Source organism: Bufo bufo, chromosome 3 (assembly GCF_905171765.1).
Source record: "Bufo bufo chromosome 3, aBufBuf1.1, whole genome shotgun sequence".
Lineage (NCBI taxonomy): Eukaryota > Metazoa > Chordata > Amphibia > Anura > Bufonidae > Bufo > Bufo bufo.
The window spans coordinates 598,642,535-598,714,623 of NC_053391.1; the positions used below are offsets into that span (position 1 = coordinate 598,642,535).

The 72,089-nt window shown below is 45.5% G+C and overlaps 1 protein-coding gene across 1 annotated transcript; it reads left to right on the top strand.

Annotated features, from left to right (window-relative positions):
- The first annotated feature begins 10,856 nt into the window (after nucleotides 1–10,856).
- On the top strand, nucleotides 10,857–21,076 carry LOC120996160 (chymotrypsin-like elastase family member 1). The gene is made up of 8 exons (XM_040425912.1): nucleotides 10,857–10,896; nucleotides 13,439–13,530; nucleotides 14,728–14,828; nucleotides 16,160–16,285; nucleotides 17,802–17,938; nucleotides 19,193–19,338; nucleotides 20,442–20,591; nucleotides 21,053–21,076. The coding sequence occupies exons 1-8, from the start codon at nucleotides 10,857–10,859 to the stop codon at nucleotides 21,059–21,061; spliced, it is 801 nt and encodes a 266-aa protein (XP_040281846.1). The 3' UTR covers nucleotides 21,062–21,076.
- The last annotated feature ends 51,013 nt before the right edge of the window (nucleotides 21,077–72,089 follow it).

The following is a 72,089-nucleotide window of genomic DNA, read 5'->3' on the forward strand; positions in this document are numbered from 1 at the left end:
TTAAACTGTGGTAATCTTTAGCAATCAGTGCCAGACAGTTGCTGCCGAGACAAAGAGAGAGTTTAATAAAAAATAAAAAAAAATTAAGAAGTTTGAGACTAAAGAAGAAAATATGAGCACTTGGAGACCTCATCGCTAAAGAACATTCTATGCTTTAAAGGGGTTATCCCAAAAATAATATTGATGACCTATCCAAAGAAAAGGTTAGCAATATCCTATAGAGTCCCAGCACCCCTGCAGATCAGCTGTTTTGGGAATCTTTGGCACTCACTGGAGCTCTGGTGAGTGCGGCAGCTTCCTGGTCCCTTAACATGCACAACGTCTTACATTGTATAGCAGTTGTGCTTGGTATTGTAGCTCAGCTACATTGACTTAAATGGGGCTGAGCTGCAACTAGGTCCTCTGACCAATGTACGGTGACGTTGCATAGTCTAGGAAGAGCCTGCAGTGCTCCCAGAACACCCGGCCTCTTCTAACAGCTGATCGGTGGCCGTCCTGGTTGTCACACCTGAGGATAGGTCATCAATATTAATTCCCTTTAAAGAGGACCTGTTACCTCTCCTGACATAAGAAAAGATGCTCCATAATGGTTATATTATAACTCTGTGTTGTGCCACTCCTCTGTTATTCTCCCTAGAAATGTATGGATCATTTGCCAGCTGGGTGTTACCAGTTCGGTGTGTATCCTTGCATGCTGTAAGTCCTCTTTCACCCATCAGTGAATCATGGACATGTGCTGTCTGTTTCTCTACGGACGGCACACACACCCATGGGCTTTAATGTGTGTACTCACACATCAGTAGTTTTCCATGGACAGTGGATCCGTGATGACACCACAGAAGCATGCCCCATTTTTGTCCATGTTTCCGGATCCCTCATGCACATTATAGGTCTCATGGGTCTGTGAAAAACATGGACACAACATTGTTGGCATCTGTGTTTGGTCTGTGGTTTTCATGGATTCTTGTTATGAGATGCTCAGGAAACCCTGTTTTAGCCTTGCAGTGTCTGCAGAATATGGATGACACACGGATGGCAAAAAGCGGACATGCAGACCAAACACTGGTCCTGACAAAAGAGGAGAACTAGAATCTTCCTGTTAAGCCTCATTTACATATCAATGTTTTGGTCAGTGATTGTGAGCCAAAACCAGGATTGGAGCCTCCACAGGCATAATGTGTAAAGGAAGGATCTGCACCCGCTCTGTGTTTAGAGCTGCACCTGTTTTTTGCTCATAATCACTGATGGAAATCACTGATGCGTGAATGAGGCATTAGGCTGTGTTCACATGAGTAAAATCGGGCCACTGCCATTTATAAAATTTCCACAAATAACTATTGCAATAGGGTAGCATTTACTTTTGTGGTGATCGATTAGATTACCTGCAAAATGTGCAACGGTGCCGCCCACCATGGGCGATCAGGTCCCAGTGTTTAGGAAAGCAGAGTGGTGATGCAGCCTTAATATTTTGTCATGGTGCTCCTACCTGGATACGGTCGCTCCCCAGGGTTAGGCTCCGTAGCAGCAATGGAGTTGTAGTTGGTGGAGTAAATAGAGTCCAGACTTGGTAAAGTTCAACGGTTTTAACTTGAATAAACTTGTCATCCAAACAATGTGATCTTTTTCTAGGCTCAGAGAAAGATACTTTGATTTCCCTCTTTGCTGTGCTAATCTCTGGCTTCAGTCTGGTTCCTATCTGCTTCAGTTACTGTTTCTTATGAAAGTGAGGGGGGCTGTGGCCGGATGCCGGGAGAAGAGGACGCATAGTGCCTGAGCTCCGTGTGGAACCCCGAATTAGCGGCTCACAGCATTCCTTCTCACAGTGCGATATTCTCATATCGAGTAGCCACAGATCATCTCTGCACCCCATTACCCCCGCTGATGATAACTAGGGGGAAAAAGAAAGGTGCGCAACCCCAGAAGATGACAGCCTTTTTTCATCCGGCTGCTGAAGCGATCCAAGATGGCGCCGGCTTGTGCCTCACAGAGGAAGAGAAACACTCTTCTGACGAAGCTGCATATCAGCGCTCCCCTAAATCTGCCTCTTCTACAAACTCCAGTCCTCCTGGAATCCAAGAAGCTAAAAGGCAAAAAAGGGTGAGTGAACAGCACCTCCACACATCTTCCCCCAATGCCCTTAACATCTCTCCACCCAATGACACAGGCATTTCAGTGTCCATAATGAAAGAGATACTTATGGATTTAAAAAGATCCATTCATAGCGACTTTAAGGACACTATAGCAACCATACATGCTGATATTGTGTCTATAGGAGAGAGAACTGCACATCTGGAGGACAAAATGGAGGAATTCGTAACAGCACATAACTCCTTGGTGGACAACCACAATTTGATAGAGGACGACCTGACAAACATCAGACTTAAAATTGCAGACCTGGAAGATCGTTCCAGACGGAACAACATCCGTTTTAGAAGTATCCCTGAAAATATTAATGACTCTCAGCTACACAAATTCATATCTGACCTCCGTGTCATATCTGCCAGATACCCCTGGGTAAGAACTGATTATAGATAGGTTTTGGTACGCAGTGTACTCTAAGTCCCTACCTGCATCTACCCCTAGGGACGTGCTTGCCAGGATTCATTTCTACCACCTGAAAGAATCCTTTATGAAGGAAGCTCAAAAGAAAATAAGCGACATCCCTGAAAGATTCCGCAATGTACTTATTTACAGATCTTTCCTCAGCGACACTCAATAGAAGGAAGGAGTTTCAAAGATACACCAAAGCTTTGCGAGATAACAATATCCCTTATAAATGGGGATATCCCGTAAAACTGATTGTGATACACCACAGCTCATCACATGTGTTAGTATCCCCACAAGAAGCAGCAGAGACTCTTTCTAAATGGAACATTTCCATACCACCAGAGGGCGCCAAAGACAAAGCTTCTGATTCTTCTCTCAACAATTCTCCAACAAGGAGAAAACAATCCAACCTGTCTCAAGAATGGACCAAAGTAGGAAAATCTCCGTCTTAAACTCTCTCAAAAGGCAAAGAATCTACTCCTTTGTTTTTTCAATATAGGGGTTCCACACCCTAAATCTTAGAGCCCATTTGTCACCTAAATGCTCTTATTCCCTAATCCACTTATATACTCCCGCCTTCCAAACCAAGTGAAAGGCTTTACATGATTAAGGTCTTATTGTTCTTATGTTTCTTAATAATCTCTACCTAGGTTACATCCATGGGGACTACCTTCTATATCCAGATCGTTTGAACATCTCCATTCATATACTCGCCCCCCACCACCTTCACTATGTATCGCTGGGTATTGTACTTTATACTTTCTACGCTCAACTTTATTATACAACCATACATGTATATGTTTCACATAGTTGGTCTCAGCTTCAGTTTTGTGAATTAACATTATGGCTTATATGGGTATAAAAATACTTTCTGCAAATGTTAAAGGTCTCAATAGTCCTTTTAAACGCTCTACATGCTGGGCAGAGGCGAAGAGACAGAAAGCTGACATCTGCTTACAAGAATCTCACCTCAACGTGGCTGATTCTCGCAGATTTTATAACCCCTCTTTCCCACATATTTTCTACTCATCGGCTGTAAATAAAAAAAGAGGAGTTATATTAGGTTTCAAGAATACTATAGCCTTCCAATGTCATAACAAACTAATAGACAAAGATGGTAGATGAATTATCATTGTATGTGATATCAACAACACTAGATATACAATATTGAATCTTTACGCCCCGAACACTGACCAGCTTAGATTCATTAAACGCACTATTAATCTAGCCCTTGATATCAAGCAAGGTGCTTTGCTAATCTGTGGTGATTTTAATATGTGCCCAGACTCTTCTATAGATAAGCTCCCCCCTTCTCCTCCTTCTCACAAAAGCACCTTACTTCAAGACTACCTTTTTAAAGAAGGGTTACATGACACGTGGAGAACTTTTCATGCTAATGAGAAAGATTTTTACTTTTTTTTCACACCCTCACAATATCTATTCTAGAATAGATTTGTTTGTAATGGATAAGTGGCTCCTTCAAAGGGTGGTATCTGTGTCTATTGGCAGTATTACTTGGTCTGATCATGCTTTCTCCACTCTCATACTGAATGATAAATATAACAACAGAGTTTATTCTCCTTGGAGACTTAACAACTCCTTGTTGCAGAACACAGCAATACGCTTAGATATTGAGAAGTCTCTAAAAGTTTATTTCGAGAGTAATGACAATGATGCGGTATCAGATACCACCCTTTGGAGTGCTCACAAAGCCTACATTAGTAGAGTTGAGCGAACACCTGGATGTTCGGGTTCGAGAAGTTCGGCCGAACTTCCCGGAAATGTTCGGGTTCGGGATCCGAACCCGACCCGAACTTCGTCCCGAACTCGAACCCCATTAAAGTCAATGGGGACCCGAACTTTTTGGCAGTAAAAAGGCTGTAAAACAGCCCAGGAAAGGGCTAGAGGGCTGCAAAAGGAAGCAAAATGTAGTTAAATCCCCTGCAAACAAATGTGGATAGGGAAATGAATAAAAATAAAAATAAAATAAATAAAAATTAACCAATATCAATTGGAGAGAGGTCCCATAGCAGAGAATCAGTCTTCATGTCATAGCAGAGAATCAGTCTTCATGTCATAGCAGAGAATCAGGCTTCACGTCACCCAAAACTGGAACAGTCCATTGTCATATATTTAGGCCCAGGCACCCAGGCAGAGGAGAGAGGTCCCATAGCAGAGAATCAGGCTTCATGTCATAGCAGAGAATCAGGCTTCACGTCACCCAAAACTGGAACAGTCCATTGTCATATATTTAGGCCCCGGCACCCAGACAGAGGAGAGAGGTCCCATAGCAGAGAATCTGGCTTCATGTCAGCAGAGAATCAGTCTTCATGTCATAGCAGAGAATCAGGCTTCACGTCACCCACCACTGGAACAGTCCATTGTCACATATTTAGGCCCAGGCAGAGGAGAGAGGTCCCATAGCAGAGAATCTGGCTTCATGTCGGCAGAGAATCAGTCTTCATGTCATAGCAGAGAATCGGGCTTCACGTCACCCAAAACTGGAACAGTCCATTGTCAGATATTTAGGCCCCGGCACCCAGACAGAGGAGAGAGGTCCCATAGCAGAGAATCAGTCTTCATGTCATAGCAGAGAATCAGGCTTCACGTCACCCACCACTGGAACAGGCCACTGTCACATATTTAGGCCCAGGCAGAGGAGAGAGGTCCCATAGCAGAGAATCTGGCTTCATGTCATAGAAGAGAATCAGGCTTCATGTCACCCACCACTGGAACAGGCCACTGTCAGATATTTTTAGGCCCCGGCACCCAGACAGATGAGAGGTTCATTCAACTTTGGGTTGCCCCGCAATATAATGGTAAAATGAAAATAAAAATAGGATTGGATGAGGAAGTGCCCTGGAGTACAATAATATATTGTTAAGGGGAGCTAGTTAATGTCTAATCTGCACAAGGGATGGACAGGTCCTGTGGGATCCATGCCTGGTTCATTTTTATGAACGTCAGCTTGTCCACATTGGCTGTAGACAGGCGGCTGCGTTTGTCTGTAATGACGCCCCCTGCCGTGCTGAATACACGTTCAGACAAAACGCTGGCCGCCGGGCAGGCCAGCACCTCCAAGGCGCAAAAGGCTAGCTCTGGCCACGTGGACAATTTGGAGACCCAGAAGTTGAAAGGGGTCGAACCATCAGTCAGTACGTGGAGGGGTGTGCACAGGTACTGTTCCACCATGTTATTGAAATGTTGCCTCCTGCTAACACGTTCCGTATCAGGTGGTGGTGCAGTTAGCTGTGGCGTGGTGACAAAACTTTTCCACATCTCTGCCATGCTAACCCTGCCCTCAGAGGAGCTGGCCGCGACACAGCTGCGTTGGCGACCTCTTGCTCCTCCTCTGCCTTCGCCTTGGGCTTCTACTTGTTCCCCTGTGACATTTGGGAATGCTCTCAGTAGCGCGTCTACCAACGTGCGCTTGTACTCGCGCATCTTACTATCACGCTCCAGTGCATGAAGTAAGGTGGGCACATTGTCTTTGTACCGTGGATCCAGCAGGGTGGCAACCCAGTAGTCCGCACACGTTAAAATGTGGGCAACTCTGCTGTCGTTGCGCAGGCACTGCAGCATGTAGTCGCTCATGTGTGCCAGGCTGCCCAGAGGTAAGGACAAGCTGTCCTCTGTGGGAGGCGTATCGTCATCGTCCTGCGTCATCGTCCTGCGCCACGCACCAGTGATGGGCCCGAGCTGCGTTGGGTGCCACCCCGCTGTGAACATGCTTCATCCTCATCCTCCTCCACCTCCTCCTCATCCTCCTCGTCCTCCAGTAGTGGGCCCTGTCTGGCCACATTTGTACCTGGCCTCTGCTTTTGCAAAAAACCTCTCTCTGAGTCACTTCGAAGAGACTGGCCTGAAAGTGCTAAAAATGACCCCTCTTCCTCCTCCTGGGCCACATCCTCTTCCATCATCACCCTAAGTGTTTTCTCAAGGAGACATAGAAGTGGTATTGTAACGCTGATAACGGCGTCATCGCCACTGGCCATGTTGGTGGAGTACTCGAAACAGCGCAACAGGGCACACAGGTCTCGCATGGAGGCCCAGTCATTGGTGGTGAAGTGGTGCTGTTCCGCAGTGCGACTGACCCGTGCGTGCTGCAGCTGAAACTCCACTATGGCCTGCTGCTGCTCGCACAGTCTGTCCAGCATATGCAAGGTGGAGTTCCACCTGGTGGGTACGTCACATATGAGGCGGTGAGCGGGAAGGCCAAAGTTACGCTGTAGCGCAGACAGGCGAGCAGCGGCAGGATGTGAACGCCGGAAGCGCAAACAGATGGCCGGCACTTTATGCAGCAGCTCTGACATGTCGGGGTAGTTGTGAATGAACTTCTGCACCACCAAATTCAGCACATGCACCAGGCAAGGGATGTGCGTCAAACCGGCTAGTCCCAGAGCTGCAACGAGATTTCGCCCATTATCGCACACCACCAGGCCGGGCTTGAGGCTCACCGGCAGCAACCACTCGTCGGTCTGTTGTTCTATACCCCCCCACAACTCCTGTGCGGTGTGGGGCCTGTCCCCCAAACATATGAGTTTCAGAATGGCCTGCTGACGTTTACCCCGGGCTGTGCTGAAGTTGGTGGTGAAGGTGTGTGGCTGACTGGATGAGCAGGTGGAAGAAGAGGAGGAGGAAGCTGAGTAGGAGGAGGAGGAGACAGGAGGCAAAGAATGTTGCCCTGCGATCCTTGGCGGCGGAAGGACGTGCGCCAAACAGCTCTCCGCCTGGGGCCCAGCTGCCACTACATTTACCCACAGTGTGCAGTTAGGGAGATATAGCGTCCCTGGCCGTGCTTACTGGTCCACGTATCTGTGGTTAGGTGGACCTTGCCACAGATGGCGTTGCGCAGTGCACACTTGATTTTATCGGATACTTGGTTGTGCAGGGAAGGCACGGCTCTCTTGGAGAAGTAGTGCCGGCTGGGAACAACATACTGTGGGACAGCAAGCGATATGAGCTGTTTGAAGCTGTGTGTGTCCACCAGCCTAAATGACAGCATTTCATAGGCCAGTAGTTTAGAAATGCTGGCATTCAGGGCCAGGGATCGAGGGTGGCTAGGTGGGAATTTACGCTTTCTCTCAAATGTTTGTGAGATGGAGAGCTGAACGCTGCCGTGTGACATGGTTGAGATGCTTGGTGACGCAGGTGGTGGTGTTGGTGGTACATCCCATGTTTGCTGGGCGGCAGGTGCCAACGTTCCTCCAGAGGCGGAAGAAGAGGCCGAGGCGGCAGCAGCAGAAGAGGCCGAGGCGGTAGCAGCAGAAGAGGTAGCAGGGGGAGCCTGAGTGACTTCCTTGTTTTTAAGGTGTTTACTCCACTGCAGTTCATGCTTTGCATGCAGGTGCCTGGTCATGCAGGTTGTGCTAAGGTTCAGAACGTTAATGCCTCGCTTCATGCTCTGATGGCACAACGTGCAAACCACTCGTGTCTTGTCGTAAGCACATTGTTTGAAGAAGTGCCATGCCAGGGAACTCCTTGAAGCTGCCTTTGGGGTGCTCGGTCCCAGATGGCGGTGGTCAGTAGCAGGCGGAGTCTCTTGGCGGCGGGTGTTCTGCTTTTGCCCACTGCTCCCTCTTTGTCTTTTGCTACGCTGTTGGCTCGGTCTCACCACTGCCTCTTCCTCCGAACTGTGAAAGTCAGTGGCACGACCTTCATTCCATGTGGGGTCTAGGACCTCATCGTCCCCTGCATCGTCTTCATCCCTGACCTCCTGTTCAGTCTGCACACTGCAGAAAGACGCAGCAGTTTGCACCTGTGTTTCGTCATCATCAGAGACGTGCTGAGGTGGTATTCCCATGTACTCATCATCAGGAAACATAAGTGGTTGTGCGTTAGTGCATTCTATGTCTTCCACCGCTGGGGAAGGGCTAGGTGGATGCCCTCGGGAAACCCTGCCAGCAGAGTCTTCAAACAGCATAAGAGACTGCTGCATAACTTGAAGCTCAGACAGTTTCCCTGGTATGCATGGGGGTGATGTGACAGACTGATGGGCTTGGTTTTTGATGCGCCATCTGTGCGCTTTCTGCAGAAGACTGGGTGGGAGATAATGTGAACGTGCTGGATCCACTGTCGGCCACCCAATTGACTAATGCCTGTACCTGCTCAGGCCTTACCATCCTTAGAACGGCATTGGGCCCCACCAAATATCCCTGTAAATTCTGGCGGCTACTGGGACCTGAGGTAGTTGGTACACTAGGACGTGTGGCTGTAGCAGAACGGCCACGTCCTCTCCCAGCACCAGAGGGTCCACTAACACCACCACGACCATGTCCGCATCCCTTACTAGATGTTTTCCTCATTGTTACCGTTCACCACAATAAGAAAAATATTATTTGGCCCAAATTCAGGCCTTTTTTTACAGACACCTAACACTATCTGGCTATCTATTTAGGTACCGTATTACACTAATACAGGCACAGCAGTAATGACAGATTTAGCTGAATATAAATTTGAGGCCTATTATTTAGGCGCTGGGTGACAGGTATATGTTTACAGACAGAATTAGACTTGGATATGCACAGTAGCGTGTGTGTGAAGTTATTGAGAATGACCCTATCAGCACCTTTAATCTAATATACCCTTTTAGGGATAGATTTAAATAACCACACTATTGATGGTTAAATGGACTTGGTGGCAGCTTGCCCCTGATGTAGGATATAGCAAAAAAATAACCACACTATTGATGGTTAAATGGACTTGGTGGCAGCTTGCCCCTGCTGTAGGATATAGCCAAAAAATAACCACACTATTGATGGTTAAATGGACTTGGTGGCAGCTTGCCCCTGATGTAGGATATAGCCAAAAAATAACCACACTATTGATGGTTAAATGGACTTGGTGGCAGCTTGTGCTGGCGCACCACAAGCCACAAAATGGCCGCCGATCACCCATGAAAAAAGTGACTGAAAAACGCTCTGGGCAGCCTAAAAACAGTGAGCAATTGAATAGCAGCAGTTCAATGATCCACAGCTGTAGATCGATCACTGTCTTAAGTGTTTTTGGGGAGTTAATCACTGCAAAATCTCGCCAAACGTCGCAGCTGCAACCTCTCCCTACACTTGTAAGAGCAGAGTGACGTGCAGCGCTACGTGACCCAAGCTTATATAGAGGCTGGGTCACATGCTGCACTGGCCAATCACAGCCATGCCAATAGTAGGCATGGCTGTGATGGCCTCTTGGGGCAAGTAGTATGACGCTTGTTGATTTTTACGAAAATGTTCGGGTTCGGGTCCGTGTCACGGACACCCCAAAATTCGGTACGAACCCGAACTATACAGTTCGGGTTCGCTCATCCCTAGTTAAAATGTCTACTTTGTTTTTTAGAGACTATTACTATACTCCAGTGGTCAACAAATGTCAGCACACCAGCTGCTGTGAAACTACAACTCCCAGCATGCAAACTTGCTTGGCTGTTGTTTTAACTCCCATAGAGGTGAAAGGAGGCTTCTGGGAGTTGCAGTTTCAGGACAGCTGGAGTGCTGGAGGTTGCTGATCCCTGCTATACTCCCATAAGGAGTATAGTCATTTTCTAATTGCTGATGTCCTATGTTGGCCACCTGCTGGCCAAAATAGGAATTGCAGCTCTAATATGCTGGGACTCTTCAGAGAGACCCAGCCTATTAGAAACAATGACAGGCATCTTAACCTGGAAGCGTGCAGGTTTTTCACCCTTTAGATGCTGTGATCACACTTGAACACGGAATCTAAAGGCTGTAATGTCCGCAATCGTCATTATTGCTGGTCACAGCCATTAGCCGCGGGCCTCTGCTGTTTGAGCACCATGTTTGGGCGCCATTTTTAAAGACCCCACCAGCGCCTTACATCTTTACAGATGAAACAAGGACTGATTTTCCACAGATGGCAAATGGACATGGAAGTGTGAATGAAGTCTAGAAGTCAGCCCCAAATGGAGTTGTCTGTTGCTGAAGCTTTTGGGTTTTGTTTGAATGGGTCTCACCCATGGATCCTCTGCTTCTGGTAAGCCAGTTACACAAACTTGAAAACTAAAATGACACCAAAAGTCTATGAGCAGCCCCAGTCTTATACACCAGCTTAATAATTAGACAGACTTGTTAATACTGTTTGCTGGATAAGTATGTTGATGAAATGAACTTCACTTTTACCACAGTGTGTTGCTTCTATTTTTGCTACATCTAAAATTACCCACGCTCTTTTCCACACACATAAAGCAAGCACCTTAGCATCTGTCACATCTGAAATATTTCCCAGTACCTATGTCCAGGTGCATAAAAGAGCAGCTCCTGTAACACAGGTTCTTAGTGGATCTCCACAACCTGCTGAGGATGTTAAGGCTTCTTGTGCTTGCTGCTTTGGTCCTGTGCGGTAAGTCTGCCTATGATTCTACGTAGCATACATTTCTACACTGGCTACTCTATTCTTTCAAACGAAAGGAAGAAATCAGTAGTAACAGCAATACGACATGTAGTGTTATCAACTGATCTTATTGGTGGGAGTCCGAATCCTGGCACATCTGCCGAGCAGCTTGAGGAGGCCGTAGTGCTCCAGAGACTGCATTGTGGCCTCCTTACAGTTACCAAGCGCAGCTCTGTCCATTGGATAGCGGATGTGCTTGGTTTCACAGCTTAGCTAAATTGACTTGAATATGAAATGTTAAAATCTTTCTGTAATGAGCAGACGATGGAAGTTACAGTAGAAATACAAACAGAAGGCACAGTTCTCAGATATTTAATACAGCAGAATTCTCCCAAAGGTTATACTTAGGAGGTGGTACAGCAAGCCAGGGAGGGAGGAGGAAGGGAATGACAGTGGCAGAAATGATAGACATAGTGGTACTCACCGTGGCAGTCTGTGCTCCTTGACGCTATACAGTGATAGGGCACATCCTTTCTTTCCTCTGAGTACATCTTTGTCTCCTGGGGAATCTCCTGCCAGGTGGTGGTTTGGGTGCCCTTGATGGTGGGTGTTGGGGGGTGCAAGACAAGCTCCCTGTGAAGTGCAAGTTGGGGCTGTGATACTGCAGGTACTGGTGCAGGAAATGATGGCAAAGTTCAAGCACAGCAGTCATAGTTCTCAGAATACACGGACTGGCAGATCTTACACAGTTCTTACAGTATCGTACTGTATGCTGCAAAGATGATTAACAGGCCAAGTTGTTGGCTCTGAGTTAATCTTCCCAACATTGAACTTTTCTCTCTAGCATTCAGATATAGGGGTGCAACACTTTTCTTGCTGCTTTCTGCACTGTTCCTCATGTTAGCTCTGTACTCACAATGACGCACTACAAATTCCCACTGTGGGGTGTAGTCCTTAGCAGATCCTATCTCTACCGCTAAAGTATGTCCAGGCTCTCAAAGCCTTACATCTTCTGGACTAGTCAGCTGCAGAGTCCAAAAGTTTCTCAAATTATTCCCACAGAATGTTTTGCTCAAAACTGGAATAAAAATGTTTCTTTTTCTTTTATTCCCCTAGAACAGGGATCAGCAACCTCCGGCACTCCAGGTGTTGTGAAACTACATCTCTCATCATGCACACTTGCTTGGCTGTTCTCTAAACTCCCACTCAAGTGGAAGGAGCATGCTGGGAGTTGTAGTTTCGCAACAGCTGGAGTGCCGAAGGTTGCTGATCCATGCCCTAGAAGCTTGTTTGAAGACTTTCTGTTTGCATTCTTCTCTCTCACTGCTCTGTCTCACACAGTTCTTACCTACTCCTCCCTATGGGGAGGGTGGAACAGCCCCACCTAGCAATGGTTACTATATGGTCTATGAACCCTTTCTGCAACATTCACACATACTAACACTTTAAATCCTTAGCAGTGGAGAACTGCAGTAGCAATGATAGTAGAAGTCCTCCCTGAGTCTAAGAATTTAGCAGTCGTCCAAAATTAATCACAGGTGTGAATTTCCATTCTCACTAACACTTTCTGCAGTGCTTAATCTGTAGGGTGCACAACTTAGATCCGGATGGCCAGTCTGTCTGAGATTGTGTTGGTCACCGGAAGCAATTAACCCTTTCCACAAGCAGTATATTCTATTGGCATACACATAAATTTTCCTTACTGTCTCAGTCGAGCACAGCCTTTAAGTGGTTCTCAACCATCTGCAAATGTCTTTTAGCTTTCTCTCTGGGGGTAATCTCTGCTCTCATGGCAGCTCTCAGCCTCAAGAATGAAGGTTGACTGGACTAGGCCTAGTTTTCTTCAGCTCACACACATACGGTACATTCTTCCTCTAGACCTGTTCAGCAAAGACTCCTAGCCAGGAATATGGGGCTGCCAGCCCATCTCCATCAACCAAACCTAGACTGTCAGAACTAGCTAGCTCCTTCCTATATATCACCTTTTTGGATTCCGTGCACAAATATCATCTCGGTAAACATTTTAAAGTGATGAACTTTATTATTAATCCTTTAACATTAAATTACAATATTAACCCTTTAGAAGTGATCCACTGGGTCACTGCACAATGCTGTCACTGGCCTAGGAAGAGGCTGCAGCACTTATCAGAGTGTTGCTAAAGTTTCTCAAAAGCTGATCAGAGAGGTGCTAGGAATTCAACTGTTAAGATCCTGATGACCTATCCTGGGGATCAGTCATTGGTATGAAACTCTCAAAAACACCTAGTTGGACTCACTGCCAAATAATACATTTTCATTAAACTTAGTATGCCGCGGAAAAGCATTTATTTCCTATTCACAGTATAGGTGATAAATATATAATCTCTGGGGCGCCCATCATGGTTTGAATGGTGGTAAAGACTGTCACTGCTCCCATTGTCAAATGAATCCTGTAATACAAACAGAAATCTCAATCCTTATAAGACATATCAGGTCTGGCTGCAATCTTCTGCCTTTATATGACCATGGACCTCATGATCAACTATTTGTGCTTGTTTTTCCTTCCATACAGGACACTGCTCTGTGCAGTACATTGAAGATGTAGATGACAATACTAGAGTGGTTGCAGGCACAAACTCTGCACCCAATGCTTGGCCATGGCAGGTCAGTGGTTATTTTAAAAAACTGTATCAATATACTTCCGGTAGATAGTGTATAGCCAAGAGAACAGGCCGCTGCATAGGTCTGGTAGTAGGTTAATGACCCAAAAGAGTCATCATTTTCCAGAGAAGTCTATGTTATTTATTATAGGATTACCTTGGTGAGCTAAAGATCCATGTGTACATTTACTTGCACCTTAAAATACTCCGTATCTAGCAATTCCTTTAAAGCGTTTTTTGTCTAATAACTCCAATGGTCGTAACCTGTGCCCAAATAAAAAAAACTCACATGTCTCCAGTTCTGCATTCCTGTCCCACTACCCTGTTCATAGCCACATGTGATAGCTTAGGCCAGTGATTGACTGTAGCTGTTAGGGGATCAAGCCACATCCGGTCAGGTGGCACAGGAAAGGTAGGACTGTGGAAAAGCGAGTTGTTTTCTATTTCTTTTTTTTTATTGGGCACTGGTTACAGAAATTAGGGTTGTTGGCTCTTGGGCTGGAAAACACTTAATATACTTTTATTATATCAGAATTAGTTTTAATAAGTGATTGAGTACTGCAACACAGACGCTGCAGGGAAATTCAAGGCCTTACCTTTAAGTAGATAACACGCTATGTGAACAGCAGCCTGTATTCTTGAATTCCAACATCAAGGAACTTGATGTCCAAAACATTGCTCTGCTCTATTGTCAGAATGCTTGCTTTCGCAAAACTACAACTCCCAGCATGCCCGTACATCCTACAGCTATCAGCCTACAGCAGAGCATGATGGGAGTTGTAGTTTTACAACAGGTGGAGAGCCGCAGGTTGACCATCCCTGACCTAAACTATGCTTTCAACCTCTTTGATTTCTGATATGTTCCAATTGTTCTATCTTGTGCTGTTTCCTGATAGGGGTTGTGGTGAAATCGTACCTCAATAGTATTTCCCTCCTGGAAAAACAGGAGACGTCCTTTTTTATGATAGGGGAAGGTCTAGCAAACAGCAAAGGTGACAATTCTTGATTTACACACCCTTGTGGGATATCGTGCATTGTCACTTTGCTGATTGCATGCAGCACCCACAGCACTTCTGTTCCTGGATGGTTCTGAAAAAGAAAATCTGATGTTGTAACAAGACATATGATGTAGAGTTACAACAGCCAGAGGGGAAAAAAAACATTTTAACAAAATAATAATAGCTTTGTTTTCTATATGTAGATCTCCCTCCAGTATCAGTCTGGCTCCAGCTGGTACCACACCTGTGGCGGCTCCCTGATTCTTGCTAACCGTGTGCTGACCGCTGCTCACTGCGTTGACAGGTACTGGATATGTTCAGAATACAAATAAAGGGAGTCGGTCAGCAGGTACAATGACTTGTAAGGCTAGCTCACTGTGATACAATCATACCTTTTATTTTGTGATCTGATGCTGCATTTTGGAGAAAATTGCTTGCAATCCATATGCAAATGAGCTTCTAAGTGCACCAAGGGTGGGCCCAGGCCAGACCCTCCTTTTTCTTCTTGATTGAAACCTCTGACCTTCGACGTCATCCTTTAGAACAGGGATGGCCAACCTGAGGCTCTCCGGCTGTTGCAAAACTACAACTCCCGGATCACAAAATAAAATGCATGATTCCATCACAGTGAGCTAGCCCTACCAGGAACTGAGTCTGTTTTTAAAGTAATTTTCTTGCTGACAGACTCCATTTGATTCAACAATTAAAAAGGCCAATAGACATGCACGAGTGTACAAATCCATATCAACAAACCTGATATTCATATTGATTTGTTTCTAACTTGCCATAGACTAATGGAAGCTATTTCTTAGTTTATTACTGTGGATTGTTACCTTTTTTATGGAAATAATTTTATCTATGGTATTTAGAGGTAGGGTTAGAGACGCAAAGTGAATATTTGCCGTGAGTAAAGGAAGTATTTCAGTACTTTCGACTATACTATAGTATAGTATAGAAGTCACTAGTTTCCTAGCTAAAATGATAGAATACTTTTCTCTATGTATTCTGGGGCAGAGAGGTCATTCACAGTTTTTTTTTGTTTTTTGTTTTTTAATAAGGGTACGGCCACATGGTCAGGATTCTGCATGCAGTTTTAGAAGCCAAAATCAGGAATGGATCATAAAAGGAGAGAAAGTATAAAGAGCTTCTCCCCTTTTATAAAGGGCAACTTCTCCCCTTTTTTGAATTGACTTCTGTTTTTGGCTTCCAAAATTGCATCAGGAAACCTGACCATGTGGCTGTATCCTAAAATCACAGTAGTGACTTTAATTTTCTACTTCACTACACAGTAGATTTAGCATACGTGTATCATGTCATTGTTTGCTCTTTGTGTAGACATTGATGCAAAAATGGGTTACAAGAGCACTGTCCACCTGGTGGATAGAACTCTCGTAATCCATTTTCTTTTTTAGCATAGGTGTATGCACATTATATACAGAGCCTGAATTGGTGATCCAATGGGGAGGTGCAGTCTGCATGTGTTTCATCTAGCAGAAACTCTTCACTGAGTTGTGCTGGTCTCATACACAACTCTATTTAGTGAGTGGTTCTCACTTTTCCTTATTCCGCATTATCACACTATGGGGGCGCCTCGTTGTGTTCCTATTTCTCTTAGCATTGTTTGCTCTTTGACAGGGTTGTCAACTTCCGTGTGGCACTTGGAGACCATAACCTCAATATAAATGATGGTACTGAGCAGATCATTGCTGTGTCCAGTATCAGGAAGCATGCTAACTGGAACCCCAATAGTGTGGCTCTTGGGTAAGAGAAGCTTACATTCTTGCAAGTTATCATTTATATTTTGAATGTTGAATGCTAACTATGTTGAATGATGAATATACGCACACTTTTTTTTTTTGTATCCACCTGATAAAATCTTTACGTGATTATTGCCAAGTTATTTAGTCCATATTTAGATATGGACTAAACCACATGAAGTGCTCCTGTCTTGCTGTTGTTTATCTGGTTTATGATATTAAGAAGAGTACCGTAAGTTAACAGTTAAAGGTCCCTGTTTAGGACCCTTATTTATTAGCTGTAGCTGATGAAGACTACAAAAAGCATTACAGTCACTTGCACACATTAGATGGACAGCACATTTGTCTCAAAGGGATTTGTATAATACATTTATACCCCTATAGTGGTGCTGCGGTTGCTTTTTGGTTTACCAAATTATTACAACTGATCTCTGGGGTTCTAAGCAGTATAGAATACATGACTGCTATGGGGCTTGGGGTGAATCTGCTGTGAGCTTCCACTCTTTCCGACATGAAAGCCCTGCATTTTCATGCCTATACCATTAGGGGAAGCTCAGAGCAAAGAGATTACTATAACTGTATAAATTCCTATGCACTGAGCTCCCCCTAGTGGTGGCTACCGGCAGCCAGTTTCGTAATACATGACAGGAAGCAGTGATTTAGAGCTATATAGGGGGGCATTTATTAATGAATTTTTGTGATGTAAATACATTGAGAAATATGATGTTCACAATGACCGCCATATTTCTGAAGCATGAGGTGCAAAATGCACAACAAAAACTGTGTCTACACCCTAAAGAGGTTTTCCCACCACAGAGAGTGATACCCTATCTCTCAGACCTCCATTGATACTTACATTTAGGTGGCAGCCCTTGGTTGGTCTCTTCAAAGTTTTTTTCCTGGGCAATGCAGTTTTTCACTTTTATAAAAGTGTTTATCTAAGAATTTGATACTGAGGGCCTATCCTCAGGAATGGTCATCTATATAAAATTGCGGGATGCGACTCCCAGCACCCCCAACGATCAGCTGTTCAGAGAGGCCATAGCGCTCCATGAGCACTTAGGCCTCTTCCTAGGCCAGTGACATCGCTATACATCGGTCAGATGGCCTAGGCCAGTGATGGCAAACCTTCGGCACTCCAGCTGTGGTGAAACTACAGCTCCCAGTATGCTCCATTCATTTCTATAGAGTTCTGAGAGCAGCCAAGCAAGTGTGCATCCTGGGAGTTGTAGTTTTACCACAGCTGTAATGCCAGAGGTTAGCCATTATATGCCTAGGCACAGCTCAGTCCCATTCAAGTGAATGGGACTGAGCTGCAATAAAAATAAAAAAGCAGTTATACAATGTACAGAGCTGTACTTGGTGAGCTGTGAAGAGCCCGCTGATCATGAAGTGAGGCCAAAGCAATAGTTTAACTGGTAAGTGATAATCAGTAATTTGTAAGGATTGGACAACATTATTGACTGGAATATAAAGTCTTGGTGGCTCTCACAATTTAATTATCACATTTCTCCTTTCAGTTCTGATATTGCCATCCTCTTCCTGGCTTCAAGCGCCTCCATCAACAGCTATGTAAAACTGGCTTCACTCCCATCTGATGGCTCCATCCTGGCCCATAACTATGACTGTACAATTACCGGATGGGGAAGAACCAGCAGTAAGTTCTACTCCAGTCACAGAGTGGATATTTGAGGGCATGAGTCAACATGTAGTAGTTTTCAGCTACTGAATCTAGAGGGATCCAGGCTCTACACCAGGCTGGTAGTTACTTACTAAATCTGCAAATAGCTGATTACAGTGCAGACTTCCAACATTTTCCAACATGAAAAATATTGGTTACGATCTGTGATGTTCCTGGCATCAATGATATGTAGAAATGATTATTATTTCAACTGAATTAAACCATGCCCTCTGCTAATGACCAGGAAGTGTTCGAGATGCCTAAAAATGTCTGTCACATTTTAAGAATGCAAATTGTACATTATCATAGCTAGAAATTATTCGCACCATTATTCCTAAATAACAAATCTAGTTAAAGGGGTTTTCCAGGACTTTGGCATAAGTCATTCATACCAGATTGGGGGTTCTGCCACCCAACACCTCTACCAATCACCTGCAAGCAGGAACTGTGGCCACTGGAACTAACGCAGCGTACAATGTCAGAAGCAGACAGCCCTGTGTAGTGGCCATGTGGGGTTACTGCAGCCTCAATTCTAGCAAATTTTGATTGCTACCGGCTGTGTTACTGTGTTACTTCCAGGGGCCGCAGCTCCTGCTGAGTGGGGTGTCGACCTCCGCGGACCCTGATGGTAGGTCATCAATATCGAAGTTCTGGAAAACCCCTTTAAATATGACAATAAACTATATATTCTGCCCTATTCTGCAGGACTGAAGTAGGTGGTGCCGGCAAATAACTCCCCACTACTCTATTAATAGCCAATATATTATAATTGTGTTTTTTCTATTTGCTGCTCTGTTGCACTTTACGCTCCACCCCTGAAACCTTACATAAATTGCACTCAATATGATCCCATTCTTCAGTGGGACAATCCAATTTTTCCAATTTGGAGAGAGGAGTACAAAAATGCGAGCATGAAACATGCAGATATTGACTTTGAACCTAGGATACTTGGGCTTCATGGTTACTGTGTATTTGGAATGTCAAACTTGAAACCATATCCTCACAGCTAAGGCTCTTGTATGAGCTGAAACGTTGCCTTCCACATGGGTGAATAAACACCATTGCTTTTTATCTGGAGTGCTGTCCGTTTTTCATCTCTCTCTCTCTCTCTCTCTCTCTATATATATATATATATATATATATATATATATATATATATATATATATATATATATATATAATATTCTTGAACTGAACATTTCAAAGAATAACATTTGCTTATATTTTTAGCTGGTGGCTCTCTGCCATCCATCCTCCAGCAGGCCCCTCTGCCCGTTGTTGCCCACGCCACCTGCTCCACCAGCTCTTACTGGGGCAGCACTGTGAAGACCACCATGGTGTGTGCCGGTGGTAACGGAGTCCAGGCCGGATGCAATGTAAGCTTAGTCTTATTTTTTTTTAAATAGTTTATTTCAGTTATTTTCTCAATTTTGTTATATATTTTTAATGGTGATCCATGAGATTCAAGTTACACCTCTGAGCCATCCTGACTACTCAAAATGTCTGATTACTAAAAGAATGAAGAAAAATATAGATTTCTTGAGAAAAGTAATTTAAAATCTAATGCATTCACATGTTCCCAATATAGATTAACAATACAGTTTTGTAAACCATCATATTAAAAGGTTATACCTATATCAGAAATAGCTGACATATCTCTATGATATACCAGCAATGTCACATACTGTAGGTGCGGCTCTCACCTCTGAGTGTGGCTGCGCTTCTGTGGTGCACTCTCCTTCTCTTTGGGGCAATCCGTTCTTTAGATAGGAGCTGGTCCCAGAGGTGGACATTGGTGGTATATCCTAGAGATATGCTACCAATGTCTCAGATGAGATAACCCCTTTAATATATCACCTTGCTTGAGAAAACATATGCCCAAATGAAATACCCTCCCTATAGTACTGTCTACATCTAGAAATCAATCAGAGTGAAAATGAAATCCATATATTGTAGGGTTATCTATCTAAAAAAAAATGTTTAGGCTGAGGATACAGACAGGCTTTATGTAGCGCAATGTTTTCCAATTTTTTCAAAAGGACACAGTGGGGAAGATATATAAAGACTGGCATACCCTTGCGCCAGTCTTGATCTCCCTGCACTGGCATGAGATGTGCCTAATTTAATAAGAGGCAGATGCCTCTTAATTAATCTGGTGCATCTCTGCCCTGCTGTCTGCCAGAGGCTGAAGTCTACGCCAGCCAGGAGCTGGTGCAGACTTCAGCTAAAAATGATGCCATTTTCTGGTGTAAGTTATAGTAAATTCGGTGTGCCGTGTGAAGCCCCGCATCTTCCACTAAGCCCCACCTCCACTTTTCTGAAGTGGTTAGAGGCCCTGAGTGAGTTTTATACTACTTAGTGCACTCCTGTGAACTGCAGCCATCACCTATAGTTAAAATCAGTCTTAACTTACAGCGCTACAAAAAGTCTAGGTGTATCCTTAGCCTTATATCTACATATGTGTGTCTTTTCTGTTTAGGGAGATTCTGGAGGACCTCTGAACTGTGCAGTCAATGGGGTCTACGAAGTTCATGGTATTGCTAGCTTTGTGTCTTCCCTTGGATGCAATGCTTATCTCAAGCCTACTGTGTTCACCAGAGTGTCTGCTTACATCTCCTGGATCAACAGCGTAAGTTCAGACCGAGAAAAACTCCTAGAACTTTTGAACAGGAATAGAGGCATAGCAGTTTGTTCATCAGCCATGTTATTTTACTGCAAATCTCCATTACTTCTGTGTTGTATTCTGCAGTATATTGCAAAAATGCGGATTTTACTAATTTCAAGTGCATGTCCTACTGCCGAATATATGGTGGGCCAACTGACCTAAGAATGGTTTTGGAGAGTGGAAGGGCTCTTCAGTAGACACAGGAGAGCTGCAGATATCACTCTAATTGGGTTTGAATCTGGGATTTCTTTATATTTTATACATTTTTATTTGTGAGTATGCTAGCAATGAGAATATATACAGTATACAATTGCCATAAAGACTGGTGTTTCAGAAAGATGCAGAGTAACACGCTGTGTTGTTTGACGGCTGTAGTAATTGGCCTGGAATTGATTTTACATTTACATGTTTCTTTTTACTTTTAGAACATCTAAATGCTTCAACCTTGGACAACCAGAACACAATGAGATTACAACATCAGATATGATTCACAGTGGAACATCAGAGGGATTATCTTTCCATAAAATCCTATTAAAGAGACTTGTTTCTCACATTCTGTCTTGACTCTTTAGTATCTATTTATTCGGTACAACATTGCCACAGGGGAACAGGTGAAACCTTGAACCTTGAGAAAATTGGGCTCCTATTCCCTCACTTCCTGCACAAGTGGCACATGGCACAGTACACTGAGGGCAAAACCTTCTTTAGGCCTCATGCACACGGCGGTAGCAGGTCCATGCCCATTCACTTGAGTGGATCAGCAATCTTGCGGTGTGATGCGCTTCAGTGGGTTTTCTGTCAGTGTCTCTACACTGCAAAAAAGTAGCGCATGCACTACTACTTTTTTGCGGTGTAGACCATCGGATGAAGATTGCACGGGCACTGCCAGCACTTAATTTACTTTTTTGTTACAAAAATGCTTCAGTTACTTTATTGTAATGGGGCCCCCAGTGTTTAATCTGTACAGTAATGTGCTCATTCACCTACTGAGGTGGTCATACATGCTTAGTTCCATCCTTCACCTGCTATCTATAAAATCGACAATTTATCGACAATCTAATGTTTAAAAGCGTTTACAGTTACAAGGAAGAGAGCTGCAACAGAAAGGACGTGCCCACTGAGAAAGGACACCCCCCCTGAGCTGCCAGCTTGAATTTATTCTAGAAAGAGATTAGAAAGAGATGGGCATGCACTACATGATGTCTGATTTTAATTTCTTACATTGAAAAGTAACTATATTAAGGGCACAAGCCCTTTAGCTGCTATGATGTTTTTCATAGAAAACAGGAAAGTGTTCCCTCAATCACTCAGAAGCAGCAACAGCACATCTCTACACTGAGAGCCATATACAGTTGCAAGAAAAAGTATGTGAACCCTTTGGAATGATATGGATTTCTGCACAAATTGGTCATAAAATGTGATCTGATCTTCATCTAAGTCACAATAGACAATCACAGTCTGCTTAAACTAATAACACACAAATAATTAAATGTTACCATGTTTTTATTGAACACACCATGTAAACATTCACAGTGCAGGTGGAAAAAGTATGTGAACCTTTGGATTTGATAACTGGTTGAACCTCCTTTGGCAGCAATAACTTCAACCAAACATTTCCTGTAGTTGCAGATCAGACGTGCACAACGGTCAGGAGTAATTCTTGACCATTCCTCTTTACAGAACTGTTTCAGTTCAGCAATATTCTTTGGATGTCTGGTGTGAATCGCTTTCTTGAGGTCATGCCACAGCATCTCAATCGGGTTGAGGTCAGGACTCTGACTGGGCCTCTCCAGATGGCGTATTTTCTTCTGTTTAAGCCATTCTGTTGTTGATTTACTTCTATGCTTTGGGTCGTTGTCCTGTTGCAACAGCCATCTTCTGTTGAGCTTCAGCTGGTGGACAGATGGCCTTAGGTTCTCCTGCAAAATGACTTGATAAACTTGGAAATTCATTTTTCCTTCAATGATAGCAATCCGTCCAGGCCCTGACGCAGCAAAGCAGCCCCAAACCATGATGCCCCCACCACCATACTTCACAGTTGTGATGAGGTTTTGATGTTGGTGTGCTGTGCCTCTTTTTCTCCACACATAGTGTTGTGTGTTTCTTCCAAACAACTCAACTTTAGTTTCATCTGTCCACAGAATATTTTGCCAGTACTGCTGTGGAACATCCAGGTGCTCTTGTGCAAACTGTAAACGTACAGCAATGTTTTTTTTGGACAGCAATGGATTCCTCTGTGGTATCCTCCCATGAAATCCATTCTTGTTTAGTGTTTTACGTATCGTAGATTCACTAACAGGGATGTTAGCATATGCCAGAGACTTTTGTAAGTCTTTAGCTGACACTCTAGGATTCTTCTTCCCCTCCTTGAGCAGTCTGTGCTGTGCTCTTGTAGTCATCTTTACAGGATGGCCACTCCTAGGGAGAGTAGCAGCAGTGCTGAACTTTCTCCATTTATAGACAATTTGTCTTACCGTGGACTGATGAACAGCAAGGGTTTTGGAGATACTTTTATAACCCTTTCCAGCGTTATGCAAGTCAACAATTCTTAATCGTAGGTCTTCTGAGAGCTCTTTTGTGCGAGGCATCATTCGCATCAGGCAATGCTTCTTGTGAAAAGCAAACCCAGAACTGGTGTGTGTTTTTTATAGGGCAGGGTAGCTGTAACCAACACCTCCAATCTCATCTCATTAATTGGACTCCAGTTGGCTGACACCATACTCCAATTATCTCTTGGAGATGTCATTAGTCTAGGGGTTCACATACTTTTTCCACCTGCACTGTGAATGTTTACATGGTGTGTTCAATAAAAACATGATAACATTTAATTCTTTGTGTGTTATTAGTTTAAGCAGACTGTGATTGTCTATTGTTGTGACTTAGATGAAGATCAGATCACATTTCATGACCAATTTGTGCAGAAATCCATATCATTCCAAAGGGTTCACATACTTTTTCTTGCAACTGTTCATAAACAGCACAGCTAAAAATTATTTTTGTAATACACTTTAATATATATATATTTTTTTTACTTTTCCATGCGAAATAGGCATGTGACGTTCAGGTGGCTATGACGTTTTACAATCTGTACTCCCTTACAGAGCAGTGTGTGGGATTACAGGTTCCCTGCACTGGGCGCTCTACAGGACGAAACATCCCTCCTTCTGCTAATGGCCTGTACCGATGTAGTAAGTAGACTATAGTAGAGCCAGCGCCACCTGATTCTCTTCTTTGGGATATTTATTTCTCCTTGTAGCATTAAAAGGGGTTGCGTCACTTCAGCTAGTTGCATTTATTATGTAGGGAAAGTTAATACAAGCTACTAATGTATTGTTATTATCCATATTGCTTCCTTTGCTGGCTTCATTCATCAGCGGTGGCCATTCTTACACACTATAGTCAAAAGTGCCTGCTTCTCTGGTAGCTGGGCTCACATGGGCTCCTAGTTTTTTCTATAGTGTGCAAGTACGGCCACCACTGATGGATTGTAGGGTGGTCATAACCATGGAAACAAGCAGTATATAATGTAATGGAAAAATGAATCCAGCCAATATGGAAGCTATAATACGGATAATAACAATACATTAGTAGGTGCAAATTTGCTGAAGTGAAACAACCCCTTTAAGTCTCCATCCCATGGAGTACTTCCAGTAAGTCTCCATAATAGACTGGTCTTTACACAGATTTAGCACCCTGCTAGCCAGAATCCCACAACATATTAATGAGGGGAAAGCACCCCGAAACCGCTGTCTAAGGATGGATATCTGGCTTGGCTATATTCCCTTGTCAAATCCAAAATCTTGTTGGAGACTTGGATTATGACTCATAGAGAGCCAATTCCAAGAGGCGGCGCTGGCGAGATGGTTCTCTTATTTTGGAAATATCTCTATGCATATTCGTTTCCCATGGAACATTATGTAGTTACATAGTTAATTTGGTTGAAAAAAGACATAAGTCCATCAATTTCAACCAAGGGATAGGTGGGGATGCGAATCCCAGAAGGAAGTGAGACTCCGATTTTTACACGTTTTCATAAGCATTAATGTCAATTATTTTTAAGAATTCATCTAAACCCATTTTAAAACTGTCCACTGTTCCTGCTGTGACCACGTCCTGAGGAAGTCTATTCCACAGATTCACAGTTCTTACAGTAAAGAAGCTTTGACGCTTCTGGAGACTGAACTTTTTCTTCTCCAGTTGGAGGCAGTGCCCCCTTGTCTTTTGAGGACATTTTACATGGAACAGTTTTTCACCGTATTTTTTGTATGGCCATTTATATATTTGTATAGGTTAATCATGTCCCCCCTTAGATGTCTCTTCTCAAGACTAAATAAATGTAGTTCTTTTGATCTTTCTTCATAACTAAGACTCTCCATGCCCCTTATCAGTTTAGTCATTTGTACTTTTTCAAGTTCCAAAGCATCCTTTCTATGAACTGGTGCCCAGAACTGAACTACATATTCCAGATGAGGCTGCACCAACGCTTTGTAAAGGGGTAATATTACATCCCTGCCCCGCTAGTCCATGCCTCATTTAATGCATGACAATATCCTGGTAGCTTTAGGAGCATCTGATTAACATTGTATGCTGTTATTCTATGATCTACAAGGACACCCAAGTCCTTCTCTATAAGTGACTCTCCCAGTGTTACATTCCCTAGGACATATGAAGCACAGAGATTATTACTACCAATATGCATAACTTTACATTTATCCACATTGAACCTCATTTGCCAAGTTGATGCCCAATCACTCAGAGTGTTCAAGTCAGCTTGTAGTTTATGGAGATCTTCTATAGACCATACAGTTCTACATAGCTTAGTGTCATCTGCAAAAATAGAAATGGTGCTATTAATCCTGTCCTCGATATCATTAATAAATAAATTAAATAATAGAGGACCCAGCACTGAACCTTGGGGTACACCACTTATAACTCGGGACCATTCTGAATAGGAATCATTGACCACGACACTCTGGACACGGTCCTTCAGCAAGTTTTCAATCCAATTACAAACTACGTATACTTTCCAAGCCTATAGACATTATTTTACCTATTAAACATCTATGAGGGACAGTATCAAAAGCCTTTGCAAAATCCAGAAACACTACATCCACAGCCGCCCCTCTGTCCAGGCTTCTACTCATCTCCTCATAAAAACAAATCAGGTTAGTCTGACAACTTCTGTCCTTGGTAAACCCATGTTGGTTATCACATGATATTATTAACAGTCACAAACTCCTGTATATAGTCCCTTAAGAGTCCTTAAAACATTTTCCCCACAACAGAAGTTAAGCTAACTGGTTTATAATTACTTGTAGAGGACTGACTTAGATCCCTTTTTGAATATGGGCACCACATTTGCTTTGCGCCAATCACTTGGCACTGTACCAGTACCTAGAGAATCTTTAAAAATTATAAAGAGGGGCACATCAATGATTGAACTGAGCTCTTTAGGAACTTGTGGGTATAATCCTTCTGGGCCCGCAGCCTTGTTCCCATTTAGCTTATTTAACTTAGCTTGGACCATATCTACAGTTAGCCAGCTGAGTATATTACTGGATGTAGGCAGAAAGTGGCAGTGACATAATGGCGTCAGCAGCCATACAGTATGGAACATGATGGTAGGCAGGCAGACAGCTGTGGTGGCATGATGGCAGCAGCAGCAGCCATATGATCCAGAACATGATGGTAGGCAGACAGACACTGGTGGTGGCTTGATGGGAGCAGCAGCTGTACAGTACGGTACATGACGATAGGCAAGCAGACAGCTGCAGTGGCATGATGGGGTATGGTCAGCAAGGGCAGATTTATTCATCAGCCTTAGCTGGAGTTATGTTAAAAATCTTAAGGGTACATGCCTCATACATTTTGAAAAACTTTCGCCATGAGGGCCCCAATGACTACAGCATAGCCAGCAAAATGTGTAAACTGTTCTTCTGCCATCCCTTGTTGTATCAGTGTGAGCATCATTTCTAAGATAAATATCAGTATGAGGACATTGTTTATGCCACAGCTGCCACTACCTGACCTCGAAAAAACACATGCTCCCTGCTGAGGTGGTCTGGTGCATGACAAAATCCTTCACCACTTTACGCTGCTTGTACAGATACTATAGCATCTGCAAAGTGGAATTCCAGTGAGTTGGAACATCGTGGATCAAGGTGTAACAGCACACTGTTCTGTCGCTTCAAGACCAGATGGGTATTCCTTGCCACATAAGAATGGCTCAAATGTGAGGAGAGTCTTCTAGACATTGCCAGCACCATCTGCAATCCAGTGTACGTTTTCAGAAGGCGTTGGACAACTAAATTGATCACAAGCGCCATGCAGGGAACATGTGTTATTTTCATCAAATGAAGTAGTAAGTGATGATGACTAGTGTTGATCACGAATATTCGAATTTTTATCGCGAATATAGGTACTTCGTAAATTCGCGAATATTTCGAATATAGTGATATATATTCGTAATTTTGAATATTCTAAATATTTTTTTCTTTTTTCTTTTTTATATTCGATTTTCTTTTTTTTAATCAGTACACATGATCCCTCCCTGCTTCTAGCTTGTGGGCCAATAAGTAGGCTGCAATATACTTGACTTTAGGAGTAGTGTTGTTTGCGAATTTTGCTCTATATTCTATTCACTATATTGCTATATATTTTTGTTTTAGCAATATAGCGAATATTCGAAAAGAAAAAACGAATATAGAGCAATTTAGCTAATATAGTGCTATAATCTTTTTTTTAATAGTTGTAATTTTTTTTCCAATCTGAACTTCAGATGAGAAAAAAATTACAACTATTAGACAAAGAAGAATATAGCACTATATTAGCTAAATTGCTCTATATTCATTATTTTCGAATATTCGCTATATTGCTCTATATTCTTGTTTTAGAATATTACGAATATTCGAAAAAACAAAGTTATAGCAATATAGCGAATATTTAAAAAAAACAAATATAGAGCAATTTAGCTAATATAGTGCTATAATATTCTTTGTCTAAAAGTAAAAAAATTCACAATAAAAATTCGAAAATGCGCAAATTCGATTACGAAAATTCGCATATTACATGATCATTACCTTGCTGATTTTTGGAGTAAAAAAAAAACGTAGAATATAACGAATATTCAAATTTGCGAATATTCAATGAATATTCTACAAAATATTCGCGAAATATCGCGAATTCGAATATGACCCCTGCCGCTCATCACTAGTTGTTGGTGCCAGACGGGCCAGTCTGAGTATTTCACAGAGCAACGTTGACTGAAATAACCACTCGTTAAAACCGAGGTATGCAGCAAAGCATTTGTGAAGCCACAACACGCACAACCTTGAGGCGGATGGGCTACAACAGCAGAAGACCCCACCGGGTACCACCCATCTCCACTACAAATAGGAAAAAGAGGCTACAATTTGCACAAGCTCACCAAAATTGGACTGTTTAAGACTGGAAAAATGTTGCCTGGTCTGATGAGTCTCGATTTCTGTTGAGACATTCAAATAGTAGAGTCCGAATTTGGCGTAAACAGAATGAGAACATGTATCCATCCTCTGACGGCTACTTCCAGCAGAATAATGCACCATGTCACAAAGCTGGAATCATTTAAAATTGGTTTCTTGAACATGACAATGAGTTCACTGTACTAAAATGGCCCCCACAGTCACCAGATCTCAACCCAATAGAGCATCTTTGGGATGTGGTGGTACGGGAGCTTCGTGCCCTGGATGTGCATCCCTCAAATCTCCATCAACTGCAAGATGCTCTCCTATCAATATGGGCCAACATTTCTAAAGAATGCTATCAGCACCTTGTTGAATTAATGCCACGTAGAATTAAGGCAGTTCTGAAGGCAAAAGGGGGTCCAACACCGTATTAGTATGGAGTTTCTAATAATTCTTTAGGTGAGTGTATATACATACATAAATGTTTCCCCCAAGGCATTTACTTCCTTAATGACCTTGTAAGGAAGTAAAATAATACATTGCTATTTAAATGGTTATCTCTCACAGACACATGTCTGTAGGACCCATTATAGTATTACCAGATACACTACATCTGCTCACAATAATTTTTAAGAGACAATACATTATATGTCCGCTACAAACATGTTACCCATAATTGAACTCAGCATAACCTCATCTCGGCCTATTTCAATCCTATAGAAAGATTTTAGACTCTGCTTCTGTCTTTACACTTAAAGGCAATGAGCATTGATACTAAGACTATAATATCTTCAGATAAGACTATACACTTATGAAAATGCATGACAATACATACAGGAGCCCACACACCAAACACGACTCCATACCAACAACACCACACACAGGTATCCAGCCCACCAGATACTGCCTGGACCCCATGCCGCAATGTGCATGGCAGCCCCAGGCAGCGCTGCATACAGGCTTATGGTTCACCCCTCCAGGAAACCAGCCCCCTCACGGAGGTAGACAAGTAAATGTCTAGCATACATGCTGGATGAAAACACCAAACACATCAAACATGGAACAAGCTAGACATACCAACACACCACAAACCTAACCCCACACAAAACATACCCCACATGTAAGGGAGGGAAGACATAGCTGAAGAACCGGGGATGACATTGATGTCCTACAAGGTGGCCCTCAAGGACTGGGCAGATAGAACAACCTGGACTGGAGCAGAGCTCCAGCACCAACGACAGCTGAAGTACCACTGACTCCAGCCAGGAAGCCACAGGAGACAAAATACCAAGTGACCACACCCAGTCAGGGAGTTAACCCTTACAGCACCAGACAGAGGGAGGCTACAACTTAAAGGGGAAGTGCACACACCAGCCAACACACAACACGTTACCACAGGCAACAGAATGCGTGGCAACCATGTCACGGAGCACACAGCAAAAGCCGAGACACTGCCACCACATGCCATAACAGCAACACGTTGCCACCAGCAACAGCATGCGTGGCAACCATGTTACGGAGCACACAGCAAATGTCGTGAGAAAAGCATGCTACCATCCATAATCAGCTGTAGATCATCCAGGTTGCTACATCACTCATCATACACAGTCAGTAGCAGGATAATCATTTCCATTTAGTGACGCCTGAGTTCTTCTCCATCTGGTTCAGACCACCATGATGACATCTCCCAACCACAGTTCAGCTCTGCAGATTTTGCCGAGAAGATATTTTCAGTTTTTCTCTTTACCAACACATTAGCACCCTGCATACTAACAAACTCATCTTAGTGCCACATGCTGTGCCGTGAATATAACAGCACCATTAGTGCTACACACAGGGCCCCCAATGGTAGTGCCACATACTATGTTTGAGTGAACCTCTTTACCAGGCCATCCGTTTGCGGATGATACACAGACGTCCGTAGCTGTTTTATGTGGAGTTCCCTCATGACCTTGGACATAAATAGTTGGTCAGTCAGAACCTCCTTAGGCAGACCCACTCGAGAAAACATCTCCATTAACTCCTTAGCTATGAGTTTGGCTGATGTATGATGCAGTGGCACCGCCGCCGGGGTACGAGTGGCGTAGTCAAGGACGACCAAGATGTGTTGGTGACCTCTAGCGGACTTCGGTACCGGGCCTAAGAGATCCATAAAAATTTGCTCAAACATGACCTCAATAATCAGGAGGGGTACCGGGGACTACGGAAATGTGGCTGGGGGCTCGTAATCAGGTTGGGCAAGACTTACAATATTCTTCTACCTCTCTGAACACACCGGGCCAGTAAAACCTGTGTAGTATCCGGTCTTGGGTTTTCTGCATTCCCAGACCCCCCGAGAACATGCTGGTGGGCTAACACTAACACGAGTTTGCGATAAGCCTGGGGCACCACCAACTGCTCAATGGATTCACCTCGCAGATGGTTTTCCCGATACAACATATCTTGATGAACCACAAAACGGGGAAACAGACTCTGCCCCCGGTTGTTGTGGTTCCCCATCTATCACTAATACATTTTTCCAGGCCCGGGATTGGGTTGGGTCCCGGAGTTGTGCAGTACCAAAATTATCCCCGGAGACATTGAGGTCTGCTAGGTCAGGACCCGGCAGCAAGTCCTCCATGTCTCCTACCATCACACTTAGCGGGGTTGTCTCCCCCTCTTCCACTGAAGTGGCGATCAACCCTACTGCTGGCCCTTTGGACTCAGGTTCCCAGGGTTCTGGTCTCCCCCCTGAGCGGAGCCACTCTGCTAGGGTTACATCTGTCTCACGGATATCGGTAACTTTCATATCCAGCCATAGTGCCGGGAAACCGGGGAACTCTCTCCCAATTATTAATTCATACTGTAATTTTGTAGCAACGGCCACCTCATGAGTCCACCTGCTGGCCACCGTTGATAGAGAGACTAAGGCGGTTATATAGTCCTTTAAGTTTCCATGAATGCACACAACGCCAACCTTTTGGCCAGTATACTCAGCGGGCCACACCAGGGCAGCTCTTACCAGGGGCATCAGGCTCACTGAATCCAGCAGTGCCACCGCCAGAGTGTCCCCCACTTCCACCTGGCACAGGTGGCTATTGTCTATAGTCTCGGAGGTTCCTGTGGCACATAGCTTCCTGGCATACAATGAGTGGCGGTCCCCTGCTACATCTGTACTATATATCTGTATCCACTTCATCTTTTATACCTTGTACCTGACTTATGAATACAGTGCTTTATATACTATATGTCTGTACACACTGATTCTATCATACCTCGTACCTGACGTATCAGAACTCTGTGTGTATACTATGTTACATAGTTACATAGTTAATACGGTTGAAAAAAGACATACGTCCATCAAGTTCAACCAAGGGATAGGTGGGGATGCGAATCCCAAATGGAATTGAGACTCAGATTTCTACATGTTTTCATAAGCGTTAATGTTTTTTACTTTTAAGAATTTGTCTAAACCCTTTTTGAAATGGTCCACTGTTCCTGCTGTGACCATGTCCGGAGGTAGACTATTCCACAGCTTCACAGTTCTTACAGTAAAGAAGCTTTGACGCTTCTGGAGACTGAACTTTTTCTTCTCCAATCGCCCCTTTGTCTTTTGAGCACATTTTACATGGAACAGCTTTTCACAGTATTTTTTGTATGGCCCATTTATATATTTGTATAGGTTAATCATGTTCCCCTTAGACGTCTCTTCTCAAGACTAAATAAATTAAATTATTTTCTTTCTTCATAACTAGGAACCTACATTCCTCTTATCAGTTTAGTCGCTCTCCTCTGTACTATTTCCAGCTGCAGTGCATCCTTTCTATGGACTGGTGCCCAGAACTGAACTGCATATTCCAGATGAGGCCGCAACAACGCATTGTAAAGTGGTAAAATTACATCCCTGCCCTGCGAGTCCATGCCTCGTTTAATGCATGACAATATCCTGGGGGCCTTACAAGCAGCTGATTGACATTGTATGCTGTAGGTTAATCTACCATCCACAAGGACACACAAATCCTTCTCTATAAGTGACTCTGCCAGTGCTACATTACCTAGGACATATGAAGCACAGAGATTATTACTACCAAGATGCATAACTTTACATTTGTTCACATTGAACCTCATTTGCCAAGTTGATGCCCAATCACTCAGAGTGTTCAAGTTAGCTTGCAGTTTATGGACATCTTCCATAGACTGTACAGTTCTACACAGCTTAGTGTCATCTGCAAAAATAGATATTGTGCTATTAATTCCGTCCTCAATATCATTAATAAATAAATTAAATAATAGAGCACTGAACCTTGGGGTACACCACTTATAACCTGGGATCATTCTGAATAGGAATCATTGACCACAACTCTCTGGACACGGTCCTTCAGACAGTTTTCAATCCAATTACAAACTATACTTTCCAAGCCTATAGACCTTACTTTACCTATTAAGCGTCTATGAGGGACAGTATCAAAAGTCTTTGCAAAATCCAAAAACACTACATCCACAGCCGCCCCTCTGTCCAGGCTACTACTCACCTCCTCATAAAAACAAATCAGGTTAGTCTGAAAATTTCTGTCCTTGGTAAACCCATGCTGGTTATCACTTATAATATTATTTATAGTCACATACTCCTGTATATAGTCCCTTAAGAGTCCTTCAAACATTTTTCCCACAACAGAAGTTAAACTAACTGGTCTATAATTACCTGTGGAGGACCTTGATCCTTTTTTGAATATGGGCACCACGTGTCACGGCAAGTGGGGATAAGAGGAACACCAAGAAAACAAACAGCAACAGGTAAACAGACTAGGCCCCAAAGCTAGGGAGGAGGGAATGGTAACCTCCTAACAATCCCTGAGCCTCTCCCTGACTGCTGACAGTATGAGCAAGTCCTGATGGTGAAAGAACTCATACGCTGGAACCTAAGCCCTGCTAACACTGTAGCAAACCCTAACTTAGGGAGAGGGGAATGAGACAGCCGGTACCTTCCACCGTGAAGGGACCAGTGTCTCCCTGAGACCTAGCAGCAACACTCGCACAAAGTAAAAAACCGGAGGACTTAGCTTGAGACGAGTGTGAAGTAGAGGATCCACAAACAACCAGTATAGAACTCCAGAAGGAAAATATCAACCGCAAAGTCAGCAGTAAGAGGCAGACTTAAATAGAGCCTCTTAACCTCTTCAGGACACATGATGTACCGGTACGGCATGTTGTCCTGGTACTTAAGGACACATGACATACTGGCATATCATGTGTACTTCCGATCACCGCCGCCCGGTGGGCGGTGATCGGGACCTGGTGCCTGCTCAAATCATTGAGCAGGCACCTTGGCCAAATGCGCGGGGGGGGGGGGGGGGGGGGGTCCCGTGACCCCCCAGTGTCCCTTGACCCCACCGTGACCCTTCCGTGTCCTAAGGAAGGCATCGCGCTGGCTTCCGATGATGAGCCTGTGAGATCCAGCCCCCTGGATCTCACAGGCCGGAAGCTGTATGAGTAATACTGACTGTATTACTCATACAGCCAATGCATTCCAATATAGAAGTATTGGAATGCATTGTAAAGGGATTAGACCCTCAAAAGTTCAAGTCCCAAAGTGGGACAAAAAATAAAGTGAATAAAAAAGTTGAAAAAATAAAGTTTTCCCCCAAAAAAATTAAAAGTTTCAAGTAAAAATAAACAAAAACTTAATTTTCCCCAAATAAAGTTAAAAAAATTGGTAAAAAATAATGGGGAAAAAAAGTATACATATTATGTATTGCCGCGTCCATATCGACCGGCTCTATAAAAATATCACATGACCTAACCCCTCAGATGAACACCGTTAAAAATTTAAAATAAAAACTGTGCTAAATAAACCATTTTTTGTCACCTTACATCACAAAAAGTGTAATAGCAAGCGATCAAAAAGTCACACGCACCCCAAAATAGTACCAATAAAACCGTCATCTCATCCTGCAAAAATCATACCCTACCCAAGGTAATCGAGCAAAAACTGAAAAAAATTATGGCTCTCAGACTGGAAACTCTAAAACATAAAAAAAAAAAAATCATTGTGTAAAACTTACATAAATAAAATAAAAGTATACATATTAGGTATCGCAGCGTCCATAATAACTTGCTCTATAAAAATATCACATGACCTAACCCCTCAGGTGAATACCGTAAAAAAATAAAAATAAAAACGGTGTAAAAAAAGCCATTTTTTGTCACCTTACATCACAAAAAGTGTAAGGCTGAGTTTACACGGGCGAGATTTCCGCGCGGGTGCAATGCGTGAGGTGAACGCATTGCACCCGCACTGAATCCTGACCCATTCATTCCTATGGGGCTGTGCACATAAGCGGTGATTTTCACGCATCACTTATGCGTTGCGTGAAAATCGCAGCATGCTCTATATAGTGCGTTTATCACGCAACGCAGGCCCCATAGAATTGAATTGGGCTGAGTGAAAATCCAAGCATCCGCAAGCAAGTGCGGATGCGGTGCGATTTTCACGCATGGTTGCTAAGATGACAGTCTATTCACTGTATTATTTTCCCATATAACATGGTTATAAGAGAAAATAATAGCATTCTTTAATACAGAATGCTTAGTAGAAGGTCAATTGAGGGTTAAAAATAAATAAATAATAACTCACCTCCTCCTCTTGATCGTGTAGTTGCCGATCTCTTATTACTTCTTTAATCATGAGCTGCCGGCTAAAGGACCTGTGGTGACGTCACATCACATGGTACAATCACATGGTCCATCACCGTGGTGATGGACCATGTGATTGGAACATGTGATGATCTCAGTGACGTCACCACAGGTCCTTTAACAGGTCCTGAAGAAAGAACAGGAGACCGGCAGCTACGCGATCAATTGGAGGAGGCGAGTTAATTCATTTTTTTTTTTTAACCCTCAATTGACCTTCTACTAAGCATTCTGTATTAAAGAATGCTATTAGTTTCCCTTATAAGCATGTTATATGGAAAATAATTACATCTACACAACACCGAACCCTAATCTGAACTTAAGTGAAGAAGTTTGGGTCTGGGTATCACATTCAGGTTTTTATCACGCGTGTGCAAAACGCATTGCACCTGCGCGATAAAAACTGAACAACGGAATGCAATCGCAGTCAAAACTGACTGCAATTGGGTACCTACTCGTGCGGATTTGCCGCAGTACACCCGGGACGCATCCTGAACAAATCCGTCACGCCTCCGTGTGAACCCAGCCTAATAGCAAGCGATCAGAAAGTCACACACACCCCAAAATAGTGCCAATAAAACCATCATCTCATCCCGCAAAAATCATACCCTACCCAAGGTAATCGCCCAAAAACTTAAAAAATTATGGCTCTCAGACTATGGAAACACTAAAACATAATTTTTTTTGTTTCAAAAAAGAAATCATTGTGTAAAAATTACATAAATAAAAAAAAAAGTATACATATTAGGTATCGCGGTGACAACCTGGTCTATAAAAATACCACATGATCTAACCTGTCAGATGAATGTTGTAAATAACAAAAGCCAAAACAGCTATTTTTTGTTACTTTGCCTCACAAAAAGTGTAATATAGAGCAACCAAAAATCATATGTACCCTAAACTAGTACCAACAAAACTTCCACCCTATCCCGTAGTTTCTAAAATGGGGTCACTTTTTTTGGAGTTTCTACTCTAGAGGTGCATCAGGGGGGCTTCAAATGGGACATGGTGTCAAAAAAACCAGTCCAGCAAAATCTGCCTTTCAAAAACCGTATGGCATTCCTTTCCTTCTGCACCCTGCCGTGTGCCCGTACAGCAATTTATGACCACATATGGGGCCATAAATATTGAGTTTTGTTTGGCTGTTAACCCTTGCTTTGTAAAAGTAAAACAAATATTAAAATGGAAAATCTGCCAAAAAAGTGAAATTTTGAAATTGTATCTCCTATTTTCCATGAATTCTTGTGGAACACCTAAAGGGTTAACAAAGTTTGTAAAATCAGTTTTAAATACCTTGAGGGGTGTAGTTTCTAGAATGGGGTCATTTTTGGGTGGTTTCTATTATGTAAGCCTCGCAAAGTGACTTCAGACCTGAACTGGTCCCTAAAAATTGGGTTTTTGAAAATTTCTGAAAAATTTCAAGATTTGCTTCCTAACTTTACTTCTATCTATTAAAGAAGTAGAGAAATTGAAACTTGGAAATTTTCAATTTTTTACAAATTTTTGGTAAATTTGGTATTTTAAAAAAAATAAAAATTTATTTTTTTGACTTCATTTTACCAGTGTCATGAAGTACAATATGTGACGAAAAAACAATCTCAGAATGGCCTGGATAAGTCAAAGCATTTTAAAGTTATCACCACTTAAAGTGACACTGGTCAGATTTGCAAAAAATGGCCTGGTCCTTAAGGTGACATAAGGCTGTGTCCTAAAGGGGTTAAACAGCTAATGAGCAGAACCCGTGAAGAGGTGGAATCCAGCCCACAACAACAAACAGAAAGGAAACACAGAAAGACCTGTCAGATAGTCTCACGTGCTGCAAGTCTATCCGATCTTCTCAGATCTCTCACAGGGCAGGCAGTGACATTACCCCCCCCCCCCCCCCCCTTCTACGGGTGTCCTCCGCACCCAGGACTGAAGTTATCCGGGTGCGCCCTGTGAAAAGCCTTCAGAAGGCGACTGACATCAGTCGCCGGAACCCACATTCTTTCTTCTGGCCCGTAACCCTTCCAATGTACGAGGTACTGAAGGGAACCACGAAGAATACATAAAATTATTACCATCTACCAAGACAGGAGGAAGTGGCAAGGGAGATGGTTCAGCAGGTTCTACATAGTTTTTCAACAAAGACGTGTGAAACACATTATGGATATTAAAAGCCTGCGGAAGTTCGATACGAAACGCAACCGGATTAATAATGGTAGAGATCTTGTAAGGACCAACTTCCAAGTGGGTACCTACTACACACACAATCTTTCAAGGCTGTATAGTGGCTGTCTTTGAGTCTCTCTCTATCAAGTCCAGACTACTTCAAATTGACCCAAGGGGGTGCAATGCTCTCACAAAATCACACTGTAATTCCAGGCTGCGGGTGCAGAACTTACATCTGAGTAGCAAGTCTGTCTCAGAAGTGTGGCGGGTGCCGAAGCAATATACCCAGTCCACATGCAGTAAGGTATTTTGCCATAAACGAGCAATTACCTAACTAACTGTCCACATACTCTCCTTATGGTCCTAAACAGTCTATGGAGATTCAATGCTTCTTTCCGTCAGAGGTTTGGCACTTTCCCCAGCATGCAGGGAATGGGATGGAGGGTGTCTGTAGTAGACCTCACGCTGCCCAGAACCATACAGCTTATCATACTTTGGCTGGAAACTCTCAACTACACTACACAGCTTCTAATTCACAGGGGCAGAGCCCTCCTTTCTCCTGCTGAGTAGGCCATGTAACTAAGGCTACTTTCACACTAGCGTTCGGGGCTCCGCTTGTGAGCTCCGTTTGAAGGGGCTCACAAGCGGCCCCGAACTGATCCGTCCAGCCCTAATGCATTCTGAGTGGACGCGGATCCGCTCAGAATGCATCAGTTTGGCACCGTTTGTCCTCCGCTCCGCTCAGCAGGCGGACCCCTGAATGCAGCTTGCAGCGTTCGGGTGTCCGCCTGGCCGTGCGGAGGCAAACGGATCCGTCCAGACTTACAATGTAAGTCAACGGGGACGGATCCGTTTGAAGTTGACACAATATGGCTCAATTTTCATTATCATGAACAAAAAAAAATAAATTTTTTTTTTTTTTTTTTTGTTCATGGTAATGCAAACGGATCCATTCTGAACGGATCTAAGCGTTTGCATTATAGGTGCGGATCCGTCTGTGCAGATACCAGACGGATCCACACCAAACGGGTGTGAAAGTAGCCTAAGCTGTTTTCCCATGTTCAGCTCTTGGAATCACATAAATGGGACCCAGTGGCATGCCGCATGAATGACAGGTCACCGCTGTGACCAGTGATTGGCTGCAGTGGTCACGTGGCGCCTGTCAACATCGACGCTAAAACATTGCGGAGCTGCAGAGACAGGCGGGGAGCAATGGAGCCAGAACCCAGCAGCAGCAGCAACCAGGAAAGTATGAACAGAACCGCGGGTCATCCACTCTCTGAGGTTTTCTCAAAGGGAATGTGTCATCAGAACATTACCGATTGTATAAATCACATTTTCATGTTTAACATATTTGTGCTCGGATCGGCTCATGCTGAGAGGGTCCCCTACCTACGCCTATACTCCACCCCCCCAACCTAGAAGCAGCAGAGTTATGCCGGAACTGCTTATCGAAGGGTAGCCTAAAGGGGGCTACCCCAATAATGAGACCTGAAAGAAGGGAGGGCTCCTGGGTGGGTTGAAATCGTTCGAACCGACAAGTGGGGGGAGGAGGGCCAGGTTTAAATAGTGAACGCCCCGCCTCCCCTCACACAAATACGGCACTCTTAATTGCCTACCACTTGTGCTCGGATCGGCTCATGCTGAGAGGGTCCCCTACCTACGCCTATACTCCACCCCCCCAACCTAGAAGCAGCAGAGTTATGCCGGAACTGCTTATCGAAGGGTAGCCTAAAGGGGCCAAAAGAACCATGCATAGGAGTTAGAAAACTTGATAACAGAAACTACAGACCAAAACTCGAAAGCCAATGATATTTCGTATAAGGATCCGGGATATTACGTATGGAACACACGGAACTGCGACGACCCAACCGTTTGATGACATGTACTGGCACCTTATGCATGGACGCCGCCGCTGCCGCGCCCATGCGGAAGGAATGTCCTGTGATCCAGCGAGGACCGACCCCTGGACCTGTCAATTAGCCTGAAAGTACGTAAGAAAGGCCGCGGTGGTTAGCCGGGCATTGCCTAGTTCGAGTACGGGAGAACATGCCGCTTGGACTAAATACTACGCAGCCAAGCCTCCAAGGCCTGCACCGGACACCATCTGCTGTCCGTGGGAAAGTATCTGACCGCCACTGGTTGCCCCGGCCGTGACGTCTTGGACGAGGCCAAGGTGAGGACATAGATGGACCCGCGCCGGATGAGCTGACCTTTCCGCAGGCACCCAGCCAGCGTATTGGTGCCCATGAGCTCGCCTGACCTGAGGAATCCATGGAAAGCCAGGTACAAGGCTGTTTCTACCAGAGCGCTAACCTGCGGCCCGAACGGTTTGCCCCTGCAGTTTGCCTGTCACGGCCTGAACAAGCTACCGGTAAATGGCTGACGCCCATGTCGTTTCACAACAGACATCTTGCGCAAACCCTTCAACGCCGCTTTGATCGGGTGGGCGGAGAAGAGTGACGGTAGGTCCGGATGTAGCCTGCACCAATGGTGCTGAATACCTGCCATGTATAGTTAACAATGCTATAGGACAGGTTTAATTGAGAGTGGCAAAAACCCCGACAAAGCCCAATAGGTGAGTGATAGGTCCCCGGCCAGCGGCCGGGTAGGTGTTCTCATATCTCTGAAACAGGTGCCAAGCTGTCTTGTAAGCCCTCAGAGTATTACTGGCCAAGGAATTGGCCATCAGTCTCTTAGCTATGGTGAGATGGGAGACTAGTCCCAGTGCAGCTGGGCCTGGTGAGGAATTTTTTTTTTTTTTTTTTAATCTCCATGCGTGAGAGACTCTAATGGCGGAGTCATATGTGTAAAACTAAAACGGAGAAGCCATGCGTGAGAGACTCTAATGGCGGAGTCATATGTGTAAACCTAAAACGGAGAAGCCATGCGTGAGAGACTCTAATGGCGGAGTCATATGTGTAAACCTAAAACGGAGAAGCCATGCGTGAGAGACTCTAATGGCGGAGTCATATGTGTAAAACTAAAACGGAGAAGCTCTGCGTGAGGGACTCTAATGGCGGAGTCATATGTGTAAAACTAAAACGGAGAAGCCATGCGTGAGAGACTCAGATGGCGGAGTCATATGTGTAACCTAAAACGGAGAAACCATACGTGAGAGGCTCTAATGGCGGAGTCATATGTGTAACCTAAAACGGAGAAGCCATGCGTGAGAGACTCTAATGGCGGAGTCATATGTGTAACCTAAAACGGAGAAGCCATGCGTGAGAGACTCTAATGGCGGAGTCCTATGTGTAAACCTAAAACGGAGAAGCCATGCGTGAGAGACTCTAATGGCGGAGTCCTATGTGTAAACCTAAAACGGAGAAGCCATGTGTGAGAGACTCTAATGGCGGAGACATATGTGTGAACCTAAACGGAGAAGCCATGCGTGAGAGACTCTAATGGCGGAGTCATATGTGTAACCTAAAACGGAGCAGCCATGCGTGAGACTCTAATGGCAGAGACATATGTGTGAACCTAAACGGAGAAGTCATGCATGAGAGACTCAGATGGCGGAGTCAAATGTGTAACCTAAAACGGAGAAGCCATGCGTGAGAGACTCTAATGGCGGAGTCCTATGTGTAAACCTAAAACGGAGAAGCCATGCGTGAGAGACTCTAATGGCGGAGTCATATGTGTAACCTAAAACGGAGCAGCCATGCGTGAGACTCTAATGGCGGAGACATATGTGTGAACCTAAACGGAGAAGTCATGCATGAGAGACTCAGATGGCGGAGTCAAATGTGTAACCTAAAACGGAGAAGCCATGCGTGAGAGACTCTAATGGCGGAGTCATATGTGTAAACCTAAAACGGAGCAGCCATGCGTGAGAGACTAATGGCGGAGTCATATGTGTAAACCTAAAACGGAGCAGCCATGCGTGAGAGACTAATGGTGGAGTCATATGTGTAAACCTAAAACGGAGAAGCCATGCGTGAGAGACTAATGGCGGAGTCATATGTGTAAACCTAAAACGGAGAAGCCATGCGTGAGAGACTAATGGCGGAGTCATATGTGTAAAACTCACACGGAGAAGCCATGCGTGAGAGACTCTAATGGCAGATCTGTATGTGTAAAACTAACACGGAGAAGCCATGCGTGAGAGACTCAAAAATGTATATATTATTTTTTTATTTTTTTATATATATATACACATACTTTTTTTTTTTTTTTTTTCACTATCAACCACTTAAGCAGCTCCCGTATGGGCACAGCTCTGAGTACGAGCATGAAGAGCATGGTATAACGCAGATCACCTGCACGGACTAACTAACATCTTGTGCCTAAATAACCCCCTTGGAACCTAATGTACGGCCGGCAGCAGGAAGCCAGCCACCGCCTATGATCTGCTCCCCCTGACCGAGCCTAGTACTCCTTCCCCTGATCCCTGCCTACCTAACGGCACGGCGGCCCGTGCCAGACTTTATTGAAGATGAGGAGCCTTACCCCCCAGCCGCGTGGGGAGCTCACGCTGCTCCCTGGCAGAATGCACCAGTGCGGGAGGGCCAACCCACCGCCGGCTGGACACTCGTACCGCGTGGGGAGCAGCGCCACTCCCTGGCAATGTGCACCGGATCAGAGGGAGCCCTTCCTTTACCGTGGGCCCCGGCCCCCGCTGGTTTGAACCGTGTGCCGCGTGAGGAGCCGCACAGCTCCCTGGCATTGTGCGCCGGTGCGGGAGTGCCCCCCCTCACCTAGGGGCTGGTTATTGTGACTGGAACCCGCTGGGAGACTGAAGCCTAACTGGACCTACCTGTGACCGTGAAGGCTGACCTCCCAGGCCGTGGCTGACCCACGTGCGTAGTCGTGACGCAACTACCCGTAGATGCCCACCCAGTGCCTGTAGTTAACGGGAGTGCGACCGAGTCTGTGGATGTGACCGACTAGCCCCTATAGTCGTGAGGGGACCCTACATCGAGAGTAGCGGTAACGGACCATCGCCTGTAGACGTGGTAGTATTACCTCATGAGTCTGTTGACATGAGACTAATGCCTGCAGTCGTGGCCGGTCTTAATAATGAGTCTGCAGTCGTAACGGATTTGTGCCTGCAGTCGTGGCAGGGCTTTAAAGCGGGTCTGTAGTCGTGACAGACTGATGCCTGCAGTCGTGGCAGGACTTTATAACGAGTCTGTAGTCGTGACAGACTGATGCCTGCAGTCGTGGCAGGGCTTTATAACGGGTCTGTAGTCGTGACAGACTGATGCCTGCAGTCGTGGCAGGACTTTATAACGAGTCTGTAGTCGTGACAGACTGATGCCTGCAGTCGTGGCAGGGCTTTATAACGGGTCTGTAGTCGTGACAGACTGTTGCCTGCAGTCGTGGCAGGGCTTTAGAGCGGGTCTGTAGTCGTGACAGACTGATGCCTGCAGTCGTGGCAGGGCTTTATAAGGAGTCTGTAGTCGTGACAGACCTGGCAAAGCAACATTCCTATCTATACCATTATTATAATTTTTTCTTTTTTTTTTTTTTTTTCTTTTCCCCCCCACCAAAGGCCACGACTGTAGGCGCCACCCTGTAAGAGATGCGCCAGAGGCCTGGACATAATAGACCACCATCCCCTGTCCCCCAAGCCTATGCAGGAGAAAAGAGGGGGTTGGCCCCCGCATGCACCACCCCTGACTCACCTGGCGGCCATGACAGCCACGAACCCCACAGTATCGTAAGTTAGCCCACCACCTGTGAACCTGAATAACCAAGGACAGACGTGTGAGTGAGCGCACGCCAGCTGGGCGACACTTCACTCATGCCACCGCTCCCTAGCTAACCACCGGATTATTGTGACTGCGCCCGAACCAACCCCCTGACTGACCGTATGGGCTTACGGGCGGCCCGGCTGCGTGCGCAAAGTGACTTGGCCAGCCCCCCTCCTTGAAGCCCTCTTTATATTTGATCCTTGAACATATTCCAGATTTTATTTTTTTATTTTAAATATATATATATATATTTTTTTTTTTTTTTACTCCTGCCTTAGTACCTAGCCACTGTGCCTGAGCAGAGGAGCCCTGCACCAAGACTGCAGTACCAGTATGGGCCTGTAGGTGTCGACCATCCCCCGCCCTCTCTCAAGCCAGGACCTGCTGGAGCGCAGCAAGCCAGTGATTCCCTTCTAGGTTAGAATTAACCATTGAAATCATAACTTGTTATACAGTGCACATGTCTGAGTATCTGCTTATCTCGTCTTGCCTGAGTTTGGCGCAGTAAAGAAGACGAGTTTATTCTGCAGCGGATTCCTAGACATGAATAAGCATGTCCACCTTCACAGCCTCGCTAATTGTAATTACCAGGAGAACGTGCATCAGGATCGGCTGCGAGGGATTTGCGCTCCGCCATGTGGAACATTGCATCCCGTGCCCACCGCTATCGACTATTTGTACAGGGAAAGCCGCGGCGTATTAATCGCCTATAGGTTTCGGCTTCCGTCCCCTGATCCTGCAGCTGGACCTCCGCTTACTGATTGCAGCTAATGAATAGACCCCTGTGTAAGCGGACGGCGTTTTCCTCTACGGCGGAACGTTCTGATACGGGAGTGAGTGATATATAATGCTGCGTCGTGGAGCCGACGGCCGGCGTGACCGATGCTCAGGGTATGCGAGCGGACGTCGTGACCCGTCGCTGCTGAGCCACAGGTGAGGGGTGCCTGCCTGGGGCACGCTGCATGTGGGAGCGGGGGTGCTTAGCGCAGGGCCTGGAGCGGATCGGGGTGCCTGTCTCGGGGTGCCGGAAGCGATCGGGAGTGCGGGCAGTCTCCAGCGCAGCTGGGGACCGGCGGCACGCTCGGCAGCCCCACATGTTATACATAGCGAGACGGGTGTGCAAGCCACCCTGCCTACCTAATCACCGTAGCGACGAGCTCGACGCAGCCGATCCCCCGATCCTCCAGTGACGCATGCCCTTCTCTGGCACCAACCCACAAGCCGATTCGAAATCGTTCGAACCGACAAGTGGGGGGAGGAGGGCCAGGTTTAAATAGTGAACGCCCCGCCTCCCCTCACACAAATACGGCACTCTTAATTGCCTACCACTTGTAAAGAATCTTTGATGATGTTATTTTTAATTTTCCATGTCAACATCTATATTTAAACAAAAACCATAAAATCCTGCAGTTTTTACACTGGCCACTAAGTCTAATAACAGGCACCAGTTCTTGGTCTGTACAGATCACTTTACTGTAGTTACCTGCTTATCCGTTATTCTAATCCTGCCTGTAATGATATTAGCTCTGTGTACAGATAAGACAGGATCCACTATTTACAATAGGTGATTGTCAAATCTTATCTATTCCTTCCTTGTACAATGACCTCTGCACAGGTTACAGAGCATGCCTAAAATACTCTCCCATAGAAGTCAATGAGGTCCCTTTCAGTCCATTGTGTCTATGGCCCATGGTGCTGCTGTAAAGAAATGTTTTTAATTCTGTGTAAATGTTGTTAAGAACAGCTCAGGCAAGATGGCAACCCCCATAATAATGTTCAGGAAATAGAATAAGAAAATGTAATCAGAAAATAAAAATAGATAAGATAGATAAAAAGGATGTGTGTCACTATCTGGTTTTAACTGGCAGATAACATTTTTGGTGACATTTCCTTTAAGTTCTGGATAACCCCTTTAACTCTTTAGCAGTGAACCATTGCAGACAGGTGCATAATATCAAGTACACAGTTATGCAATCCGTAGCCAGGCGTGGATCATACTGAGGAGCTCAGTCGACCACTGGAGAGTGAACGGAGGATGTGGCTGGTAGTTGTGGCTCTGAAGGTAGTAGGTAGTACATATCATGGTGGCCACCTCCACTGGTGTATTCCTTAGGACTGTGCAGTGACTAGAGGATGCACCCTTTCTTCCCTCAGGGCGCACCCTGATATTGGTGCTCCTACCTGGTGTTGATTGGGGTGCACTTGATGTTGGATGTTTTGCTGCGTGCAAGGCAAGACCAGTGAATGATGGAGACAGTGATCAGGCAAGGTCCCTCTTTACTCAGTTGATGACAGGGATTGTAGTACAAATAGCAGCAAAAGGCACAATCCCAACAGTATGTCACAGTGCAACAATCTCTCAATAGCAGCATACAGACAGCAACAATGATGGTGGTTGTAGTACTCTCTCTCTCTAAGGACACCTTGCAGTCTCTCAGCAGAACCACAGTACTGAGGGCTGCAGAACAGAGATAACGGTGGTCAATCCATCTCAAAGTATGGGGAATGCTTTAGCAATATTCCCTTCTACAGCAGCAAAGCCTTTCTGCAATAAACTAGCACAATACCTTGCTGTCTGAATCCAATGCATGGCCTTGTAAAGTTCTAGATCTTCTCAGATGTCTGGTCTCTCTCTTTCAGGGATACTTTGGTTGTATGGCTGCTTTCTAGGCAGTTGTAGGCTCAGAGACTGAGCTGAGGTTTTCTGAGCTTGGTCCTAGTTGTGCAGGAGGTCTCTCACACACGACTTTCCTCCAAGCTGCTTCAGCTAAATTGCCTCAATATTAACTAATCAGGGGGGGCAGACCTGGTCCATATCCTGACAATCTAACACAATTTGCCAAGTTATTAATGCAATTAAGTGCATGTACATAACAAATCACAACAGTTAACTCAAGAAACATTGCATTCATTCTGTCAATGGCATTTAACCATTTTTCAGTAGTCCTTCTGGGGTACTGCAACTTCTGCACTTTTACTCTTATTCTTAAGTAGAAGCATAGAGGAAGCTCAGAAGCAGAAGACCATTCACTTTACGGAGAGGAGGGCTACAGAGTGCCAAGCACATAAAAATTGCCTAACATTAGTAGTGTCACTCACTATGGAGTCCCAAACTGCTTTTGGAAGTAACATAGTTGGCTAGAGTGGTGGAAAGCGTGTCTCCACTGGACCCTTGATTAGTAGAAATGTGTTCTCTGGAATGATCAATCACATTTCCCTATCTGGCAATCTGATATAGAACTCTTGGTTTGACCAGGAAAAAGCTACCTACTGGCTATGTAGTGGATTTGGGGGAGAGGGTAATATTAATGCTATAGTATACAGAGATATTTAAGACAATTTATGCTTCCATGGCTGTTGCTACAGTTTGGGGAAGGCTCTTGTCTGTCCCAGCACTACTGACCCCATGTGCACATAGTGGATCATAAAACTCTGAAAGAAACACATGGCCAATGGCCACCAGATTTTACAACATGACAAGGACTATCTTCTGTAAAATATCTAAATATGCAGTACGCCAGTCCTTCAGGGTGAGCGAATGTGAGGTCACGGGGGTCAGTTAACAGACCGAGGGTTGCTCTTTGTACTCACAGTTTGTAGTATACCCTGGGCAGGCGTACAGCCGTGATGAAGAGGCTGGCACGTAGATCCTCTGGGGCACTCTCTAGATAAAGGGACCAGGCCGGGTGATTGGTGAGGTGCCCTGGGTGTTAAAAGTTTAGCGTGCCTGTGGCAAGATCCCTTACAGTTCGTGACGCCAGTTCCGATAACGGTGGCACACCGATTTGTTGTAGGAATAATTGAGATACACAAAGTTGTAGTGAACCAGAACTCCTTTTTACTGAACAGTTCAACTATTTACAGGCTTCAGATAAAGTTCCATATGCAGGATAATGGTATCAGGCAGGCTTGACATAAATGGCAGGTAAAATCCTAGCAAGATAACTCAGAGGGAATAAACTCACAGATCAGGCTGTACTTTCTGAAGAATCCTGTCTGACTTTCTCCAAGGCCCGGATGCCTAATAGCTGGCTTTATCCTTGGGAGGGAAACCTTCCTCTGGTATGAATCCACTTGCTGCAAATAGCCTTCTGCCTTTCAGCTTTTTACTTTGCTGGTTAAAATTAGCACTGCTCTGTACTTTGGTAAGCTGCAGGATAACTTCAGGAGGGAACTTCTTCTCCTGGACTAACTTCTGAGCTTTTCTTACTCAGGAACCTCAGGCAGGCTAGACTGAGCTACTTAGCCTCCTGGACTGGACTGATAATTTAACACAACCAATTCTAGTCGGTCAAACTATAATAAAGTAATGGGCTAAACCCTTGGTCAATATTTAAATCACAGTGAATGGGTAGCTTTATAGAATTTAAAACGTAACATTTAATTATGTACGTAGATAAAATAATGGGCCCTACTATACTTGACAAATATGAATAGTTGCCACTAGTAACACTTATCTCCTGAAAGAATGGGCGGAGATGAGAAGGGACCAACAAGGGATAGTAAAAAGTAAGGGGATAGGATGAAGGGTAGCCAGGTACCAAGGCAGAGAGACACAGTGCTGGGTCAAAATCCCTAAATCACCCTGTCTCTCTATATCCTCCCTCCTACCTGTCACAGTATCCCTATTGCAACCCTTCCTTGAGATGGACTGCCCAGCTTTGCCCGATAGCCAGAAATGGTCCTTTAGGTGGTTACCCTAGCACCAGGGCCGGTACAAGGCAGGGGCCGAAGGAGCGGGTGCCCTGGGCGCTACCATTTGCGGACAGGAGGGGGGCGCAGGTGAAGTGCCAGCCACGGCCCCCCCTACATCATGCTGTGCCCCCCCCCCCCCCAAGTGAGCAGCCGCCGCCGGGCACAGGGAGATGAGCGCTTCCATTGCGCTCATCTCCATTGTAAACTGTCTGTGCCAGCGGAGGTGCAGGGGAGGGAGAGGCGTGTCCCTTCCCTTTCCTCTGATAGGCTGCAGGCAGGCACCGAAGTGGAGGAGAGGCCCCGCCCCCTAATTACTCCTGTTTACCTTTCTAAAGCTAAAGGACCTTTGATGATGTCATCACAGGTCCTGTAAGGGAACTGCACAGTGTAAAGTGTAGTTCCCAGGTTAGAACAGTGCATCTGCCAGGACCTGTGATGACATCATCTTCAACATCACAGGTCCTGCAGAATCTAGCAAAGGAACTGCACCAAAAATGGTGTAGTTCCTAGGTTTCAAAGGTACATCTGCCAGGACCTGTGATGACATCATCACAGGTCCTTCAACCCCTAACAGCAAGTATTAAAAGTTCACAAGCAGCTCTGTATTGATCCATACAGACTGGAATGGAGAGGTAAGAGGAGGTTCTCCACTTTTCATCATTTACCCCCCCCCCCCTCCATGCCCTGTTTTTACTCATTGCTCATTCATGTATACTACTTCAGACAGTTACCACTACCTCATGTACCTCACAGTGACTATAATGCATAACTGACCACATATTTCTATAAACACTGCATCTACAGTATTATACCTTCTATGTGTCACATCAATACACTGCTCTGTATATATATATATATATATATATATATATAGATACACACACATACATGCACACACACTGCATATATTACACAGTATTATACATGCAATATGTACAGATATATAGTATATACCGCAGTGCACTGATATGTGAGGTATGAGGTATAATAGATGCTGTGTGTACAGATATCAGTACACTTCTGTATATACTATATATGTGAGGTACGAGGTATAATAGATGCAGTGTGTACAGATATATAGTATATACAGCAGTGTACTGATATGTGAGGTACGAGGTGTCAATACACTGCTGTATTTACTATATACCTGTACACACTGCATCTATTATACCTCGTACCTCACATATTACACTACTGTATATACTGTATACACTGCATATATTATACCCCGTACCTCACATATCAGTACACTGCTGTATATACTATATACCTGTACACACTGCATCTATTATACCCTGTACCTCACATATCAGAACACTAGGGAATATACTATATACCTGTACACACTGCATCTATTATACCGCGTACCTCACATAACTGTACACTGCTGTATATAATATACATCTGCATCTATTATACCTCTTTTGTGTGCCAGGGCTGTTTTGTAATCCCATTCCGGCCCTGATGGCATAAATTATAAAACGCAGCAGCAAGAATAGTTCATGGAACAAAGGGAGGGGCTATAAAAGGGGAATGGGGGCCCAATTTAGATTCCTGCTATGGGGCCCAGTGATTTTTATGTACGCCCCTGGCTGCAGGCACTAGGCCGGCAGCCTATCAGAGGCCGGCGCAATGACGTCATCGTGCCGCCTGAGCCTTACATTACAGCGTGGGACACAGGAAGAGGCTGCATCGCATCGCTGACACTTAGGTAAGTATAAGTGTTTTTTTTTTGTTTTTTTTTACAATAGTGTTACTGGCACATTGGGGGGGCTTATTACAAAACTGGCACATGATGATGGGGGGGACTTTATACTGGCACATGATGATGGGGGGGAACTTTATAGTGTCTGTGACTTTCAAAGTCCCACAGTCCTTTGTTCTATTGCTTTAAGTATATTCTTGTTTTGAAACAACATTGATTCTTTCTTAAAAACGGGGGGGGGGGGGGGGGGCGCAGTTTGCCATCTTCGCCCTGGGCACCAAATGGCCTTGTCCCAGCCCTGCCTAGCACCAGGGGAGGGGGCGAGAAAGCTGGCAAAGATAATTGTGATGAATCAAGAGCAAGCGAATCCACAGCTAGTGTGAAATCACCTACAGTACCAGACACGTTCATACACAAACGAGATATGTAATCCAGAATAAGTAACACATACTGATGGTGGTATAGTCCCGACGCGTTTCCTCAGTGTTACCTGATTCGTCAGGGGACAAGATTATATCTAGAGAGCCCTTCAGCTGGGCTCAATTATCCAACAAAATAGGGTCACAGGGGGCACACTGATAAATCAAACCCACAAGGCTTTTACAGTCTCCCTAATGATGGAGAAATGTGCAGCAAATGAGGTATGAAGATGAACAATCGTGTAGCCTCCAATCGGCCAACCGTTGTAAAGTTAGAGACCAAATCGCCCTCTATTTTGAAAGGCCTGTGGTGATTCCTGGTATTTAAACCTCTATCCGTGTGGAAAAAGAGATCTCAGGTGCTCAAAGTTTAATGCACACCAATGTTAAGGTATAAATGTCTAGACCTGGAGGATAAACCAGGAATAACCAGAGGTCAATAGTCTTAACCAAACCGAGTTATATTGTTTGGTAAGACTTCAATCCAAACCTAGTAAACCGGTGATCATATATTCATAAAAGCATCTCAATAGCTGAAAGTATCTGTTCAATATACTTCCAATGAGAAAAGCATTCTGTCAGTTGATAGTATCTGTTTAACACACATTGTAACCGATCTCCCACCAGTGATGTCACTAGCGGACGTTTAGAAGTCAGTACAACATAACTTATCTAATGCTGATAACAGTCTGGTATACAAGCATAAAGTAATGAGCAGCTTATCTGTCCAGTCGTTGGTAATGACTGTTCCCAGATAGGGATGGATGGAAGGTATTCCCTGGCGTCCCGCGTGTAGCAGTGGCAGTGAGGCCAGGTTCGCGGGTCGTTTAAAAAGCCGAGAAGCCCCGCCTCCATACAACGCCCCCTCATTGTCAAATCGCGTCATCGTCACGTGGTCCTGCCGCTGTTCCGCCCATAGTCACGTGATACTCTGTTTTCCTATGACGTCTGGCGTGGAGGCGGATTCCTGTTACCAGGCAACCAAGACGACGCTCCGCTTTGATAATAGAGCCGAGGTCGGTACATGCCAGGTAGCCTGTTGGAACGCCGCCTTCCCTTGTTAGGTTACAGGCGGCTTAAAGTCTCCACTGCACTTGCTTGAGGTGGTTGTTATAGTGAGATGCAGGGATGAATTCAAAGGGCAAGTAAGTTCAACCTCTGCTCCCACCACAATCTAAGATGTTTTCCATTGGTCCGTCAGGTCTGCGGTTCTCCTAATGGAATATCTGAGTTTATAAGTTAGTTCTTCAAATAACTGTCATTGGCACTTGATTGCTACAACGCAACCATACTACAATATGCCTCTACTAATCAGATCCCCAAAAGGGGATTTAGTGACATAGTTCGAGATGTCACTCCAACAGAATTTTGTTGTTTACAAAATGTTCTCACAGTCATGCCGCTACTTACTAGGGGAGGCTAAGGGGGACAACCGGATAGTATCGCTATTAGGGTACAATATAGCAGCCAAACGACAACTGCTCATTTAGACCTCTAGGGGCTACGGTTTGAAGATGGAATAACCACCAAGTCTCCCTCTGCAATATTTTCCGGTCCCAATCCCCTCCCCTTTTGGGTCTTGCGACCAGTTCAATGCCCATAAACCTCAACTCTGAGGCATCACCCCCATGCATCGTGTTAATATGTTTAGCAATGGGTGTGTCTTTGTCATTTCTAATGTCCCCCAGATGTTCACCTATCCGGCGTCGCAACTCACGGGTGGTTTTCCCAATGTATTCAAGACCGCATATACAGCTAGCCCTGTAGATCACTCCCCTGGTGCGACAATTAATAAAATGTCTGATTTGGTGACCTGTGCTGTTTCCGGGAACAGCACAGGTCACCTACCGTAGGGGCCTGAGTCTTAGGGATCGCCTTGTACACAGCCACTACAGCGACACACGTGATTCTAAAGAGACATGGCTCCAACGTCCAATCGGTTGTTTTCGCTGTAGTGGTTGTGTGGCATGTGGACACATCCAAAAGGGACGGTCGTTCCAGGCTAATGTCACCGGCAAGTGTCACCAAATCAGACATTTTATTAATTGTCGCACCAGGGGAGTGATTTAAATCCTGGACTGGACTGAACTACTCTTTCCTGTCTGGCCTAACTATATATACTAGGGGGTTCCCTAGCTCCCTCTACAGCTTAGGAGGAGGAACTACACCCCTAACAGGCCTGGTACACAGGAGATAATATGAAAATACACATTACAATGCAATATAAAATACCATAGCAATTTACCACAGGAGGTGGGACAGCATGACCCTTAGTAGTGCCCACCTTTACGTAGTGGGACACTACAAATGTAAGGTACCTTTTTCTGTCCATCCTCTTTAGCATCATAAAAAGGTTCACACAATACAGCATTACCTGCAGTAGGGGCCAAAATGTTACTACATTCTTGGGCTTTTGATCTATATCAATGGTTGATAATGAAGACATACAGGGCCGATCCTAGGGTCACAGGCGCCTGGGTGCAGAAATATTTCTGGCGCCCCCACATGGGCGTGGTTATCTTACTAACTCCTCCCCTTTACAATGTTTCTATGGCAACAACTTCAGCCCCCAACTTCAGCCCCACGAATCGGCGGCTCGGCTGCTCGGCTTAAAAAAAAAAAAAAGTCAAAAAAAAAAAAGTCCCGGCGGCTCGCTCGGCCAGGGCCGGACTGGGGATAAAAACCAGCCCTGGAAAAAGTTGCACACCAGCCCCACAGCATTGCGTCATTATTTACTTGTTTATAATAGGAGAAAGCATTCATTTTAAAACACGTGTGTAAACACGAATATGAACTTTGCCCCACGATAGCTCTTTTGTAGAACCCCCATAAAAACTTACAGTTACTTGACTTGGCCCTTGGGGATCTCGGACGCCACTTCAACACTTTGGCCGGGGGCTCGGCGGAGCTGATGTTGTGCTTTAACCTAATGAGAAAGATTTCATAATAAGGATTTGGAGAAAGGGCAGAGGGATAGCAGAGCAGGGAGAGGCTGGTGCTGCTACTAGGGGGTCATACCATGGGGGAGTAATAAAGCCCACCATAATGCCCCCCCAGTAGTAATAATTCTCCTTATAATATGCAAAACATTTGTAATGCCCCCAGTTGAGCTAATGTTCCCATAATGTGCCAATATAAAATACCCCTTCTCAGTGCCCCCATAGATGATCCCCATAGTGCCCCCCCCCCCTTCCCCATAGTACCCACCATAATGTGTCCCAGTATAAAATGCCCCTATACAGAGCCCCCATATAAAATATCTTCTTTTTTAGCCTCAGTAGATGCCCCTATAGTGCCCCCCAATAATCTGCAGTAAGATGTGCCCCCATAGATGCCCCCAATCATGTGCCAGTAATAAGAGCCCCCCCACCATCATGTGCCAGTAGCCAGAGCCCCCCCATATCATGTCAGTAGCCAGAGCCCCCCCATATCATGTGTCAGTAGCCAGAGCCCCCCATATCATGTGCCAGTAGCCAGAGTGCCCCCAATCATGTGCCAGAAATAAGAGCCCCCCCACCATCATGTGCCAGTAGCCAGAGCCCCCCATATCATATGCCAGTAGCCAGAGCCCCCCCATATCATGTGCCAGTAGCCCCCCTTATGTGCCAGTAGCCCCCCTATGTGCCAGTAGCCCTCCTTATCATGTGCCAGTAGCCCCCCTTATCATGTGCCAGTAGCCCCCTTATCATGTGCCAGTAGCCCCCCTTATCATGTGCCAGTAGCCCCCCATATCATGTGCCAGTAGCCAGAGCCCCCCCCCATATCATGTGCCAGTAGCCAGAGCCCCCCCCCCCACCATCATGTGCCAGTAGCCAGAGCCCCCCCATATCATGTGTCAGTAGCCAGAGCCCCCCCATATCATGTGTCAGTAGCCAGAGCCCCCCATATCATGTGCCAGTAGCCAGAGTGCCCCCAATCATGTGCCAGAAATAAGAGCCCCCCCACCATCATGTGCCAGTAGCCAGAGCCCCCCCCATATCATGTGCCAGTAGCCAGAGCCCCCCATATCATGTGCCAGTAGCCCCCCTTATGTGCCAGTAGCCCCCCTATGTGCCAGTAGCCCCCCTTATCATGTGCCAGTAGACCCCCTTATCATGTGCCAGTAGCCCCCTTATCATGTGCCAGTAGCCCCCATATCATGTGCCAGTAGCCAGAGTGCCCCCATATCATGTGCCAGTAGCCCCCCATATCATGTGCCAGTAGCCCCCCTTATCATGTGCCAGCCCAGTAGTCCCCCCTTATCATGTGCCAGCCCAGTAGTCCCCCCTTATCATGTGCCAGCCCAGTAGTCCCCCCTTATCATGTGCCAGCCCAGTAGCCCCCCTTATCATGTGCCAGCCCAGCCCAGTAGTCCCCCCTTATGTGCCAGCCCAGTAGCCCCCCTTATGTGCCAGCCCAGTAGCCCCCCTTATCATGTGCCAGCCCAGTATTGTACCTATATAAAAAAAATAAAAAAAATAATACACTTATACTTACCTCCAGCAATGCGATGCGATGCAGGCCGCCTCTTCCGTCTGTGTCCCTCGCTATACGGCTCAGGCGACGCGATGACGTCATCGCGCCGCCTGCACCGGCCTCTGATAGGCTGCCAGCACTAAGCCGGCAGCCTATCAGAGGAACAGGAGGGGACACACCTCTCCCTCCTCTGCCGCAGCACAGGCATCTGTATTGCCGTCCTGAGGACGGCAATACAGATGACTATGGAGATGAGCGCTTCCGCAATGGAGGCGCTCATCTCCTGCTCTGCCCTGCCGCCGGCCGCGGCCGCCCCCACTTGTCACCAGGGCCGCGGCCTTGCGGCACTCAGGCTTGCCGGCCCACCGGGAAATTTCCCGCTATCCCGGCAGGCCAGTCCGGCCCTGCGCTCGGCGCCTTTCGGGTGACAGCGCTGGGGTGCGGGGCACCCACTGCACCCCGTGTAGGATCGGCCCTGAAGACATAAAGAAGACCTGTCACCTCTCCTGATGTCTATTTTAGTTGCTACTTGCATTCACCATGTAATAATTCTGGAGCATCTTTTCATATTAGGCTGGGTTCACAGCAGCACTTCAAATTCCATTGTTCTGCTTTATTATAGGAGCAGAACAATGAAAATAACAGGATTGCAACAGACCTTGACTATAATGGCATCCGTCGGGTTTCCGCTAGAGAGCCTGGTATTTTGCTGGATGAAATAGCTCAGCTTGCTGCAATATTTTGTCCCACATTTTTAACAGAATCCGTGACAAAGGCTACTAACAGAACCACTGAAGCAGATATGAACAAAGCCTACCTCTGGTGTGTGCTGTATATTCACTGCTGGTACATATTGGTGTGTGTGGTATATTCACTGCTGATAGATAATGGTGTATGCAGTATATTCACTGCTGGTAGATATTGATGTGTGCGGTACATTCACTGCTGATAGATAATGGTGTGTGCAGTATATTCACTATTGGTACATATTGGTGTGTGTGGTATATTCACTGCTGATAGATAATGGTGTGTGCAGTATATTCATTGCTGGTAGATATGATGTGTGCGGTATATTCACTGCTGATAGATAATGGTGTGTGCAGTATATTTATTGCTGGTAGATATTGATGTGTGCGGTGTGACAGATCCATCTGTATAGACCTATATTGCTGGTTCGTCTGTTTGCCTTAATTTCGCTGGATTTCCTGCCCGTATGCCCCTGTTCGTGTGTTTCCCCAAATACCGATTGGAACTACTGAACGGACGGCCACCCAGGAGAAGAGTGTGCTGCTAGTTAACCCAAATGGCCTCATTGTTCACAAAGGACTTAAACTAACTTGAACTCCTGGTCTAATGCGTGCCATTTTGGGATGTTAAATGTCTGTGTATTGAAAAGGGTTGTGACATTGTATGTTTAAATGGTGATGTCTGTTCTGTTGTCCCCACATGTGTATTGTGGTTACCCTCTGTCTTGAGAGATAATGGGATTACTCCTCGGGTCTCCAGGGCAGAGAGGAGGAGACCATGATGCATTGTGGGGATGTATTGTCTCTGTAGTGCTGCATGTCTGTCCTGTGTCAGTCTCCATTCTGGTCCCCTAGGGGCGTGTCCACCAGATGGAGACCTGCATAAATACGGGTGGGTAGCCCTCAATAAAATTGATTCCTGTTTGACCTTCAAGACGGAGCTTGGTCTCGTTTGTGGAGGGATTTATTATTGGGACAGCGCTTTCGTATATTGCTAGCTGTGGAAGGAGTTCGACTGAATTGCTGATCGGGAGTTGCCACTTCGTATGCTCCATTTTAACCATTTTAACCGGGCAGTCCAGATAAGGCTGGCACACTTTGGCCCCAACCCTGCAGCAGATATTGTGATCCAGGTGCAAGCAGCAGTAGCAGCACAACAGGCGCTCCAGGGAAGAGGAGCTGCAGCAGCAGAGGTACCCCATAATAATAATGGAAGGAGAAAGGTACCTTTTGCTGCATTTAGACATTTTGTGGAAATGGAGGGAGAGATTGACGGGTTCCTGGCCGATTTTGAAAGGCAGTGTGCCTTACACCAGGTACCCACAGAGGAATGGGTCACTATCCTCTCTGGGAAATTATCCGGCCGGGCCAGTGAGGCTTTTCGGGCCATCCCAGAGGAGGAACTTACAAGTTACCGGGCAGTAAAAGATGCCCTTTTGGCCAGATACGCTGTCACCCCCGAGGCGTACCGGCGGCGATTCCGGGACACTAACAAGCAGGCTGGCGATTCTTATGTGGAGTGGGCATGCAGGGTACACCGCACCGCAGCCCACTGGATGGCAGGGTGTCAAGCGGTAACTGGGGAAGAGGTGCTGCAAGTATTTTTGTTGGAGCACTGCTTTGATCGGTTACCTGCAGGAGTCAGAGAGTGGGTTAGGGACCGCAAACCCGCTACCTTACCTGAAGCTGCTCGTCTGGCCGATGAATACACAGATGCACGAAGGCTAGACCAGACAGCAGCCAGGGTCCCTACCCGAGTGGAGTACAAACCGGCAGCACCTCCAACCACTACTGTGTATCACCCCCCAGCGCAACGCACCCCCACAATACCACCAGCGAACAATTATGTTCAGCCAGCTCGGTTCAACGCCCGGGATTACTCTCAGCCTATCCGGTGCTATGGGTGCAAACAGTTGGAGCACAAGAGACCGGAGTGGCCATTGAACAATACCAACCAAGCTCAGTCGTGGAGAAAACCAGCCGGCGGACATCAGCAGCCACCCCAGTCTTCCGCTCACTGTCTTGAGCAGGAGGAATTTTGGGGTATACTACATGAGGCGGATCCAGTACAAGCAGCCCAGCAGGATAACCGGCAGCAGCACAGGCAGACCGTTAGACTAAATGGCAAAGTGGTCACTGGTCTGAGAGACACCGGAGCCACTATGACCCTGCTCCAAAAGAACCTTGTTTCGGAACACCAACACACTGGAAATACTGTGGCAGTGAGGGTAGCAGGAGGTGCCGTGTTCCGTTTACCTGTTGCCCGGGTTCATTTGGATTGGGGAGTGGGCTCTGGACATGTGAATGTGGGGGTTATGAAAGACTTGCCTGCTGATGTCTTGCTCGGGAATGACCTGGCCCCTTTGGTTTCTGCTTATGCTCCAATGGGACCTGCTGATGTCAACCCAGTGACTACCCGGGCCCAGACCCGTGCTGCTGGAACCAGCCCACCTGCTGCTGAGACCCAGGTAAGACCCGATTCCCCAACTGATACCCTAGGACAGACCTTTGCTAGCTGGGATTCCCCAGAGGAGTTTGGGAGGGAAACTCAGGCAGATCCGACTCTCCAGAAGTATAGAGACAGAGCAGATACTGGAGAGGTAGGAGTAGATTGGGAGCGGTATGAATGGGTGGGGGACAGATTATATAGGATCCCTAAACCGTCCCAGAAAAGTGTTGCCCATCCGCCGAATCGACAGCTGGTGGTGCCCGCAAAATACAGGCAGGAGATTCTGCAGATAGGGCATGATGTTCCATTAGCCGGACATCTAGGGTCCCGCCGCACAGCCTATAGGATCATGCAGAACTTCTTTTGGCCAAATTTTAATCAGGCTGTGCGGATATATTGTGGTACGTGTGACACTTGTCAACGGGTAGGAAAGCGGGGGGACCACCCAAGAGCTAGGCTTATGTCTATGCCTATCATTGGGGAGCCCTTTGCCCGCATAGCCGTTGACATTGTGGGTCCACTGGCCAGGGCTAGTCCATCCGGTAAGAAGTATATTCTCACCGTGGTGGACTATGCCACTCGCTATCCAGAGGCAGTAGCGCTGTCTAATATAGAGGCAGAGACAGTTGCTGATGCCCTGGTTAGAATTTTTACTAGGGTCGGGTTCCCTAAGGAGATTCTCTCTGACCAGGGAACCCAATTTACCGCTGTTCTCACCCAGCAACTGTGGAGGGTGTGCGGCATTAAACTGATACTTAGTTCCCCGTACCATCCACAGACTAACGGCCTCTGCGAGCGATTTAACTGCACCCTCAAACATATGTTGAGGACCTTTTCTGACACTTGCAGAGACTGGGAGCGATTCCTGCCTCATCTGTTGTTTTCTTACAGAGAGGTGCCCCAGGAATCTACTGGGTTCTCCCCCTTTGAGTTGCTCTATGGGAGGAGGGTCCGCGGACCCCTAGATCTCATTAGAGGCCACTGGGAGGGGGAGACAGAGCAGGAAGGGACCCCCATAGTACCGTATGTCCTGGAACTCCGGGACCGCATGGAGAAACTGTCCATGATGGTAAGAGAGAATCTCCAGGTGGCCCAGGGGAGACAGAAGAGATGGTACGATCGGGGTGCCCGACAGCGAGTCTTCCAGGTTGGGCAGAAAGTGCTTGTGCTCAAACCTGTGAAGGCGAACAAGATGCAAGCATCTTGGCAGGGCCCGTATAAGGTGTTAGCTCAGGTGTGTGATACTACCTACCTTATAGCCAGCTGTTCAGATGAGAGGATCCAGCGATCCTTTCATGTGAACATGCTAAAGGAGTATCAGGAGAGACCGGAGGATGTCGCTGCAGTATGTGCCCCTGCTGCAGACGATACAGATAGTTTACCCTTACCCGATTTGTTAGAGAGGGACTCCCAGACTGACCTTACTAGTCTTGTACAGCTAGGGGATAGATTAAGCCCCACAGAGAAGGGACAGGCAAGACAGCTTCTGTGGGAGAAGCAGGCGACGTTCTCCCAAGAGCCTGGCTACACTACCCTAACTGTACATAAGGTAGAGACCCCTGGACAGAACCCCCTGCGATAGCCCCCTTACCGTATCCCTGAAGCAGTCCGAGAAGGAATGCGGAAGGAGATACAGGAGATGACCCAGCTTGGGGTCATCGAACACTCCGATAGTCCTTGGGCTTCGCCTGTAGTCCTGGTGCCTAAGAAAGATGGGACCACGCGGTTCTGTGTAGACTACAGGTGGCTCAACGAGCGGACCACCACTGACGCCTACCCGATGCCCCGGGTAGACGAATTATTAGATCGTATTGCCAGGGGACGCTATCTGACCACCATAGACCTGTGTAAAGGCTATTGGCAGATTCCCCTGGCCGAGGATGCTATCCCCAAGTCGGCCTTCGTCACCCCATTTGGCTTGTACCAATTTAAGGTCATGCCATTTGGGATGAAGAATGCCCCGGCTACCTTTCAGCGTATGGTGGATAGACTTCTCGATGGATTCCAGGAATTTGCGTGTGCATACCTGGATGACATTGCGATCTACAGTGGGTCCTGGGAGGAACACCTAGTACATGTAGGGGTAGTTTTGGACAAAATTCGGGCTGCTGGCCTGACATTGAAGCCAGAGAAGTGCCATCTAGGCATGGCTGAAGTGCAATACCTGGGTCACAGAGTGGGGTGTGGGAGCCAGAGACCGGAGCCGGCTAAGATAGAGGCAGTAGCTAACTGGCCCACACCTATCACTAAGACCCAGGTGTTAGCCTTCCTAGGGACAGCAGGGTATTACAGACGCTTTGTCCCAGACTACAGCACTATTGCTAAGCCCCTGACTGACCTGACTAAGAAAAATCTCCCTAAGCAGGTCCTGTGGTCTCCGGCTTGTGAAGCTGCGTTTCAAGCACTCAAACAGGCTCTTGTAAATGCCCCTGTCCTGGCTGCCCCAGTCCCTAACAAACGTTTTCTCGTCCATACAGATGCTTCCATGTATGGACTGGGGGCTGTGCTGAGCCAGGTCGGGGAAGATGGAGGAGAGCACCCTGTCGCATATCTCAGTAGAAAGCTGTTGCCCCGAGAAGTGAGTTATGCGGCAGTGGAGAAGGAATGCTTGGCCCTGGTCTGGGCATTGAAAAAGTTAAGCCCTTATTTGTATGGACAGGAATTTTCCCTTGTGACGGACCACAATCCCCTTGTCTGGCTTAACCGGGTCTCAGGAGACAATGGTAGACTGCTGCGGTGGAGTTTAGCTTTACAACCGTATAACTTCACCATCAGCTACCGACCCGGTAAGCAGAATGGGAATGCAGATGGATTGTCCTGGCAAACCGACGTTCTTGCTACCTCCTAGTCCGGTCATTCCCAAGTTGACCCGCTAAAGGGTCAAGCCGGGTCTGCCGGAGTGTCCCACAAGGGGGGAGCCGTGTGACAGATCCATCTGTATAGACCTATATTGCTGGTTCGTCTGTTTGCCTTAATTTCGCTGGATTTCCTGCCCGTATGCCCCTGTTCGTGTGTTTCCCCAAATACCGATTGGAACTACTGAACGGACGGCCACCCAGGAGAAGAGTGTGCTGCTAGTTAACCCAAATGGCCTCATTGTTCACAAAGGACTTAAACTAACTTGAACTCCTGGTCTAATGCGTGCCATTTTGGGATGTTAAATGTCTGTGTATTGAAAAGGGTTGTGACATTGTATGTTTAAATGGTGATGTCTGTTCTGTTGTCCCCACATGTGTATTGTGGTTACCCTCTGTCTTGAGAGATAATGGGATTACTCCTCGGGTCTCCAGGGCAGAGAGGAGGAGACCATGATGCATTGTGGGGATGTATTGTCTCTGTAGTGCTGCATGTCTGTCCTGTGTCAGTCTCCATTCTGGTCCCCTAGGGGCGTGTCCACCAGATGGAGACCTGCATAAATACGGGTGGGTAGCCCTCAATAAAATTGATTCCTGTTTGACCTTCAAGACGGAGCTTGGTCTCGTTTGTGGAGGGATTTATTATTGGGACAGCGCTTTCGTATATTGCTAGCTGTGGAAGGAGTTCGACTGAATTGCTGATCGGGAGTTGCCACTTCGTATGCTCCATTCGGGAGTTTGACGATCGGCTGGATTAAAAACTGCATTTCTGGAGAAAGGGGCTTATTCACTAAACGGCGGCTTCATCTACCTGGCGGTGAGTGTCGTAACATGCAGTATATTCACTGCTGGTAGATATTGATGTGTGCGGTATATTCACTGCTGATAGATAATGGTGTGTGCAGTTTATTCACTACTGGCACATATTGGTGTGTGCAGTATATTCACTGCTAGTAGATAGTGGTATGTGCTATATATTCACTGCTGCTAGCTATTGGTGTGTATGGTATATTAAAGGGGTTGTCTGGGTCAAGAGCAGAACCCACACATATCCCCTTCTTCCCCCGCTCAGCCCCTCTGACATTAGCATCAGAGTATTTCATGCTCCGATGCTCTTTAATGCGCTGCGCTGTATCGCGCAGGGTAAGGGGGCTTTTTTGTTTATATTTTTACATTGCTAGGAGGAGGCTTAGGTGACATCACCAACACTGATGGGCGGGCTTTAGTGCTGCCCTAGCCATTTAACAGGCTTAGGCAGTGCTAAAGCCCACCCATTAGTGCTGGTGAAGTCACCGGGCTCACTGCTAGGCAGAAACCTTCACCTAGCAGTGTAAAAATATAAACAAAAAGCCCTTTCCTTGTGCAATACAGCTCAGGGCAATGAAGAGCATCATAGCATGAAATGTTCTGATGCTTATGTCAGACAGGCTGAGTGGGGGAAGAATGGGATATGTCCGGGTTCAGCTCTGAACCTGGACAACCAATTTAACTAGTAGTAGATATTGGTATGTGCAGTATATTCAGTGCTGGTAGATATTGGTATGTGCAATATATTCAGTGCTGGTAGATATTGATATGTGCAGTATATTCATTGCTGGTAGATATTGGTGTGTGCAGTATATTCATTGCTGGTAGATATTGGTATGTGCAGAATTTCCACTGCTGGTAGATATTGGTATGTGCAGTATATTTAGTGCTGGTAGATATTGGTATGTGCAGTATAATTATTGCTGGTAGATATTGGTATGTGCAGTATATCCATGTCACGACCATGGTCATGGTCGTGACTCAGGATCCGCATGCAGTTGCCTGCGGTTTGGTTTTATTGTCAACCACATGGTGAGGGCTGCTGGTATGTTGCCTCATGTGTGGTTGCTGCTGGTAACATGGTTGTATTTGGCAGTATAGCAGCCTGAGCTGTTGCTGGGCAGCTTGCTGTCAAGTGCATGCGGTAACTCCTGGTTGTGTGTGTGTGTATGTTACGCACTTTGTATGTCTGGTGTGCACGAGGTTTATGTAGGTGTGCACTGTGACACTTCCCTTCACTGTGGCTGCCCGTGGCAACGTTTGGTATGGTGTACATGTGGTGGCAGTGTCCCGGCCTTCAGGCTGATTCCCAGGATATGGTTGCCACGCATGTTGTTGCCTGCGGTAACAGCTGCAGTGTGATGTTCATTTGGACACTTTCTCCTTTAAGTTGAAGTCTTCCCTTCCCTGGTGTTGGAAGGGTTAACTTCCTTCCTAGTGTGTGTGTGCACTGGGTGTGTCTGTGTGGGTGTGGCTACATGGGCTATTTAGCCTCAGTGGAGACCTGAAGCTGAGAGGTTCTCCAGCCTTGTTTGTAAGCTGGAGGCACCCTCCTGGTTTATACCATCTGCCAGTGAGAGCCACCCTTGTGGTCATAAATCTTGTTTGATGTGTCTGTTGTATGTTTCCTATTGCAGCTTATGGTCCTGGGTTCCTGTGTGATGTGTGTTGTGTGCTGTGTCCGTTTCTGTGTTAGGATAGCAGCACTTGCGCATGGGTTCCAGGCTTTGTGTCTGTGGCAGGTGGGTGTTGTGCTTATGGCATTTACCTGCCACTGCCATGAGTTGTATATGTTCCGCTTTATTGTAGCCTGAGGGTTTTCCCCATCCTCAGCCGTGACAATCCACTACTGGTAGATATTGGTAAGTGCAGAATTTCCACTGCTGGTAGATATTGGCATGTGCAGTATATTCATTGCCGGTAGATATTGGCATGTGCAGTATATTCATTGCCGGTAGATATTGGCATGTGCAGTATATTCATTGCCGGTAGATATTGGCATGTGCAGTATATTCAGTTGGCTTTCTTACCTTTTGGGGCGCCATTTCAATTTTTGCCTCCGGAAGCTGAAAAGCTAGAATCGGCCCTACTACCGTACATCTAACCTCATGGGCATCCCAGAAGAAAGAACCCCCCCCCTTATGCTGCACAACCGCAGGGAGCAACAATGTGAGGACAGCTGCTGTGATAGACTGTATGATAACAGGAGCAACTACTACTCTCATCCTCCGCTGTGGCTCCTCAAGGGCTCGCTGCACAAGATGGTGCAAAGATGTTATCTTATCATACATCTCATAATACAAGTTCTTGAATTGAAAAAAAAAATTCTCAGGAGGGAAGTGTGGTTTTAGTATTGGGCTGGATTCATACCAGTGCTGTCAATTTCTGGTGTTCTGCTCTTCTATAGGAGCAGTACAATGGAAATACTAGAGGCACATTAGCACAGCAGCACATAACTACTTGGCACCGAACAAACGCTTTTGACTATAATGGTGTCCATTCGGTTTGCTCTTAGAAGTCCATTTGTTTACTAGACAGAAAAGACATGCTTGCAGAAGTTTTTTTTTTTTTTTTTTCCTGCAGTTTTTAATGACATCTGTGAAGCAGCCACTGAACTGAGCCTCCAATATAAATGTGAACTTGGCCTTACTGCTGAAACAGAGCGAACATTAGGGACAGGAATAGTGCAATGAATTTTAGAAACCATCAATAGATTGCCTTTTATAATCCCCTCATAGGGCTATTAACCACTTAAGGACCACAGGTTTATACCCCCTTAGTGACCAGGCCCTTTTTTACAAATCGGCACTCCACAACTTTAGCGGTTTATTGCTCGGTCATGCAACTCACCACCCAAATGAATTTGACCTCCTTTTCTTCTCACTAATAGAGCTTTCATTTGGTGGTATTTCATTGCTGCTGACATTTTTTACTTTTTTTGTTATTAATCGAAATTTAACGATTTTTTTTTTTTTTTTTTTTTTAGCAAAAAATGACATTTTTCAATTTCAGTTGTAAAATTTTGCAAAAAAAAACACATCCATATATACATTTTTCTCTAAATTTATTGTTCTACATGTCTTTGATAAAAAAAAAAAAATTTTGGGTAAAAGTTATAGCGTTTACAAACTATGGTACAAAAATGTGAATTTCCGCTTTTTGAAGCAGCTCTGACTTTCTGAGCACCTGTCATGTTTCCTGAGGTTCTACAATGCCCAGACAGTACAAACGCCCCACAAATGACCCCATTTCGGAAAGTAGACACCCTAAGGTATTCGCTGATGGGCATAGTGAGTTCATAGAACTTTTTATTTTTTGTCACAAGTTAGCGGAAAATGATTATTATTTTTTTTTTTTTCCCTTACAAAGTCTCATATTCCACTAACTTGTGACAAAAAATAAAAACTTCCATGAACTCACTATGCCCATCACAAAATACCTGGGGGTGTCTTCTTTCCAAAATGGGGTCAGTTGTAGGGTAGTTATACTGCCCTGGCATTCTAGGGGCCCGAATGCGTGAGAAGTAGTTTGAAATCAAAATCTGTAAAAAAAAAATGGCCGGTGAAATCCGAAAGGTGCTCTTTGGAATGTGGGCCCCTTTGCCCACCTAGGCTGCAAAAAAGTGTCACACGTGTGGTATCGCCGTACTCAGGAGAAGTTGGGCAATGTGTTTTGGGGCGTCATTTTACATATACCCATGCTGGGTGAGATAAATATCTCGGCAAAAGACAACTTTTCCCATTTTTATTTTATACAAAGTTGGCATTTGACTGACTGAGATATTTCTCTCACCCAGCATGGGTATATGTAAAATGACACCCCAAAACACATTCCCCAACTTCTCCTGAGTACGGCGATACCAGATGTGTGACACTTTTTTGCAGCCTAGATGCGCAAAGGGGCCCACATTCCTTTTAGGGGGGCATTTTTAGACATTTGGATCCCAGACTTCTTCTCGCGCTTTATTGCCCTTAAAATGCCAGGGCAGTATAAGGACCCCATTTTGGAAAGAAGACACCCCAAGGTATTCAATGAGGGGCATGGCGAGTTCATAGAAATAAATTTTTTTTGCCACAAGTTAGCGGAAATTGTGTTTTTTTTTTTTTTTTTTTTTCCCTCACAAAGTCTCCCTTTCCGCTAACTTGGGACAAAAATTTCAATCTTTCATGGACTCAATATGCCTCTCAGCGAATACCTTGGGGTGTCTACTTTCCGAAATGGGGTCACATGTGGGGTATTTATACTGCCCTGGCATTTTAGGGCCCCTAAAGCGTGAGAAGTCTGGAATATAAATGTCTAAAAAATTTTACGCATTTGGATTCCGTGAGGGGTATGGTGAGTTCATGTGAGATTTTATTTTTTGACACAAGTTAGTGGAATATGAGACTTTGTAAGAAAAAAATAAATAATTTCCGCTAACTTGGGCCAAAAAGATTTCTGAATGGAGCATGACAGGTGGGGTGATCAATGACAGGTGGGGTGATCAATGACAGGTGGGGTGATCAATGAGTCTATATGGGGTGATCACCCCCCTGTCATTGATCACCCCCCTGTAAGGCTCCATTCAGATGTCCGTATGTGTTTTGCGGATCCGATCCATGTATCAGTGGATCCCTAAAAATCATACGGACGTCTGAATGGAGCCTTACAAGGGGGTGATCAATGACAGGGGGGTGATCAGGGAGTCTATATGGGGTGATCACGGGTTAATAAGTGACGGGGGGGGGGGGGGGGTGTAGTGGTGTTTGAGCTACCTGTGTCCTCTGGTGGTCGATCCAAGCAAAAGGGACCACCAGAGGACCAGGTAGCAGGTATATTAGACGCTGTTATCAAAACAAAGAAATCGCATCTCCAGCCTGCCAGCGAACGATTGCCGCTGGCAGGCTGGAGATCCACTCGCTTACCTTCCGATCCTGTGAACGCGCGTTCACAGTAAATCTCGGCTCATGCGAGATGACGCCAATCGGCGTTAGTGTGACCTGGGAGAGCCGCCGCAATGACGCCTTTCGGCGTTAGCGTGGTGGCAGGTGGTTAAATGTTTTTAAAAGGTTTAAAAAATGTTATTAAAGAAAACAAATCCATATGAAAAATACACCCTTTTCCATTGAAAAAACTCTTTTCAATGGAAAAAACTTGCAAAAATAAAATCTCCATGTATTTGGTATCAGCGCATCCATAATGACCCACACTACACAATTATAATGTAATTTATCCCATAAGGTGAACACTGCAAAAAAAAAAATTATTTGCAGTATTGCTGATTTTTCCCATCCCCTTCCCAGTATGTTAGGGCTGTTGCACATGAGCAAGTCTATTGCGGGAGTCACACTCCACGTGGGAGCGTCATCCATTCTCGACTTGTAGGAGTGCAATGCATTATACTGATCTATAATGCTGTGTGACTCTGCTTGACCTTCCTTCTACACGATCATAGTGATATAAAGCTGTCAGTGTGATCCTGTAACAATAAGGTCATGCAGAGACATAAAGCATTATACATCAGTATAATGCCGTGCGCTCCTGCACGTTCAGAACGGAGGGTCATGCTTACACACAGGGTCCCGCAATGGACTTGCTCAGTGTGTAACAGCCCTTAATAAAAGTTAATCAGTAAGTTATGTGTACCCCACAATGACAACATTAAAAACTACAACTTGTCCCTCAAAATACAAGCCCCCATATGGCTACATTGACGGAAAAATAATAAAGTTATAGTTCTTGGAAGAAAAAAAAAAAGCTTGGTCATTAAGGCCCATAACAGGCTGGTCGCTAAGGAGTTAATTGTGATGTCACAATGAGGAGATCAGTTCTAGCTCTAAAGTTCCCATAGATGATTTATGCCCATATATTTTTTGCCTGGATCTTTGATCGGTTTGTTTCCTATCGCTCGCTATTTTTTGGCTAGTTCGTTGATTTCTGGTACTAACATCCGGACCAGGACGGTACTTTACTGTCTGGCTGACAGGTAAGACCCAGCATTTATCCGCTATAATGTCAGTGATGTCATTAGGTATAATTCTGTAGGTGACTATACGAGGTGTATACCCTCCATGAGTCTTATATACGGCCAGATTCACACTGGACACAAGTGATACCATTTCTAATCAGACCGATACCTCACCACAGCTGTACGCAGGAGGACTTCTCTTCATCCTGATTGTCAGCAGTTGGGCTGTTATTAAACTGCCAAGTCCAAACTGAACGAGTGGAGTTTATGACATATTTCCCCACTGAAGATACAGATTTCTCCAATTCATCCTCTAACTGTGTTGGTCAATAATGTGGCAATGGAAATTGGAGTTCCCCACTTTCATAAAAAAAATACAAAACATTGTAGAGCTGCATGTAGACTGTTATGTGTGAACTAGACCTGAAAGAGGAGCAGGACTAATCCAGGTGTAATCGATACCTGCGCAGTAAGTAGAGGCGTCCTTAAAATAATAGGGCCGTATAGAAAAACTGAATTGGGTCTCCCTTCCCCCAAAGAAGTACAATCATTGTAACTAGCCTCTATATTCTCATCGGGAAACTGGCATAAATGATAAATCTACCGGGGCTGACGGCCCTGTTCTCACCTTGCTCCCTTCTTGAAAAGTTATGAGGGCAGTGTAAAAGTGACAACCGCCACTACATTTAGTCGCAATGGCGCTTAAATAGTGGCCACCCCACAGTTTTTTTTATGCTAGCTTCGGGTAAAGGGACAATTGTAAATGACCCCCAAGGTGCTAACTGCTGCAGCTGCTGACCGCTCCTCCTCGCCAGCCTCTCCTTACTCCATTCCCTGAAGGAAGCATCTGCAGGAGGACAGGGACAGGATGCCCAGGGGCAGGAACGTACAATATGTTCTCCTGACCCGTCTGCTGCTGGTCTAGTGTTACTGCGCCAATGCCATGCCATGGGGTGAATTTGGGTCGGAAAAGGGGCGTTGCCATTCAGCCTAGCCTGGCCCACTAACCTCATGGGCGCCATAGGGACCGTGTGGTCTGCCTCCATTGATGGTACCACCCCACTGGCAGTAAGCTTCTCAGCAGCAGGAAAACCTTAGTGAAGTGTACTGGGCAAGCGCTGATAAGGGAATCAACAATGTTTTTGTGGGCCTTACAGGGCCAGGCCAGAGGACAATGATGATGCCTGGTCCTGTCAATCAAAGGAGTGTGGCAAAGTCAGGAAAGGGAGGGAGCTGAGGTGCACTGAGGGCCTAGGGTCTGCCCCTCGGTGCACTGAAGCCCTAATTTGCATATTTATTAAAAACTACCAGATCTCTGGAATGAAGCAACAGGTTTTAAGATATCCTTTTAATCCACAGGAGTAACACTACCAGCAGTATGCCTGTTTGATAGGCTTGATCCTGCAGATAGGTGTTTAACCCCTTCCCAGTGAGCGGAGCGGGTGCATAGGCACCGGGGGATTTCTGTTTTACACAGCAGACACCCAGGGCTAATCCCTGTGATCGGCGATAACATTGATTGCAGACATTTAACCCCTCTGATGCTGCGACCACAGCATCTGGGGGCTAAAAATCCCGGGAGAGCTATGTGTGGCGGCCTAAATCCTCCTGAACGATTCAATGCTGTATTTTACAACATTCACATGATGACCTCAAATAAAACACAGGAGGGCAAACCCATGGGTATATATGATTATATCTATAGGTCAGTCACAGATGGAAACGTTTCTTGGAGGCAGTGAGTCCAGTGACAAAGGAACGTATTCAAGTAAGGCTACTTTCACACTGGCATTTCTGGGTCCGCCTGTGAGATTCGTTTCAAGGCTCTCACAAGCGGCCTAAAACGGATCAGTTTAGCCCCAATGCATTCTGAATGGATGCGGATCCATTCAAAATGCATCAGTTTGGCTCCGTTCCGCCTCCATTCTGCTCTGGAGGCGGACACCAAAACGCTGCTTGCAGTGCGGAGCCATACGGACCCGTCCTGACTTACAATGTAAGTCAATGGGGACGGATCCGTCTACATTGACACAATATTGGTGCAATTGTAAACAGATCCGTCCCCCATTGACTTTTAATGTAAAGTCAGGACGGATCCGTTTGACTTAGGCTACATGCACATGACTGTATGTGTTTTGCGGTCCGCAAATTGCAGATCCGCCCAAAAAAAACGGATGACGTTCCGTATGGCATCCGTTTTTTGCAAATCCATTTTTTTTGTGGATCCATTGTAATAATGCCTATCATTGTCCGCAAACTAGAAAAAAGTAGGACATGCACTATTTTTTTTGCAGAGCAACGGAACGGACATACTGATGCGGACAGCAAGCAGTGTGCTGTCTGTGTTTTTTTCCGGACCTATTGAAATGAATGGGTTCGCATCCTATCCGCAAAAAAAACGTATCGGACACGGAAACAAAATACGGTCGTGTGCATGAGGCCTTACACTTAGGCCTCATGCACATGACCGTTGTGTGCATCCGTGGCCGTTGTGCCGTTTTCCGTTTTTTTTCGCGGACCCATTGACTTTCAATGGGTCCGTGGAAAAATCAAAAAATGCATGTATCCTGTCCGTCAAAAAAATATGACCTGTCCTATTTTTTTGGACGGACAACGGTTCACGGACCCATTTAAGTCAATGGGTCCGTGAAAGAACACGATGCACACAAGATTGGCATCCGTGTCCGTGATCCGTGGCCGTAGGTTACTTTAATACAGACGGATCCGAAGATCCGTCTGCATAAAAGCTTTTTCAGAGCTGAGTTTTCACTTCGTGAAAACTCAGATCCGACAGTATATTCTAACACAGAGGCGTTCCCATGGTGATGGAGACGCTTCAGGTTAGAATATACTAAAAGAACTGTGTACATGACTGCCCCCTGTTGCCTGGCAGGTGCTGACAGGCAGCAGGGGGCAGCCCCCCCCTGTAGTTAACACATTGGTGGCCAGTGCGGCGCCCCCCCCCCTCCCTCCCCTGTAGTTAACTCATTGGTGGCCAGTGCGGGTGGCCCCCCTCCCCTGTAGTTAACTCGTTGGTGGCCAGTGCGGCTGGCCCCCCTCCCTCCCCTGTAGTTAACTCGTTGGTGGCCAGTGCGGCCGGCCCCCCTCCCTTCCTCCCCTGTAGTTAACTCATTGTTGGCCAGTGGGCCCCCCCCTCCCTCCCCTGTAGTTAAATCGTTGGTGGCCAGTGGGCCCCCCCTCCCTCCCCTGTAGTTAACTCGTTGGTGGCCAGTGGGCCCTCTCCCCTCCCTCTCCCTCCCTCCCCCTCCTAATTAAAATCTCCCCCCCCCTATCATTGGTGGCAGCGGAGAGTACCAATCAAAGTCCCAGTTTAATCGCTGGGGCTCCGATCGGTAACCATGGCAACCAGGACGCTACTGCTGTCCCGGTTGCCATGGTTACTTAGCAATTTGTAGCAGCATTATACTTACATGCGAGGCTGCGATGTCTGCGTCCGGCCGGGAGCTCCTCCTACTGGTAAGTGACAGGTCATTAAGCAATGCGCCGCACAGACCTGTCACTTACCAGACCGCACAGACCTGTCATCTGGTCAGTCATTTACCACAGTTAAGGCAAATATACAGGGGCAAATTATCAGAGCGGTTATGGGATAATGTGGGATAATTGTGTTTTGTAAAAGTGCTGCCGGTTGTGCGATCCCACATTTCTGCCACATATGTCATCAGTGTTTGTCAGCAGCACAGCTCTGTGTGTGAACAGGGATCTGCCGCCGACAGATAATGAATCTGTATGGGGATGAAGGATTGTAGTACAGACTGTTCACCCCATACACAGGGAGGATTGCTGCCTGTAACTGCAGCTGAACCAGGGGGCAGTTTATTGCTGCTGGATGAAGGTCGGGAAATGTTTGCATTTTCCTTTGTTTTAGACTTTTTTAGTTTTGCATGTGACGTCTTGTTTCTTTTAGTTCACTGTTTGAATACTTTATAATATATGAATAATTCTTTATTTTCTCAGTTATTATGAAGACTTTAAGAAGTCGGAATTTTTCTGATGAGGTAAACTGCCTTATGTTACCCTTCTATCTATGTACTAGTGGCTTATATACCGTGTCTGTGTATAATCCGCACATCTCTGGTATATACTGTAACCAGTATTAGACTTCTCTATTTACAAGCAGATGTGAATCTATTATCAAGCTAGAGTCAAATACATGACAACCCAATGTCTACCCCACACCCTGCACCATGTGATAAATGTAGAATACTTGTAGCCTATTATCATAATGCCTGAATTTACAGTTTTTACTGTAGAAAAAACTATGAACATCTTTGTAGCCATCACAAAAATTGATATTTCTATAAGATCTATTGCAACTTCATCTTAGGGAAACATTGAAGTCACTCCAGAGTCTCAATAATACCAAGATTTTACCATAAGTTGAGGGTGTCTATGTCACTATGGTGTTCCACTCCAATCAACACAGTTTTCCAGGATTCATATATATTGATGACCTATCCTCAGGATAGGTCATCAACATCTGATCGGTGGAGGTCCAACACCTAGCACCCACATTGTTTGAAGAGGCCTCAGTGCGGCGACCTCTTCCTAGGCCAGTATATCACGTTCAAATGAAAGGGGCTGGGCTGCAATACAAAGCACAGCCACTATACAATGTGCGGCGCTGTGCTTGGTATGATGTGATCTTCAAACAGTTGACCGATGGAGGTGCTGGGAGTTGGATCCTTACCAATCAGATAATAATGTCTTATCGGATAGGCCAAAAATATCAAACTCTCGAAAAAACCCCTTTAAGGTTCTGGTTAAGAAGTTTTTTTTTATTATTTACTATAATACGGGATTAGTTATTATCTATATGTTTAATGATTTAGCAGGATCCTGGTATTGTATGTACTGCCCTCTCTATTACATCTCTTCTACACCAGCTCTCTTTAATGTTCTTGTGCCACATGTGACCAATTACAGGAGTGTTTTCTGATTTTTGCCTCTTCTCCTCTGTCTTCCCTATAGGACGATATGACGAGGTCTTCACCTCTGATGTCCTCATCAAGGCAAAGCAGCATCCACAATTATGCTGAGGTATTTTCTATAGATATTCAGTTCTGAAGACTAATATAAAATGTTATAGTTACCTACTGTTCTGTGTCTGGAAGAAGCAGCCATGTTTTTCTGATCTCATACACGTTGTGTTCCACATAAGTCATATAAGTTTCTTCTTTATCATTCCCTTACTAATACTGACACCATACTCAGAAATGGTCATTTTTATGTAATATTCTTCCATATTGTCTTCACAGATTATGACACAATTCCCTGAGCTGCCGGGGCAGTGGTTTGAATGTAGAGTGGAGGTTAGATTTATTTTGTCTTGCATTTTCCTTGTTACGTCATATATATTTTTGTAAAAAAATGGTGAAAAAAACCCAGCTCTTTTAAACAACAGG

What these genes read in the sequence shown, in the direction of transcription:
- LOC120996160 (XM_040425912.1), top strand. Translation starts at nt 10,857, where the DNA reads ATGTTAAGGCTTCTTGTGCTTGCTGCTTTGGTCCTGTGCG. An exon ending in CCCAATAGTGTGGCTCTTGG is followed by an intron (nt 16,286 to 17,801) that starts GTAAGAGAAGCT and finishes TTCTCCTTTCAG; the next exon opens with TTCTGATATTGCCATCCTCT. An exon ending in GAGTCCAGGCCGGATGCAAT is followed by an intron (nt 19,339 to 20,441) that starts GTAAGCTTAGTC and finishes TTTTCTGTTTAG; the next exon opens with GGAGATTCTGGAGGACCTCT.